General features: G+C 43.1%; 1 protein-coding gene across 2 annotated transcripts; it reads right to left on the minus strand.

The window, feature by feature from the left end:
* Positions 1-12,735: 12,735 nt before the first annotated feature.
* LOC125447196 (sterile alpha motif domain-containing protein 9-like) lies at positions 12,736-37,072 on the minus strand. Of its 2 annotated transcripts, none has more exons than XM_048521422.2 (4): positions 36,688-37,072; positions 36,418-36,515; positions 28,310-28,370; positions 12,736-21,717 (listed from the first exon to the last, which is right to left on the minus strand). In XM_048521422.2, the coding sequence occupies exon 4, from the start codon at positions 21,701-21,703 to the stop codon at positions 16,778-16,780; it is 4,926 nt and encodes a 1,641-aa protein (XP_048377379.1). In that variant the 5' UTR covers positions 21,704-21,717; positions 28,310-28,370; positions 36,418-36,515; positions 36,688-37,072; the 3' UTR covers positions 12,736-16,777. The 2 variants fall into 2 exon arrangements, with proteins under 2 accessions (XP_048377379.1, XP_048377369.1); XM_048521412.2 differs by having other exon boundaries at positions 36,673-37,072.
* Between the last annotated feature and the right edge of the window lie 35,017 nt (positions 37,073-72,089).

A 72,089-nucleotide genomic window follows, 5' to 3' on the forward strand; every position in this document is an offset into this window, starting at 1 on the left:
AGCAGTGATTGTATTGAATAGCAGAGTAGGCTCACTGGGCCAAATAGACTATTTCTGCTCCTATTTCTTATTGTTTATCTAGGAGGTGCGATGACATGTTCCATAGATTTCCAGATAGCAGGGAAAATGTACAGAAGGAAATTTGGAAGGGTATTACAGGCAGAATCAAGGATTATGAAGCAGTGATTAAAGGAGCCTTGCTATAATGGGTTGTCAGATAGACAACACTCTATCCCTCAGTGCTGCACTGAAGTCCAAGTCTTGGTTTCATGCTGAAAGAAGAAGATGTGAACAAACTTTGACTCTGAGGCGATATTGCTACTGCTGACAATGCTGAAACCTTTTGGGTAGTCGAAGCAAATTGCATAAAATATGCTTGGCTCTGAAGTACTGCTTCTCCAACCACATGGAGAGAAGCCAGACTTCCTGGTTTTTAAGCACCTGCTCTGCCCTTTGACTTTTTCATTTGTAGCTGGTCCTCATATTTCAGCTGCTTTTGCTGACCATGCAGATCCCTGAATATGCCCAACTGTTGGATTTCCTGTGCGCTAAACTCATGATTAATGTAGTTGAAAATTTCTAATTAATGGAGGGAATATCATGGGTGGCAGAATAAATTCTGTACCTGAATTCTCAATAGAGATGTAATGATGAACATATATCTGCAAAGAGCAAATACAAGATAGTACAAGTGTAATTAAAGGGAGTCTGAATAAACACACCAGGGAGATAAGAGTGGAAGGTTGTGCTGATATGGCTTGATAAAGAGAAATGATTGAAGAGTCACGTGGAACATAAGATGGGCGGAGACTAACTGGGACAAATGTGCTGTTTCTTTGTCACACATTCTATGCAACATGGAGCTACAATAATAACTAATTTGTAAAATTTACCCTTTAAAATATTGTGATTTCAGAACTTTAATAACTGCATAGGTTTTTAAAAAATCAACAATGACGCTTTCTGAAATAAATTGTTTTCCAAGATGAAAGGGACAAGGAGAAATTGTTGTAAAGGAACTAACAGCAACACACTCATTCACCATCTCTGGGAAGAAGGAATCAAAACAACATAAACAAGCTGTTTCCTGGGAGAGGGGAGGCAACACTGCTTGATAATCTGCTCCCTCGTGATGAATGGGCAATTAAAACTGCCTGCAGAAGAAATGTCCTGAAGGAAAGCTGTTTCAAACAGACAGCTAACACTGAATGTAACAAAGACCGGGGGCGCTGCTTCTGGTAAGAAGGGAAACTGCAGGCTTCATGTCTCCAGAAGTGTAATCAATGTTGGGGTGCAAGAAATTAAAGGCTCATCAATAATGTCACACAACAAACTTGAACGAGAAAAAATTGGAGAAGAATCCAACACCAGAATAACTCACAAGCAGAACTTCAGAGTATCACTGTAGAAGGATCGAAACCTGGACACTTCCAGAGACAGATACTTGGGTGGTATCCTGGGCAAATTCCACCATTAATCAGGTAATAGCCAAGTTGGGTTGTGAGACTTAACTTGCTTTCTTGAGGGGTCTTATTTTGGTTGCTGGATGCAGTAAAGATTAATTCGTTGTTTCAGTTTATGAGATATTGTAATTGCCAATGGATTGCAAACAGACTGCCAATTCTTGTCTGTATAGAGTATTAATACTTATCGCTCAAAGGACAACAATCAAATTAACGTAGCTGCTGTGTCTCCTTGACAATAGCATTCCCCCAAGAAAACTTGAAAAACTTGACGATCCCCCTCGTCCTCACACACCACCCCACCAACCTCCGGATACAACGCGTCATCCTCCGACACTTCCGCCATCTACAATCCGACCCCACCACCCAAGACATTTTTTCATCCCCACCCTTGTCTGCTTTCCGGAGAGACCACTCTCTCCGTGACTCCCTTGTTCGCTCCACACTGCCCTCCAACCCCACCACACCCGGCACCTTCCCCTGCAACCGCAGGAAATGCTACACTTGCTCCCACACCTCCTCCCTCACCCCTATCCCAGGCCCCAAGATGACTTTCCATATTAAGCATATGATCACCTGCACATCTGCCAATGTGATATACTATATCCACTGTAACCGGTGTGGCTTCCTCTACATTGGGGAAACCAAGCGGAGGCTTGGGGACCGCTTTGTAGAACACCTCCGCTCGGTTTGCAATAAACAACTGCACCTCCCAGTCGCGAACCATTTTAACTCCCCCTCCCATTCCTTAGGTGACATGTCCATCATGGGCCTCCTGCAGTGCCACAATGATGCCACCCGAAGGTTGCAGGAACAGCAACTCATATTCCGCTTGGGAACCCTGCAGCCCAATGGTATCAATGTGGACTTCACAAGCTTCAAAATCTCCCCTTCCCCCACTGCATCCCAAAACCAGCCCAGCTCGTCCCCTCCTCCCACTGCATCCCAAAACCAGCCCAGCTTGTCCCCGCCTCCATAACGTGTTCTTCCTCTCACCTATCCCCTCCTCCCACCTCAAGCTGCACCTCCATTTCCTACCTACTAACCTCATCCCGCCTCCTTGACCTGTCCGTCCTCCCTGGACTAACCTATCCCCTCCCTACCTCCCCACCTATACTCTCCTCTCCACCTATCTTGTTTTCTCTCCATCTTCAGCCTGCCTCCCCCTCTCTCCCTATTTATTTCAGAACCCTCTCCCCAACCCCCTCTCTGATGAAGGGTCTAGGCCCAAAACGTCAGCTTTTGTGCTCCTGAGATGCTGCTTGGCCTGCTGTGTTCATCCAGCTCCACACTTTGTTATCTTAAACTTGAGGGGAATTTATCTTCTATTACACATCAATCCACAACTTATATTTAGCAATGATCTGTACTTGATAGCAAATCATATTCCGTAGGTGGCCACAATATTCATATCCATTAACAATCATGAGAATAGATCTTAAGCCATTTCTCCAACAGCACAGAGCTTTTGCAGGATCACAAAGAAAAGAACTGGGCAGAGAGGTCAGCTCTGGCCATAGGAGGAGAACTCCACACAACAGGCCACATAGTGTGGGTCTTTCAAACTTACATGTTGCCGTTATACACAACGATGGGATGCAAGCAAACTCTGCGTTATTCCAAACAGTAATATCAATGGACAGAAACTGCTGCATGCTCTTTGACTTGTCTGCACAAATTCCAAATTTGTTTAGCTTGTACACAAATTTGCAAATTTTGCTCGCTTATATATTTTACATATACATTTGGCAGTGAGTTCAAATGTTTGATTTGATTGTAATGCAACGCCACCTTCACTTCAGTTTTTTTAAAATGTGTGAACATTTTAAGATGTGCTTTACAGATACTTAGATTTTTGACTTAGATTTTAGATTTTATTGTCACATATGCTCAAATACATAAGTACAGTGTACGGTGAAAAATGCATTACATCAGCACATGTAGTGCCTTCTTGGGTACCAAGGTACCCAGGTACAAAAGCAGCTGATGTTCAAAGTACTAAGAGAAACAAGGGTTAAAAAACTGAAGTATTACTTCATACAATAGTAGAAAAATAAAGAAATAGGCAATAGTTTACCTTAAAGTCTTTCATAGTTTAATCTCAGAAAATGAGGGAATAAGTTAAAAGTTTAACAGTCTTTGATGAGGCGTCCGCTAATCTCACTCTCTGGGAGACCTCAGCCATCTATTCTTGACTCTGCCGCCACAGATACTGCCACTGCTGCTGAGACTGCCTCCTGTGCAATCTCTCCCAGTGCCTTGCAAACATGCCTGGGCAGGATCCACTCACACGCCAAGCCAAGACATTGCCACAAGCCGCCGGGAGGCCAGGCTAACACCCACGGAGAGACCAAAGGGGGAGAAAAAGAAAGAAAGAGAAGCAAACAGTAGGAGCTGAGGAGCTCTGGTTGAGATGTTCTACTCCGCCGCCATCTTGACTGAAGATGCACAAGGGGCAACAATAAAAAAATACGAAGGTTAAACATTTTGAGCAAATGTCAGGGTTTCAAACTGTTGTCAATTTTCTTGTTTTGCTTTGTCCTGCTAACTGTCATTTCACTTCAACTTCACTTTGGGCTTGTTCAGGTTAATTCTGTCATTTCTGATTTAATATCATGGCCCCCACCCCCTCCTCCTTGCTTCCCCATACTATCGTCCCCACCCTATCTCACCTAGCTGCAACGCAACATTGCCTTCCTGGCCTTTGCTTATCATTAGAATCCCTGTCTGTGAATATCATAGAATATAGTGTGGATGCAGGCCAATCAATCCATCAAGTGCACACTGACCCTGTGAAGAGCATCTACTCATACCCACCACCTAACCCTCCTAAGCTGTACATTTTTGAACTGTGGGAGGAAACCGGAGCACCTGGAGGTAACCTGCACAGACACGGGGAGAATGTGCAAACTCCACACAGACAGTCACCCGAGGCTGGGATTGAACCTGTGTCGCTGGCACTGTGAGGCAGCTGTGCCAACCACTGAGCCATTATGTTGCCCTTTCAATTAGTAGAGTGAAGCTTCCATTCCCTGACCGGGAATCGAACCCAGGCCATGGCGGTGACAGCACTGAATCCTAACCCCTAGGCCTCTAATGAAAGCTTCCCTTTACTTTAGCCCCAAGCTTATCCCCACTCTCTATTCCTAGCTCAAGCCCTTTATCTCTGCTCAGTTCATCCCGTATGGCTTCCTCTCTAGCTTCACATTGAAGGACCCTGCCTAAAGTTGGAGGTTATTTAGTGCAGTTAGTACTGGGACTCGACAGCTCCTTGCACCAACCAACCTGTGCCACTAGATGGACCTTATTCAATTTAAAAATACACAAGTGTAAATGTTACCAAAGTTTTTTGTACACACTTAGTGATGTATTTATTTTCACAAGTTATTTCAGCTAGGAGCTCACAGTGTTGCATAGATTCTTTATTCAATTAATGCACTGCCTTTAGAGTCAAAAAAAGCCCAAAGGAACATAATTTTGGTCTGAACATTAATTCCCTCGGGAGCACCAGATTGGCACAATGGTAGTGTTCCTACCTCTGAGCCAGCAGACAAGGATTCAAGTCCCAGCTGCTCCAGTAATATGTCTCCGAGCTGGTTGATGAAAGAGTATTTGTGGTGCAGTGGTGCAGCCCCTTGCAGTACAGTGGTATTTAATAACATCTCTGAACAGGTTGCTTAGAAAATACCTGTGGTGCAGTGCAAGAGGGGAGAAACACTCTTGCGATGCAGTGGCAGTGGCCCTGTCTCTGAGCCAGGACACCTTGATCCAGAGGTGTTAAGACTTCCAGGGGTACATAGTCACCCCCACCTGCCGCCTCCCCCAATCACCTGGGAAGCTTTCAAACCTAGCAGTCCTAAAATTCTCATATGAGCTAAAGATTCTGTTTAGTGTGATCAGACCCAGAGTTATGCTGCCACCAAGTGGCTCCTCTGGGAACAGCTTTTCTAAAAGTTGTAGCATGGAGCATTGTTTCAAATCACTGGTTACTTTGCTGTTCCTCGCAGTAACTACCGAAGAATAGAGATCTGATCAGTAGTAAAATTATCTTCCATTGGCAGCCTAAATGATTGGGCCTGATCAACAAGATTTACAAGGACGTTACTGGGACTGGACAGTTTCAGTTATAAGGAGAGCCTAGGTAGAATAGGATTTTTTCCCTGGAGTGTCGAAGGCTGAGGGGTGAGTTTATAAAATCATAAGGGACAAAAATAACGCAAATAACCAAGGTCTTTTCCCCAGGATAGGGCAGTCCAAAATTATACAGCATTGGTTTAAGGTGTGAGGGGAAAGATTTAAGTGACAACCGAGGGACAACCTTTTCACTTTGAAGGTGGTGTGTATATGGAATGAGCTGCCAGAGGAAGTGGTATAGGTGAATATAATTATGATATCTAAAAGACATTTGGATAAATACATGAACAGGAAAGTTTTAGAGGGATATAGGCCAAATGCAGAAGAATTTGGACTAGTTCAGTTTTGGAAACTTTGTTGGCATGGATAAGTTAGGCTGATGGGACTGTTTCTGTGCTATATGTCTATTTGATTTGAACAAGAAGCAGATTAAACAGTTGCTTAGTTCTATCGCTGTTATTGTTTTTGTCATTGTTACACTGGATACTTTCTGCCTCAGTCATAGGTAATAATATCATTTGCAGTCGTACTATTTTGATACAATGAACAAAAAAAAAGTATGCCAAGCGTCTATGAGGTCAACCCCTCAGACTTAATATTAAGTATAATGGGGCATTCAGATTCAGGATAGTCAGCTCTCTACAAAGTGAGGGAACACGTGGGGGGGAGAATAAAGCAAGATTTGGACACCTCAGATCCCTGTCAGTAACTGTGATAGTTAAGGACATTAACAACCCGCTGTTGGTGAGAACAATGTAAGACTGGAGAAAAATTGTGCAGAAGCAACTGAGAGAATTGATGTGAAGAAACAGAAAGGGACAATATTTTCTAAAGTGTGTTCAGGAAAATTTTCTTGATCAGCACGTTTCTGGTCCAGTGAGGAAGGAAACATATGTGGATGAGGTTTGGACAATGACGGTGTCAAGTGCCTATAAGAAAAAAAAATTAGGGAACAGTGATCTCTGCAACATTAAGTTTAGAAAAAGACAAGGAGTGATCTAAATTAAAAATTCTTGCTCAGAGGGTGGCTAATTTCATTGAACTGAGAGTGCATTTGTCCAGGCTAAAATCAGTTCAGTGATTGGTAAGCAAAAATGTAATCAAACAGTAGGTGAGCGGTGGAGCTTCTAGTGAAAAGGAAGAAGGTAGCTTACATAAGGTGGAGGAAGCTAGGGTCAAGTTCAGCTAGAGAGGATTACATGCAGGCAAGGAAGGAGCTCAAAAATGGTCTGAGGAGAGCCAGGAGGGGGCACGAGAAAGGCTTGGCAGAAGGAATCCGGGAAAACACAAAGGCATTTTACACTTACGTGAGGAATAAGAGAATGGTCAAAGAAAGAGTAGGGCCGATCAGGGATAGCATAGGGAACTTGTGTGTGGAGCCTGAGGAGGTAGGGGAAGCCCTAAATGAGTTTTTTGCTTCTGTCTTTACGAAAGAAACCAACTTTGTAGTGAATGAAACCTTTGAAGAGCAGGTGTGCATGCTGGAATGGATAGAGATAGACGTTGCCGATGTGCTGAAAATTTTGTCAAACATTAAGATTGACAAGTCGCCAGGCCCGGATCAGATTTGTCCTCGGCTGCTTTGGGAAGCGGGAAATGCAATTGCTTCGCCACTTGCGAAGATCTTTGCATCCTCGCTCTCCACTGGAGTCGTACCTGAGGACTGGAGAGAGGCAAATGTAATTCCTCTCTTCAAGAAAGGAAATAGGGAAATCCCCGGCAATTATAGACCGGTAAGTCTCACGTCTGTCGTCTGCAAGGTGTTAGAAAGGATTCTGAGGGATAAGATTTATGACCATCTGGAAGAGCATGGCTTGATCAAATACAGTCAACACGGCTTTGTGAGGGGTAGGTCATGCCTTACAAACCTTATCGAGTTTTTTGAGGATGTGACTAGAAAGGTTGATGAGGGTCGAGCTGTGGATGTGGTGTATATGGACTTCAGTAAGGCATTTGATAAGGTTTCCCATGGTAGGCTCATTCAGAAGGTCAGGAGGAATGGGATACAGGGGAACTTAGCTGCTTGGATACAGAATTGGCTGGCCAACAGAAGACAGCGAGTGGTAGTAGAAGGAAAATATTCTGCCTGGAAGTCAGTGGTGAGTGGAGTTCCACAGGGCTCTGTCCTTGGGCCTCTACTGTTTGTAATTTTTATTAATGACTTGGACGAGGGAATTGAAGGATGGGTCAGCAAGTTTGCAGACGACACAAAGGTCGGAGGTGTCGTTGACAGTGTAGAGGGCTGTTGTAGGCTGCAGCGGGACATTGACAGGATGCAGAGATGGGCTGAGAGGTGGCAGATGGAGTTCAACCTGGATAAATGCGAGGTGATGCATTTTGGAAGGTCGAATTTGAAAGCTGAGTACAGGATTAAGGATAGGATTCTTGGCAGCGTGGAGGAACAGAGGGATCTTGGTGTGCAGATACATAGATCCCTTAAAATGGCCACCCAAGTGGACAGGGTTGTTAAGAAAGCATATGGTGTTTTGGCTTTCATTAACAGGGGGATTGAGTTTAAGAGTCGTGAGATCTTGTTGCAGCTGTATAAAACTTTGGTTAGACCGCACTTGGAATACTGCGTCCAGTTCTGGGCGCCCTATTATAGGAAAGATGTGGATGCTTTGGAGAGGGTTCAGAGGAGGTTTACCAGGATGCTGCCTGGACTGGAGGGCTTATCTTATGAAAAGAGGTTGACTGAGCTCGTTCTCTTTTCATTGGAGAAAAGGAGGAGGAGAGGGGACCTAATTGAGGTATACAAGATAATGAGAGGCATAGATAGAGTTGATAGCCAGAGACTATTTCCCAGGGCAGAAATGGCTAGCACGAGGGGTCATAGTTTTAAGCTGGTTGGTGGAAAGTATAGAGGGGATGTCAGAGGCAGGTTCTTTACACAGAGAGTTGTGAGAGCATGGAATGCGTTGCCAGCAGCAGTTGTGGAAGCAAGGTCATTGGGGTCATTTAAGAGACTGCTGGACATGTATATGGTCACAGAAATTTGAGGGTGCATACATGAGGATCAATGGTCGGCACAACATTGTGGGCTGAAGGGCCTGTTCTGTGCTGTACTGTTCTATGTTCTATGTTCTATGTTCTAGTAGGCAATCTTTATGGAAGTGATAGTTCCTGCAAATGAGGAGAAACAGTAGGGCAACAAAAGACAGGGTGCCTGGAATAATGAAAGATAAACAGATTACTTTGCATTTGTCTTTATGAAGGAAAGGTTTTGGCAAACCAGATTGGAAGTGAAGATACTTGAGAAATTGAATGGAACAAAAATTGATAAAAGGGTGAGTTTGAGAGGCTGGCTGTGGCCATATTTCTTGTCTTGTTTGTACAATGATGTGGTAGAGCTTTCACAACATTTAGACCTCACTTGGCATACATGTCCCTGTAGGATCTGCCTGTTTTACAATGGCACCTTGTCAGATATAATCTTTTAGGGTGGACTGAACAGACTGAATATTGCCCTTACTGTGTCTCCAGAGATGAGCTTGAAAGTGCCTGCTAACTACAAATTGGACATTTAGAAATGTAGTCAGTGATCATGAGAAAATTGTCAGCAAGTATGGTGAATAAATCTGGTGCAATTTTGGACCAATGGACTAATGGAACCTCATGAGGAAGCTTGTGAGGACAAGGTAATTAGGGGACAGATCTTCGACTGTGACTTCCACAGCATGCTAATGCTCAAACTCAGCATTGTACATGTGAGAACATTCAACACTGCCAGCACCCTCCAGTAAACCTGCAACTGGCTTTTTATCTCTTGTCCTTGCATATTCTTCAAACGGAGACAAATCAAAATATGTCAGCAGTTTGGGGCCTAATCTGTAGAGTGTGCATCACCCCTTATTATCTTTTTAGTCACAAGAGATAATTGTCCAGCTTGTTTTGACTTGCCTCTTCCCTCTTAGAGAGCTCTTTTTAAAGTTCCCTTGGCATCTGAAGGTGGGACATTTCACAGGTTTCCCTCTCTCTAGATAGCCACCTGATGTATATTTTCAGCTAATTTCTTTTAAAAACAGAATTTTAAAGTACAAGTTAAAACTATCCAAAGGACTTTGGAGTTCTGATCTATAGTCAAGACAAAGCATCCTAGGTCCAAATATACCATAATTGTGCTATCTTTCTTCAGCATGTACATAATACAATTGCACCAGCCTATGTGTTAATGTACTCATTATGTTGTTGTGTTCCATTTTGTCCAGCTCACTCTTAAGTTTCTCTTGTATGTGAAACCCTTCACTTTCTGGGAGGATTGATAGATGGAATTGCATCTTTTCTGAGGGGCTGTATAGCATCAGCTTTTAAATTTGCATATCATCAAATCTGTGAGGTGTTGTTGTTGAAAGTCTAGGATTGGGTGACTTGTGGTCTCCTCTGCTGCATTCAGCATCTTGAAGATCTTGTGAATGTTCACATTGTAGAGATGCATACACACATATTGCTGGTCCACTCATCTCTGCCACCCAGAATTGCCATAGCTGCATCTCATTGTAAATGTACTAATGCAAAGCATAGTGCCCCATTATGTGCAGCTGATTTTGCTGTTGTACGCTGTATCATTGATGTGTAATGATTCAGATAATCTCCTGCAGTGTTGGAACATATAGAGCATAGAATTTTGATCAATAGGATAGTTTTACTAGCTCCTGAGTTGACTTTGTCTTGCGTTTGCGTTTATCAATCTTCTTTGGGCATATGGTGTATATAGTAGCAGAAGGTGATTGTGTCCTATTGTAATCTTTGGTTATAGCTCTGGGAGCAGGATCTTTTGTATGCGCAAACTGGTGTCCTTTTGCATTGCGTGGCTTCGAAAGATCTTGGAATGTAGAACAGCTTTATAGTGGGTATGGGAGACCACACTTCGACATGACTTGCTTGCATTTTGCGTCCTGGCTACTACACCAATACTAGCAACTGCTCTTCACACTATAGCCATTGACCAGCTGCAATAGTAACATATTTCCAATGTTTGTCCTTTCTTTTTCCCTGAGGTCTCTTTCAAAGCTTCAGCAGGTGAAAAAGCTATAATTAGCTCCAATGTCCACTCAGGCAATTCAGCCTCTGAAGAATCCCTGCTATCATCTTTGTCATGGCAACTACTGACAAAGTAATTAATTAACTATTGAGACTATTATATGATATCAACTCGAGTTCATGAATTCTAAAGTTTACTTCTACATGAAGCTGATTTTCTAGCATTTTCCATGGCTTAGCAGAATCTGTCTAGTGCTCTTAAGTTGGGCCTAGATTGTTGATTCTGTGCATCCCTTTATTTCCAATAGCTGCCTTTCTTTCCACAGCTTCCTTATCTGGTTCCAGATCTAAATCTAAAAGAGCATAGCCCCATCATTCGTTCAAAGAGCTTGTATTCAGATAGGGACCTTTTTAAATGGAATTGCATCTTTTCTGACGGGCTGTGATTTTACCAAACCATATTCCCTGTTTATTAGTGAGCTGCACAAATTTGTTAGAGTGGATTAAATTTATTTGAAAATCTCATGCAGGTTTATTTAACAGCTCAGACCACAATTTACAGTTGCAGAATACAATGTATTTATCCTCTTTCTAGCATGTTGCTGCTGGACTGCACATGGCATTTGGTCATGTCATCAATTCCCTATGTTTCTATGGCTGGAGTCATACTAAGTACAAAAGATCATGCTTTTATGGTTGTTGGAGGCTAATCATTTCAGGCTTAAAACACCATTGCAGGAATTTCACAGGTTCGACTCACCTGCTTCATTGATGGCATTCTCTCCATCAAAGGATCAGAAATGGGATGTTTGATAATCATTGGACAATATTTCCACCATTTGCAACTCCTCAGATACCTACATAGTTGATTTCCATAGGGTTGCCATATGCTATTCCAATCTATGCTGGAAAAGACACTGACTGGTCATCGGAAAATCCAGGCCATAGCTTTAACTGAGCATCTGAAGGCACCGTGACTAACGGTTGAGTGATTAAAATTGAGGATCTTCAAAAGGTGAGGTGAGGCAATAAAACTCGGGTGAGCTCAAGCCACAGTTGGTCAGGGGCTGCTGAAGTAGTCAAGTCTGACAGTAACAAAGATATGAAAGAAGTGGTAAATGGGCTGTCAATCAAGCTAACAAGGTGCAGAGCTGGATGGACACAGCAGGCCAGGTAGCATCAGGTCTGCTGTGTTCATCCAGCTCTACACCTTGTTATCTCAGATTCTCCAGCATCGGTAGTTCCTACTATCTCTATCAATCAAGCTGATGGCTTTGTCCTGGAAAGCAATTTGCATGTTGTTAAGGATAAATTTCTATCCTAGTCTGGATTTGTGCTTTTTAGGTGGTAGAGAGGCTTCAAAGTTAGCTTTGGGTATTTACATGGAGCAGGAGGATAAAATTTGTACTTGTGGTTACCATTGCTCATAGCGCCAGGGACCCAAGTACGATTCCACCCTCCGACAACTCTTTTGTTCTGTTGATTCTCCCCATGTCTGCGTGGATTTCCTCCCACAGTACAAAGATGTGCAGGTTCGGTGGATTGACCATAATAAATTGCCCATAGTATCCAGGGGTGTGTAAGTTAGGTGGATTAGACATGGGAAATGCAGGGTTACAGGGAAAGGCTAGGTTGATGGGTCCGGGCGGGATGCTCTTTGGAGGGGTGGTGTGGACTTGTTTTTACCTGAATGACCTGCTTCCACACTGTACGGATTCTACAATCTATAAACTTGCCTTCCCTGTGCAATTGTGGGCATCTGTCTAGCCATTCTTGAGATTGTGTTTTACCAGTTTTATCACCTGCTTTTTTTAAGACTCTGGTATTAAGCACTGTCTAGTTCTCCAAAAGATTAGACAGCAAATCTACAGCCAGACCTACCAAATAGGTCCGGCTGTAGAGCAGTCAGGAAAAAGGACATGCAGTAACAGATGGAGCTGACCATGAAACAAAACTATTGTGCAATGCAGAAGGAACTGTCCTTTATACAGAGACAGAACGTTCATTAAAGCAGCTTCAATGTATATTGGAAATATGTTCAGTATCAATACTTTCTTTAAAAGACTGCCTAGCATGAAGGGAATAACATTTGCTATAGCAGTGTTCAAAGGCAATTTTTATTAAAATGAGAAGTTCTATTCATTCTTGAGTTGGACAGGATCATACTTTATTAAGCTTCCAGTGTATTCAAGAGTAATGTACAGAAAACTGACAAATGGTATTTATAAATTCATCATGGCATGAACAAATTAAACATATGGAAGTTTGAAGCTCAGCCTAAAAAATTTTGAACCTAAGATATCCGTAAAAATTCAGTTTTATTTCTCTTATTCTCTCAAAATAACAATGCATTATGCGACTTTCCACAAAAGTTAACAAACGATTTCATACCAAGATTGTTGTACCTCTCTACCGATGGAGAATACTCAGAAAGGTCAATAAGTTAACTTAATAATCCTTTATTCTGGCTACAACCGATTAACTAATAGAACTTCAATAGAATCAAGCAAATTAAAGCAAGGACTCAACACCTAGATTAGGTACGACCTGCAAATGATGCACTTGGCTGAAGTACTCCAATGTGGTCTCCAATCACCGGTTCCTGGGCACTAGGGCTGGTTACTTATGAGATGGTTGTTCTCTGGAATTGTTATACTGTGTGCGCTTGCCTTGTCCTCTTCTTTACAGGATAATTCATAGCTTATATACCTTCAAATACTCTGTAAATCTTGAAGTTTTATATTTTATCTCTCCTTGGTATCTTCACTGCTGACTGATCATGTGAGTTGCTACTAATTACACCACTTTGAAATGGCCATGCAGCACCCAAGTTGTGTACCACTTGAATCCACAGAAGGTTGTCAATTGCTGCATTCAGCAGACTTGGAGACTCCTGATGTCAGATTTGATGTAGTTTGTCAGAACCCTGGGTCCGCTAGATAATGTAACTGAATTTGTCCCTTAGCATTACAACAATTTAATGTACTCGTTTCCTAATGCCAATGCAAACATACTGCAGGTTCTGGAAATATGAAGTAAAAACTATGAATAAACACTTTCACTTAGACCTAAAGCATTTATGTGTTTACCTTTCCACTGTTAATGCCTGATCGGTGTTTTCTATTTTTTATTTTGGTCTCCTTCCTTAATGATCTCTTTTTCTCCATCAGACTCATGGTATCAGCATAATTTGCCTTGTTTGTTCATCGATAGTTTTGCTCTTGTGATAATAATAATTAGCCCACCAGTAAAACATGTAATAGTCTGTCTTAGATTCTCTATTATTGAATAACCGTCTCCTGATTTTACAGAAACTCCAAATATAAAAGATATTTATCAAAACATTTTTCTTTTGCAAGATTATTTCCTCTTGCCTATGAGGATAGCTGCCCAAAATGTAGAAGCTTAAGAGCGACTGATGTAAAGAGGCTTTAACAATGTTAGGTAAGAAATTATTTAATCTGGAAATTGACAGTTCCTGTGGAGGGGGAGTCATCTCAAAGTCTTGGTAATATCTATGTTGAAATTGAATCATGCTTCTCAGTTTACCAGGCAGAGATTAAAGGCTAATGTTACTAGTCAGAATATCATTTGTCAAATTCTGAACTGTCTGGTTGACCCTTTCCTTACAGTAGCTATTTTACTCAGAGCTGATAGGGGTTCACCAAAGTAGAACAAAACAGACTTTAAAAAAAATCCACTGGGGATAAAATCCTTTTTGTTAGGTCTTTACCGCCAATGGATTTTTCCCAGAAATCTAGATATTATTAGAAATTACAGCAATCTGAAAACCATGCTAAATTCCAAACAGTTCAATCAGGAGTAACAAATGAACTGTAAGGCATTCAGTGTTTGTATGAGATAGTCCCAAGGAATGTCTGTTTAAGGCATTTATGCTTTTATCAGGAGATTTACCTAGAAGTTAAGAAATCTTAATATAATTCAGCCATTGCTTATAACTCACTCCATTTCTCTTTAACCTTAAAGTATAATACATGTAACTTTAACAAATACATGTTGATTATTTTTGTAACAATAACACAAAAGTAGAAAAAAAACTCAAACCACATTTTGTAAAAGTATTACACATATTCTTGATTTCTCCCCAGGTCAGCAAAAATGTTTTTTTTTTAATATGCAAGTTATAGGATTCAGAGGCACCTTAAGCTGAAGGGGATCTTCTCAGATTAACGAAGGTGAGAATCAGAATAGTGAGTAGGAAAATTGGGAAAAAGTGCGATCAGACCATTAATCTGGACTGTTCCCATTTCCTTTGGTCTTTCCCATGGCAGAGCTGTAAAGAAGCAGATAAAGTGCTGACATTTGAAATAAAAATATGAAATCTAACGTAAAAGTGCTGAGAGCAGGCAGAATGTCAGTTGTGGTAAAAAAAATTCAAAAGCAAATCTCAATCTGTGTTTTCTCCTTTAAATGCTAACTAATCTGTTGTATAGGCTTTGGAGATTTTATACGTGTAACACCAAAGGATATAATGAACTGCAGGCAAATATAACAATGCATTCTGCATTTTCTGGCCTCTAGCCAATGCTATTACCAATTTTGCGTAAACATCTTTTTTTCCCCTAACATTACCTGTCATAAAGATCTCCGCATATAAAAAAAGGCTTATTTGGGCTGGGGATATTGCTGCTCATCTCTAATTGGCCCTTGAACTAATTGGCTTGTTAGACCACATCAGAGGGCAGTATAGAGTTAAAAACATTGCTGTGGGTTTGGGGTCGCATGTCAGCCTAGATAAGGATGTCAGATTCCTGTCCCTGAAGGATATTAGGGAACCAGATGGGCTTTTGTGACAATTAATAACTTCTGATTCCAAATTTATAACTCACCCGCTGCACTTCATGGGGCAGGGAGGCATTGGGTTTGAACCACTAGTTTACAAGTGCAATGACCTTACTACTACACCACAACCTTCCCAACTTGTACAGTGCATTTTTACAATCTCATGAGGTCACAAAACATTTCACAATGAATTAAATATATTTTGAAGTGCAGTCACTGTTGTGATGACACACAGCAGCCAAACTGTGTCCAGCGAGATCCCATAAATAGCAATTTCTTAATGACCAGATAATTTGTTTTATAACTGAATGTTGTTTGAGGGATAAATATTTGATAAATCTCTAGGAATAGCTCCTATGTTCTTTGAAACAGTTCCACTGGATCAGTAGCAACTAGCTAGGGCCTGGCTTTAACATCTCCTGTGAAAAGTGACAGACCCGATAATGCAGCATTCCCTCCTTGCAGTACTGGAGTATTTAGTTTTATTTTTTGGCTTCAAGTCTTTGGAGTGCATCTGGAACACACAGTTTTTCTTACTGAAGAAGCAAGAGCACTATCTCCTGAGCCAGAGCTCTATTATAGTTCCTGAACAGCCACAACATCATAACATAACTTTAGTGACAGGGCAAGTGTGGCTGATCACATGACTGGGATCAAATCACACCAGATTCCAGACCCTGGCCAAAAACTATAGATGAACTAGGAACAGGACTAGGTACTTCAGCCCCCTGAGCCAGTTCTGTCACTCAATATCATCATGGCTGCTCTCATCTCAGCCTGAACTCCATGTATTCTAAGGCTACCAGTTTAGGCCATCAGTTCTGAAGAAGGGTCAGTCGACCCAAAAGTGCTTTCTCTCTACAGATGCTGCCAGACCTGTTGAGTTTTTTCAATAGTTTCTGTTTTTGTTTCATTAATTTAAGAGATCAGCTACAGTTGGCATTTCCAATGAAAATACTTTTGTAAAGGCCCAAAATATGTTTGATTTAGAAAAACCTGATCACACGAGATAGACCAGCACAAGCCACTGATAACTCTGGGCACCCAGCTAGGATTGAAGTCTGGGCCACTGGCATAATGAATACTAAATTGTGTACATAGATTTAAAGCAACCTGGCAAACCACTGGCAGCTCAGCCTTTTTTTTTTCTGGGGAACTTGACAGCCCCTCTCTGCATGTTGCCTAAATCTACAAATTTTGGTGAGGCCCACAGGGAAAGTTAAGTGCAGGACCCCTGGAAACAGAATCTATTTGGAAAATTGTCTCCCAAAAGCTACAGTTAATCTGATAATATATAAGAGCTCAATAATGTAATTTCCAGACGAAAAGAAATGCATCATGTAGACATTGCAACAAGATTGACATTCAATGTTATACATCAATCCCAGTCGTCAATGTTAATTTGTATTTTCTATGTCATATGCTATTGGTCCATCCATGGAGAACCCCAAGTAAAAGGATATTTTTTCAATGCTTTGACCACTTCTCAGTTTGCCCAAGTATACAGGACGCACAGGAATTTTGATTTTCTCAGCACCGCCAAACTCAACATACACTTTGTTATCATCCCCTGTTCGACCATGCAAACGAAGAAGAAGCTTTTTGACTTCATCTGTTTTCCAGATTTCTCCAGATTGCCATAAGGTATTCAGTTGTGGCACCTTATTGAAGAAATGATCGATTTTTGCTTTGTGAACAAATCTGTTCAAACCCTCTTTCTTGCCGAGATAGAAATGTGCAACAGGATGTTTGGAACGACTCATTCGTCCATAACGACATCTAAATGACTGTTTGATTGCGTTAATGCATTTCAGAAGGAATTTGGAATCTTCATTAATTTCGTTATACTTTGTTGGCCAAAATAATAAGGAAGCCAAGAAATATGGCTCAACGTGACCAAAATCAAACCCTACATCTTGCAGAACTTGTTTCAGAAGTTCTCGAAGTTTATTAAAAGTTTCAATTTTTTTGGACTTTGGTTTGACACAGTTAAGTACGATAGTAGCCAATATAAAATTTTGTTTCTGTCTTGTTAACTGAGTTGTTGAATTCTGAAGGAGAAATTGGTATTTGCTGACAATTTCTTCCACACTTTGACCAATTTCATGATTATTTGTAAGGAACTCAAGCAAACCAGCAAAACGGTCAGCTTTTTGGGACTCTAAATACTTTCTGCATTCTTCCAACGCAAGTGGCAGACTGAGTTTTGGCCTACTTATCCTTGCATCCCTAATTTCAGTGTGTGATGAACAGAACACTTTTGTGTATTTTGAAAAACATTCTGAAACTTTCCTGCGAATCTTAAATTCTGCTATTTCTCTCTCAATATTTTTTGTTTTGAAATGAACAAAGTAGTCTTCAAAAAAGTCAAAAGATCTTTTCATTGTGATCTGGATATTAATCAAGTATCGGTTGTATTCTTCAACCACTGAACATAACTCTTCATCTGTACTGTTTGTCTTTTCAATATGCTCAAGATTCAAGTTGCCTGAGAGGATGTGCTTTAATGGCATTTCACCAATTTTATTCTTTTCATTGAAGAATGGGATCATTCTGAGGATATCTATAACGTACAAAGCAACTTCGATCTCTCCCAAATAACCAGAAGTGTTGTACACATCATACTTCCGTTTAGAACTCGGTTCTTCCCAATCAAGTCTGCTTTCTCCTTTCTGTTCTGTCAGTTGCTGCGATTCTCTGAAAGCATTAGAAGCAGATTCTGCAAGATCCAGGAACTCCCTCAATTGATGAGAAGTCACCACAGTGTCTTTGTCAATCTCAACACACTCCATTCTGTATTTTAACTTGCTTTTGAAAACTTGGCCTAATGTATCAGTGATGTAAGAATTATCTTTCGCACGCTCCTTAGCTTTAGTTGCCCAGTACAGTGCTGAATCATAATCCTTCACTATCAGATAGAAGTGCCTTGCTAGAACCTGGGAAATGAAGGGATTCTGGTCAAACCTGTTTGACGCTTCGGTCAAGACATTTACAACCTGCTTATTTCCTTCTTCACTCTGTAATGCTTCAATTAAAGGGGAGAACAACGTATCTGCTTCATCGCCATGCTCTTTTCGCCGTCTTGTAATCAACAAGCTCCATGTGTCCTGCAGCAGTTTTTCTCTTCCAATGCTACGTTGGAGAAATATGCTTTGGCTGAGCAACATCAAGGCAATCTCACTCTTGTGAAGTTTGTAAGAATGCTTCAATTCATCCAAGCAGCGGTTTGCAATCAAGGGGTGGATGATTCGAATTCCCTCATATCTTCCAAACTCTTCCACTTCTACACGAATAAGAAGGTTGCAGTAAGTGCCCATTGCATCTTCAAACTTTTCAGGTCCCCAGAACGATGTTTTGACTTGTCCTAATCCCAGAAATTCTTCACATTTCGAAACTGATATCGAAGAATCTTTAACATACCAATTCAGCAAAGCCAGGATTGAAATCAGCTGTCCTTGTTTGCTTTTAGTATTCAAGTCTTTTAAACTATTGTGTACCACATTTTCAATGTACTTCTCATCAAAGTTACTCTTCATAATCATGAAGGAGTAGAAGTTTTCAGGTTTTGAGTGTTGTTCCTCAATTTCCTCAAGCTTTCGTTCAAACAATTGTTGCTCTTTAATGGACAGTTCATGCTTTAAGGCCACACTTTCCAAAACACTCTTTTTTGAACTTTTGACTGGATCCTGGGATCTCATACAGTTTAGAATGATGACCAAAGGCCACTCAAATCGTAGACCTTTCTCTGCAACAATTGCCTGAATTAAGTTCTGTAACACATGCACATTTTCTAATTCTTCAAAGTCATCCACCAGCAATAATACTGGTAAGTATTCTGAGTTAGTTGTTACTTGATAAGTGACTAGATGAATGACTTGTTTCCCAATTTCTACAAAGTCTTCTTTGCTGTTTTTCAACACAGCACACCTGAATTTTTTCCTTGACTCCCATAGAAAATGCATGGCTAAAGTAGTCCCACCACAGCCTGGATGATGAAATAAATTGATGATCTTCACACACATGGCAGAAGGTGATTTTGCATTAATCAATTCTTCGAGCTTCATGTAACTGTCTCGTTTGATGAAAGGGACTTTTGTGTCAAAGTAGAAATTCCACCAGGATGCTTTGCCACCCCTGTAAAACTGCTCTTCTTTAGATTTTTGAAATTCCTTAAACCGATTTTGATCATTTTCTATTTCAGTGCCCTCACATTCATTTTCACACAGGATTTCGAGTGCAGTCAATAACTCTTCATCTTTTTTCTGAAGAATAACAGAGGCTGATGTTGCAGAGGGTAAGAATCGTCTTGTAGACCGAGTAACAGATTTTAATTTTAGAACAGTAGCATTGACTTCTTCAAGGCTTAATGCAGAAACACACCTCTCTGTAAGTTCATACGATTCACATGTGCACAGCATGAGGTCTTTCCATCTCAAGAATGTTTGGTGACTTTCACAGATGCACAATATGTCTTCTGTCCCTTTTAGTTCCTGAAAAAATGAACAGAAGGTTTCCAGAAATGGATCTCTTGGGTCGTCTACTTTAGATAGGATCAGAAAAACTACCAGAAACTTCCCTTTTGGCATGATGTCAACTCGGCACAGAAATGAAATCAATTTCCTGACATCGGCAGCTCGTTCTTTATACCACATTTTGGGCACTAATGGTTTATAGTTCTGATCATCAAGGTCTGACCTTCCATTACAAAATATCCAGCTCGTTTGCTTGTATAAGTGCAGTTGTTCAATCTTTTCAGTGACTGCTGTGTCAATATCTTGGAAGTGACTAGGGAAGTGGAGATTTGTTGCTCTGTCTTCACGATATGACTTACACACCCCACTGGTTACAGATTCAGGATCAAACTCGAGCACACAAAACCAATTCATTTCCTTCACAAAATCAAAATTGTGCGCTTGAGTCTGCTGGGATTTGTTTGTCACTAATATGTACCACTGGTAATAGGATGTGTCTATCATTTCTGAGCCACCTGTAATCATCCTAACTAGCTTGTATCCCTCTTGTTGCTTTGTCTGCTTTTGTGGCTTTTCTTCAGCACTTTTCCTTTTATCCACTAAGGTTTTTAACGTTTCTGTGGAGAATCTTCTGTATTCAGCCTCCCTTTCTGTCAGATTCTTATTTCTCAGAATATCCCTGGAGCTGCCTCCATCACGTATGAAAAGATGTTGCTCTTTACTTTTCATCCACTTTCCATTGACCTGATTCATCATGTAAATATGGTACAAGTTGGAATCACAAATCCTGAAGCTTGGTACAACATCAACTTCAATTATAAACTTTGCTGATAAAGTTTGGTTTGGGTTCAAAATTTCCACAAATCGAGGTGGTCTAATAGATAACTTGGCGTGTTCAATCTTTTCTTTTTCAAAATACTGAGCAAAATGATTAGAAATGTGGTCAATATATTTAGCTGGATTGTCCACAGACACACCTATAATCTCACCATGTTCATATCCTGAACCTGTGTCTCCTACCCCAAAGTGGATGGTTCCATTGGTTCTGCTATTCATGCATGCAGCGGCGAATCTGAAAACTTCATTGCTAAATTTCTTCTTCATGTCTTCCTCTGTTGCATCTACTGTCAAATTAAACAGTTTAAACTCGTGTACTGGGTCAATTAGATTGGAGGGTCCAGTTTCAGGAGAAAGAATATAATTTTGTATGTATCGAGTGCCTACATGACGTTCATCAAACGGATATGGTTCACAACTTAGTTTTGATTTTGCAGCACGTTGTATTTTTGCAGATGTCTGCTGTGAACATTCCTGTTCTTTTATCTCATCTTCCTCTGGTTTTGTAGAAGTGGCCAAGGTAACTTGTATTTCTGTGTCTACTTGACAATTAATAGTACAGCTATCGGGTTCAGTTTTGCCTCGTCTCTTCTTGACATTGTGTTTCTCTTGTAAAGAATTCTCTGCGACTTCAGTAGAATCTGGTTTAGTGCTCTGACACTCTGATTCATTACTGGCAACAACCTTACAATCTGAATCATTTACTTCTGAAGATGAGGATCTTTCTGAACATATTTGCTTATCATTGGCACAAGTTGCAAGCTTTGCTTCCGACTTTGAGCCCTTGATGAATTCATCCCGTTTCCGTATTATGACAGCAGCAGGTCCAGCCTTTATGCCCAATTCACGTATATCACCTTTAGTAAGTTCCTTCAACACCACTCCATTGACATCTTCATTATATAGTATGTCACCATATTTCTGATCAAGTTTCAGGTGACCAACCACCCAGTCTCTCACATGCATTTTTGTCCATTCTGCTAAGTTGTCTGGTAAATCACAGAGTCCACTCATATTCAGATCTTCACCTTGAATAGAAATACATTTTGTAGGGTTATTTACAGTGCCAAAGGTTGTGTTTTATTTTATTGCATTATTATCCTGGCCATAGTACGAATATTGTGAGGTCAGGACACTATGCAAGTTGAGAAGTGAAGCAAGGTAAACTAGGTAAGTAGAATTTGCATGGGATTTCTCTTCCTTTGGCAAACCAAAACATTTCTAATTGTAATATATGTTTTTTCTTGATTACTACCTAACTTCTGTAGGACATTAGGAAAAAACGCATAAAAATTATTGCCAAGGAAATTCCAGTTAGACCATGCAAAGTATGGATTGTAGAAGGAAAGGTAATCAGAGGAGGTCAGTAATTTTAGCTTCAGGTCTTGCAAACACATTAGATGAGCAAGTGATAGTGCAACAAGATTGAATTTCAGTACAGTGGAAATGATAGAAGAGAAGGATGTCATTTGGAAGTGGATGTAAGAACTGAAGAGAACAATGATTGTAATGCTGTCATTAAAATAAAAACTGAAAAAGCAGCGTGATGCTGCAGAGTGCCACAACTGGAATTGGACCACTGTAACTGATTTGCAACCGGGGTCTTTCACAATCCAAACAAAAAAACACAAAGAACAATACAGCACAGGAACAGGCCCCTCAGCCCTCTAAGCCTGCACTGCCACATTTTTCCCTTTTATACCAAAACTGTCTTCACTTACAGGATCCATATCCCTCTATTACCTTCCTATCCATGTATTCATTCAGGTGTTTCGTGAATGGCTAATTGTGTCTGCTTCCACCACCTCCTCCGGCAGTGACTTCCAGACACTCACTCCAGAAACATGCCTCACACATCTCTTTTTAACTTCCCAACCTGAACCTCGAACATGTTGCCCCTAGTAATTGACCCCTCCATCCTGGGGAAAAAAGCCTCATACTTTTCATTCTATCCATGCCATTCACAATGTCGATCAGGTTGTCCCTCAACGTTCTGCATTCCAGCCCTGACTCCAACCCAGTCTATTAATTGAACAAAAACAAAGTTGCTGGAAAAGCTCAGCATCTGTGAAGCAAACAGCCGAGTTAACGTTTAGGATCTGGTGCCCCTTCCTCTGGACTGTCTTTTCATTGTTCCCCAATCCTGCACAGTCTATTTCTATCTCCTTCCCAAAATCTACAAACTGCCTGTCCTGGCCGACCCATTGTTCCTGCCTGCTCCTGCCCCACTGAACTTAAGACAATAAGAACATAAGACATAGGAGCAGAAATTAGGCCATTCAGCCCATCAAGTCTGCTCTTCCATTCAATCATGGCTGATAAGTTTCTTAACTCCACTCTCCTGCTTTCCCCCATAACCATTGATCCGCTTGACAATCAAGAACCTATCTATCTCAGTCTGAAATGTACTCAATGAACTGACCTCCACAGCCTTCTGTGGCAGTGAATTCTATAGATTCAGCACTCTCTGGCTGACGAAGTTTCTCCTTATCTACATTCTAACAGGCCTTCCCTTTACTCTAAGGCTGTTCCCTTGGGTCTTAGTCTCTCCTACATATGAAAACAACTTCCCAAAATCCATTCTGTTCAGGCCATTCAGTATTCTGTAAGTTTCAATTAGATGCCCCATCATCCTTCTAAACTCCACTAAGTGTAGTCCCAGAGTCTTCAAACGTTCCTCATATGTTAGGCAAACTTATTTCCGGTTACCTTGACCCTGTTTTCTCCCCACTGGTCCAAGAACTCCCCACTTACATTCAGGACACCACTCATGCCCTCCACATCCTCCAAGACTTCCAATTCCCTGGCCCCCAAAACCTCATCTTCACTATGGACATCCAATTCCTATACACTTGCATTCTCTGGCCTAAAAGCGCTCTGCTTCTTTCCCTTTCACAGGCCTAACCAGTCCCCCTCCACTAACACACTCATCCACTTAAATGAACTCATTTTTACTCTTAACAACTTCTCCTCGAACACCTACCATTTCTTGCAGACTAAGGGGGTGGCCATGGGAACCTTCATAGGCCCAAGCTCTGCCTGCCTACTCCATAGGATATGAGGAACAGTCCCTCTTCCGCTGCTATACTGGCACTATCCACCACCTCTTCCTCCGCTACATCGATGACTGTATCGGTACTGCCTTGTGCTCCCAAGGGGAGCTTGAACGGTTCATCAACTTTACTAACACCTTTCACCCCAACCTCAAGTGCACCTGGACCATCTCTGATACCTCCCTCTCCTTCCTGGACCTTTCTGTCTCCGTCCCTGGTGACTGACTTGAAACCAATATCTATATCAAGCCCACTGACTCCCACAGCTAGCTTCTTACCCACCTTCCTGCAAGAATGCAATCTCTTATTCCCAATTCCTCTGTGTCATCTGTTCCCAAATGTCCTTTATTTCAAGGATCACAGCATCCCCTCTTTGGTGGCTGAAAATGCTCTCGACCGCATCTCTTTCATTTCCCGCACCTCTGACCTCACAGCCCCTATCTCCAACAAAAACAAAAACAGAATCCCCCTTGTCCTGAGATATCACCCCACTAACCTCCGTATCCACCACCTACAATCCAACCCCACAACTAAAAATATATATTCCCTCCCACCCTAGCTACCTTTCATAGGGATTGCTCTCTCCATGACTCTCTCATCTGCTCCACACTCCCCATCAGCCTCACCACCTCCGGCACCTTTCCCTGCAACCACAGGATGTACTGCATATGTCCCTACACCTCCCCCCTCACCTCCATTTAAGGCATCAAGCAAACCTTTCATATCAGGCTGAGGTTCACCTGCACATCCATCAATGTGGTCTATTGCATCCGCTGCTCCCGATGAGGCCTCTTCTACATCTGTGAGACCAAGTGGTGGCTTGGAGTCTGCTTTGTAGAGCACCTGCCTCCTGTTTGCAACCAATGACAACAACTTCCAGTCGCGAACCTTTGCAACTCCCACTCCCACTCCTGCTCCCGCTTCGCTACTGCTCCCGCTCTGTGGATGACATGTTTGTCCTGGGCCTCCTCCAGTGTCACAATGACGCCAACTGGAAACTGGAGGAACAGCACCTTATATTCCACCTCGGTAGTCTTACAGTCCAATGGCCTAAATGTGCACTTTACAAGTTTCAAAATCCCACCACCCCGGCCACATCCCGTGACCGACCCACCCTCTCAACCCCACCTCCTTAACCCGACACAGCCTGTCCATTTTATCTTCCATCTATCCTCACCTCTCCTCCCACCTCACTGACCAATCCCCACCACTGCCTACACACATTCACCTATCACCATCCCACCTACTTTCCCCAGCTCCACCTCTCCTCTCTATTTATTTCTGAACTCCCTTCCCCTTCCCCCTGTGTTCTGAAGAAGGGTCCTGATCCGAAGCGTTAACTTTCCTGCTCCTCTGATGCTGCCTGGCCTGCTGTGTTCCTCCCGCTCCACACTGTGTTATCCCAGTCTATTTAACCTTTCTTGATAGTGAAAATCCCCTATACCAGGCAACATCCTGGTAAGCCTTTATTCTGTGCCCTCTCCAAAGCATCCACATCCTTCTGGTAGTGTGGTGACCAGAACTGTACACAGTATTCCAAGTGTGGCCTAACTAGAGTTCTATAAATCTGCAGCATAATTTGTCAAATTTTATCCTTCCATATGATGAGGAAAGACCATTAGCTGAAGTATCCCACTGGACGCCAACACAGAATTTGGAAGTAGAGTTGTATCTCAGCTCAACCTGACTGCCTGGAATGGGATTCAGGAGCTGCACCTTCTGACTCAATGGTAACGCTCCAACCAAACCATACCAGCCTGTAGCTGTGGTTATAGGAAGGATTCCATCACATGAAAAAAATGATCAACTCTCTCTCCCAGCAGAGGTTCAGTGATGCCCCATTTAATGTGCAGTTGCATTTTGGAGAAATATATCTTTAAATGAAACAATGTTAAGGGAATCAGATTGTCCCAAAATATTCAAGGCAATCTTAGGTTCTGTAGGACCGAGCTTTTCCAAATATATTAAATATTTATTTCACTCTGCAACTTGTAATGCTGAAATATTATGAAACAGCTTTTAGAGTAAGTTTGGAAATATAAAATATGTAGGCTTTCACTACTTACCTCTCACTCACGCTCTCTTCCACACACTCCAACACTCACTTGATTCCACTCCCCCACACACCCTCTCTCCCTTACACTCGATCCCTCACATACTGTCTGTTCCTCACACCCTCTCCCCCTCACACCCTCACACATTCTCCCTTTTGGACCCTCTTGCCCTCGCACCTCTCCCACACTCATGCTCTTCCACATTTTTCCTCTCTTGCACACCCAGTCTATCACTTACCTGGGGCTGACTGTCCCGTTTGCTGACATTCCAAGTTCATCACCTTTCTTTGCTCACTATCTGGATCACCACAAATCCCACTTGCAAACTCTTCAACTCATCATTAATCCTGCTCACTGCCTATCCCGCTCACTCGCTACCCTGCTCACTGTGATCTTGTTCAGTGTCTACCCAGTTTCTGTCTAATCTCCTCATTGTGTATCCTGTTCACTCTATATTTTGCTCACTCCCTAACATGCCTACTCACCATCTCCCAAGCTCCCTATGTCCCTCACTGTCTGTCCTGCTCACAACTAATCTCGCTCACTGCCTATCCTGCTCTCTCCCTATCCACTCACTGCAATCACGCTCACTGTCTGTCCCGCTCTCTGTCTATACCCCTCACAGTCTCTCCATCTAACTCCCTATCATACTCTCTCCCTATCCTGCTCACTCCCTATTTGCCACACTCCCTGTCCCCTCTCATTGACAATCTCCCTCTCTGTCTATCCTGCTCTATGTTTATTCCCCTCACTGTCTATCCTGCTCACTCCGTATCTTGCTCAGTCCCTACCCCTTCACTGTCTTTACCCATCAATGTCTATCACCCTCACCCTTTTCCGTTCACTGACCCTCTAGGTAACTCTGTACCCCACTCACTCCATATCTCCCAAACAATCTATCCTGCTCACTGTCTATCCAATGCACTGTTTATCCCCCTCACTGTTTATCCCGCTTACTGTCTATCCAACGCACTGTCTATCCCCCTCACTGTCTATCCCCCTCATGGTCTATCCAACACACTGTCTATCCAATGCACTGTCTATCCAAGGCACTGTCTATCCCCCTCACGGTCTATCCAACACACTGTCTATCCAACGCACTGTCTATCCAACGCACTGTCTATCCCCGCTCACGGTCTATCCAACACACTGTCTATCCAATGCACTGTCTATCCAAGGCACTGTCTATCCCCCTCACGGTCTATCCAACACACTGTCTATCCAATGCACTGTTTATCCAACGCACTGTCTATCCCCGCTCTCTGTCTATCCTACTCTCTGTCTATCCAATGCACTGTCTATCCAACGCACTGTCTATCCCCGCTCTCTGCCTATCCCGCTCCATGCCTATCCCGCTCCCCGCCTATCCCACTCCCCGCCTATCCTGCCCTCTGTCTATCCCGCTCACTATGTATCCAACTCACTCTCTATCTCGCTTACTCTCTATCCTGCTCACTCTCTATCCTGCTCACTCTCTATCCTGCTCACTCTCTATCCTGCTCTCTGTCTATCCCGCTCACTGTATATCCCGCTCACTGTCTATCCTGCTCACTGTCTATCCCGGTCACTCTCTATCCCGCTCACTCTCCATCCGGCTCACTCTCTATCCCGCTCACTGTGTATCCCACTCACTGTGTATCCCGGTCACTCTCTATCCCGGTCACTCTCTATCCCGGTCACTCTCTATCCCTACTCTCTGTCTATCCCTGCTCTCTGTCTATCCCTGCTCTCTGTCTAACCCTGCTCTCTGCCTATCCCGCTCCCTGCCTATCCCGCTCCCTGCCTATCCCGCTCCCTGCCTATCCCGCCCTCTGTCTATCCCACTCTCTGTCTATCCCACTTTCTGCCTCTGCCTCTCATTGCTCACCCCACACTCTGTCCATTCCGTACTCTGTCGCACCACCTCACTGTAAATCCCTCTCACTGTCTATCCCCTCACTGTCAACCCCCACTCACTGTCAATCCCCCTCACTGTCCGTCTCCCTCACTGTCCATCCTGCTCTCCGTCCATCCCAATTGCCAAACCTCCCACCTGTTGACCCTTCTGGTCATTGCTTGTTCTATTCCCTAATCTGCTTATACTCTTTCAGCTGTGCTCTGGCCCACACTCCATCCCTTCCCTTCAGTGTGAGCAACGTTTATGGAGAGAGGCATTTCAGGGTTTGTGCTTGGGACCGACAAGAAGAGAGGCCTTGAACAAGAGGATAGAGCAGGGAGACAGCAGGAATGGGAGAGACTGTTGGCAAACCAGAAGATGAACGGCTGGGAATTTCAGAGAGCTGGCTGGTCAGCCAGCAGAGAGATCTGGAAAGTGGATTTCAGCTCGTGGGATGATCAGGGAGTGGATGGCTCAGTGAGCCAGAGGGGCTGCTCAGTTCACACACGCTCCATCTACCTGATGCAAGAAACACAATGACAGATAGTCTGTTGTTAAGTATACACTCTGGCCCTATCATATCTGTGCCATTAAAGAAAAACGTCTTAAAACAGGGCAACGTTATGCAGGGACTTACTGTGTCCAGAATAATGGGAGTTCAGCCGTGAATCTTGATCTCAGAGTCTTCGCCTTTTAATCTTGATGGGAAAGGACAAGATAATTATTAATCCACTGAAAATACAGGAATTGCAGCCAAAACGTGGAACCTCTTGCAGATGCTACCGTGCCTGCTGAGTACATCCAGCATGTTTTGTTTCTATTTCAGACTCCCACTATTTTACTTTTTGTTTAATGCCATCTCCAGCGGCAATAGGAAATGCCCATGGGAAATATCTCTGGTTCAACTGCCTGCATATCTTGATACTTTCTTTCATGAATCTTTTTACACTTGCTGACTGTGGCAATCCTTTTGAGGAAAAAAGAACCACAAATCTACTCATAAGGTGGCAACAATATGCTTCCAAAATAACTCTCCAACTGTTCTAAGTGAAACATTTGAGATTTGTGATCAACAGAAAATAATTCTAGTAGTGCACAGCATAATATTTGCTTTCTAATTGGTTCAACAGCAACATTTATCTTCCACTGTACAGATTTACAATCACGCAAACAAGAGATTACATAATTCAAGTGGATTTCATGGTCCTTTGTTGAATCTTTACTTACTTTTTCACCATTAGCATCTTCCCCATACACTCAACCTTATTCACTATAATTAATTGATTATGACTTAAAAATATAAAAGCATCTAATGATTTGATTTGAGATAACAAAGTGTGGAGCTGGATGAACACAGCAGGCCAAGCAGCATCTCAGGAGCACAAAAACTGACGTTTCGGGCCTAGACCCTTCATCAGAGAAAGGGTCTAGGCCCGAAACGTCAGCTTTTGTGCTCCTGAGATGCTGCTTGGCCTGCTGTGTTCATCCAGCTCCACACTTTGTTATCTTGGATTCTCCAGCATCTGCAGTTCCCATTATCACTATTGATTTGATTTGAATTGGTTTCATACTCCCATATATCAAGCCATTTTTTCTATTGATTTTGTGGGATGTGGGCATCGCTGGATGGCCCTCATTTCTTGTCCATCCCTAGTTGCCCTTGAGAAGGTAGTGGTGAGCTGCCTTCTTGAACCGCTGCATTCCTCCTGCTGTAGGTTGACCCACGATGCTATTAGGGAGGGAATTCCAGGATTTTGACAGAGCAACAGTGAAGGAATGATGATATATTGCTAAGTCATGATGGTGACTGACTTGAAAAGGACCTTGGAAGTCGTGGTGTTCCAAGATATCTGCTGCCCTTGTCCTTCTAGATGGAAGTGGTCATGGGTTTGGAAGGTGCTGCCTGAGGATCTTTGGTGAATTTCTGTAGTGCATCTTTTAGATAGTACACACTGCTGCTACTGAGCATCAGAGGTGGAGGGGCTGAATGCTTGTGGATGTAGTGCCAATCAAGCGGGCTGCTTTATCCTAGATAGTGTTAAGCTTCTTGAATGTTGTTGGGGCTGCACTCATCCAGGCAAATGGGGAGTATCCCATCATGTTGTTGACTTGTACCTTGTAGATGGTGGACAGGTATCGAGGAGTCAAGAGATGAGTTACTTGCTGCAGTATTCCCAGCTTCTGGCCTGATTTTGTTGCCACTCTGTTAATGTGGTGAGTCCAGTTGAGTTTCTGGTCAATGGTAACTCTCAGGATGTTGATAGTGGGGGATTCAGTGATGGTAACACCATTGAATGTCAATGGACGGTGGTTAGATTGTGTCTTATAGGTGTGGCTTGAATGATAATCTTGGATATCATCCAGATCTTGTTGCATGTGAACATGGACTGCTTCAGTGTCTGAGGAGTCATGAATGGCGCTGAACATTGTGCAATCATCGGCGAACATCCCCATCTGTGACTTTTGATGGAGGGAGTGTCATTGATGAAGCGGCTGAAGACAGCTGGGCCTAGGAACTAACCTGAGGAACTCCTGCAGAGATGTCCTGGAGCTGAGATGATTGACCTCCCACAACCATGGCCACCTTCCTATGTGTCAGGTATGACTCCAACCACCGGAGAGTTTGCCCCCTGATACCCATTGATTCCATTTTATCTCGGGTTCCTTGATGCTACACTCGGTCGAATGCAGCCTTGATATTAAGGTCTGTCACTCTCACCTCACCTCTGGAATTCAGCTCTTTTGTCCATGTTTGAACCAAGGCAGTATTGAGGTCAGGAGCTGAGTGGCTCTGGCAGAATGCAAACACGGCATCGCCGAGCTGGTTATTGCTGAGCTGGTGCTGCTTGATAGCGCTGTTGATAACACCTTTCATCATGTTACTGACGATTGAGAGGAGACTGATGGGGTGGAAATCGGCCGGGGTGGATTTGTCCTGCTTTTTATGTATGGGGCACACTTGGGCAATTTTCCACATTGTTGTGTTCATCCAACTCTACACTTTGTTATCAAGGACGGTCTGTTGAATGCTGAGACTGGCGGGGTTGAAAGCAAGCATGTGTTTTGTAATGGTGATTAGACCAAATCTATGTATCTCTATTTGTGCCATTAATTTGTCTGTTATCTTGGGAACACTTCATGCATTCAGATAAAGTTTAATTTTAACTTTTTAGTTATTTTTTCTTGATTTGTCCTTATTGCTGCTGTTAAAAAAGTTGCATCTTTTGGAAGCGGCCATTTCTTCTTCTTCTTAACTACGGTAAAATCCCTATTATCAGGATTGCAAGCATCCAGACTTCTCATTCAAGCGGCATCTGAGATAGAAAAAGTGAATTCTGGATGCTTGGGATCTGGGTAATGGGGATTCTACCATCTTTAAACCACATCTTGTGGCAGCAACAAGTTGAGTTATCCCTGCTGCCACTTGTATTTCCCGTGCAACTTGCAGATTCGACGAGCCATTAGACTTCATACCCTATATCTGCCAGATACCAGACAGTTTACTGAACATGCCTTCACTCAAGCTGTTGCACTGGTTCATGACCTTGACTTTGCTCATTATATTTTCATACGTTTTCCCTCACATGAGCTCTCGCACTTTTTTAGTTTTGAGCACTGAGCTCAGTATCTCATTGGGGAAATTCACACTGTTCCTAGTTCAATTTAAGCAGAGAAACAGTCAGGAATCTTCTGTTACATGTTCCATTATCATCCTTTAGTGCCTTGTACCGTCGTGCCAACAAACATCTAATTTCTCCTGCCTTCCATCCTGTTATGGACCTTCCGTTAGCTCTACCTTTCTGCTTTTCAGTTGCATTCTGACCTTATCCAGTACCCATAAGCTATATACAACCTTTGTCCTTGCTTTTCCTATTTGGTTACTATTAAGATAAGATATTTTTTAGGTACAGGCCAGGTACTCCCCCATAAGAGGAAAACACAGGAAAAAACATTTTGAGTTACGTTCCACTTTAATTGTCATTTTATTCTCATTTTTTTTCACTTTGTCCATATTATATTTCTCTTTGTCTCTCAACTGAACCATACTTGGCCCGAGATTGTAGGAACTGCAGATGCTGGAGAACCTGAGATAACAAGGTGTACAGCTGGATGAACACAGCAGGCCAAGCAGCATCAGAGGAGCAATGAGCCTTCCTGCTCCTCTGATGCTGCTTGGCCTGCTGTGTTCATCCAGCCCTATACCTTGATATTTCATACTTGACCTGAGTTGTTTAAAGAATTCATTGGTATGCCTTAATCAGACTTTTATTTTCATTCAGTCATATTATTTATTTATGTCTTTATCCAATGAATGCTGTCTTTGGTTTCTCCACCTTTTCTACTTCTTAGAATGTACCTAACCTGTACCTGAAGCATTTCTTCATTTAAGATCCTCCATGATTCAGTTACACTTCTTCCTGTCAAACATAAGTTACATATATCCTGCTGTAAGTCTGCTCTTAACCCATGAAGCTTATTTCTCCATCAAATTAGAATTTCCACTATAGAATGTTTATTGCTTTTCTCTGGTACTAAACTAAGCCTCAAGATACAATGATTGCTTTTACCCAAACGTTCTCCTATGGATTATTAATCCAGTTGGTCCACTTCATTCCCCAAACCTGTAATGCCTCAATTTCTAGTTGGACCAAGAATGTACTGATCAAGGAAGTTCCCTTGAATACATTTCAGAAATACCTCCTTCTCCCTTTCCTTTACTCTAACATTATCTCAATTGATATTTGAGAAATTAAAGTCCCCAACATTACCATTCGACAATTTTCCATGTTATTCCGAGGTTTATCTATCACCAGTGCGGCTATCCTTCCCCAATTCCGATTTACAACTCTAACTAAATAGGTTCTGTAACGTAAACAGAAATTTCTGAAGAAAATTAGTAGATCTGACCATTACGTCTGTTTCTGTCACCACAAATGCTGCCAAACCTGTTGAGTTTCTCCAGCAAGTTTTCTTTTTATCGTTTCGGATCTCCAACATTTACTGTTTTTTAAATTCAAATAGATTATGTCTTTGCCCCTGATGGACATCTGCTGTTTCGAACAATACAATTATTACTGGACTGGTAATGATGTTGTAAGATATGACAAGTGAAAGGCATGAATGTTTAATTAAAGAGAGACTGCTGGAACACAAGTGGGTAGGAGATAGTTGCATTTAAATTTGCATTCTGAAAATAAACAAACAATCTAGAAAAGGATTTGCATCTAGTTTCATGCAGATTGGGGTCCAATTATCAAAAATATCTTCACTAAATCATGACTGCCACTTCCCTTTATCCTTCCGTATCTTTTCCCAACACTTTATATTCTCAAATATTAAGAACCCAGTCCTCAGCATCTTTGGAGGTGACCAGATCATAAACATTGTGCCTCACCCCAATGTCCTTTCATCCCTTTGTTCCCCAAAAATCTTTGCCTAAAACATTTTCAAATGCTCCGCTTTCATCACTTTTCAAGAAAGTGAGTTCCAAAGATTCCCATCCTCTTACAACCCCATGAAAAGCAAAATTCCACTATCTCTCCATTTTAAATCGAAGACTCGCTTTTCTTCAAAGCAATGACCCCTAATTGTATATTTTCCTACAACAGGAAACATCCTTGTCTAATGAGAGGAATAACAGGTTAGGGAGGCGGGGAGCTTGTGAATTCCACGTTGATACCATTGGGCTGCAGGGTTTCCCCTTCCCCCAGTACATCCCAAAACCAGCCCGGCTCGTCCCCTCCCCTCACTGCATCCCAAAACCAGCCCAGCTTGTCGCCGCCTCCCTAACCTGTTCTTCCTCTCACCTATCCGTTCCTCCCACCTCAAGCCGCACCTCCATGTCCTACCTATGAACCTCATCCCGCCCCCTTGACCTGTCCGTCCTCCCCGGACTGACCTATCCCCTCCCCACCTTCCCACCTATACTCTCCTCTCCCCATCTTCGGTCCGCATCCCCCTCTCTCCCTGTTTATTTCAGAACCCTCTCCCCCTCCCCCTCTCTGATGAAGGGTCTAGGCCCAAAACGTCAGCTTTTGTGCTCCTGAGATGCTGCTTGGCCTGCTGTGTTCATCCAGCTCCACACTTTGTTATCTTGGATTCTCCAGCATCTGCAGTTCCCATTATCTCTGACCCCAAACAACAGGGTGAGTCAGCTCCTTGCACATTGTCAGCTACTCTAGGAAGCCATTACCAGTTAACACTGGGTGCATTTAACCAGCAGTTAGTGGGTTTCTAAAGCAATTGGAGACAAACAGATCAGCGTGTTTGTTTTAAAAGGGCATGTAGTTATTTGACATCAGTGATAATGGGAACTGCAGATGCTGGAGAATCCAAGATAACAAAGTGTGGAGCTGGATGAACACAGCAGGCCAAGCAGCATCTCAGGAGCACAAAAGCTGATGTTTCCGTCCTAGACCCTTCATCAGAGAGGGGGATGGGGAAAGGGAACTGGAATAAATAGGGAGGGAGGGGGAGGTGGACTGAAGATGGAGAAAAAACAAGATAGGTAGAGAGGAGAGTACAGGGGAGGAGGTAGGGAGGGGATAGGTCAGTCCAGGGAAGATAGACAGGTCAAGGAGGCGGGATGAGGTGGTAGGTAGGAGATGGAGGTGAGGCTTGAGCTGGGAGGAAGGGATGGGTGAGAGGAAGAACAGGTTAGGGAAGCAGAGACAAGCTGGGCTGGTTTTGGGATGCAGTGGGGGGAGGGGATGAGCTGGACTGGTTTTGGGATGCAGTGGTGGAAGGGGAGATTTTGAAGCTGGTGAAGTCCACATTGATACCATTGGGCTGCAGGGTTCCCAAGGGGAATATTCGTTGCTGTTCCTGCGACCTTCGGGTGGCATCACTGTGGCACTGCAGGAGGCCAATGATGGACATGTCGTCTGAGGAATGGGAGGGGCAGTTGAAATGGTTCGCGACTGGGAGGTGCTGTTGTTGGTTGCGAACCGAGCGGAGATGTTCTGCGAAGCGGTCCCCAAGCCTCTGCTTGGTTTCCCCAATGTAGAGGAAGCCACACCGGGTGCAACAGATACAATATACCACATTGGCAGATGTGCAGGTGAACATCTGCTTGGTATGGAAGGTCATCTTGGGGCCTGGGGTAGGGGTGAGGGAGGAGGTGTGGGGGCAAGTTGATTACATTGATGACTGTATCGGCGCCGCCTCTTGCTCCCCAGAGGAGCTTGAACAGTTCATCCACTTTACCAACACCTTCCACCCCAACCTCAAGTTCACCTGGGCCATCTCCAACACATCCCTCACCTTCCTGGACCTCTCAGTCTCCATCTCAGGTAACCAGCTAGAAACTGATGTCCATTTCAAGCCCACTTACTCCCACAGCTACCTAGAATACACCTCCACCCACCCACCATCCTGCAAAAGTTCCATCCCCTATTCCCAATTCCTCTGCCTCCGCTGCATTTGCTCCCAGGATGAGGCATTCCACTCCCGAACATCCCAAATGTCCACGTTCTTCAAGGACCACAACTTCCCCCCCGCAGTGGTCGAGAACGCCCTTGACTGCGTCTCCCGCATTTCCTGCAACACATCCCTCACACCCCGCCCCCGCCACATCCACCCCCAGGGGATCCCCCTCGTTCTCACACACCACCCCACCAACCTCCGGATACAACGTATCATCCTCTGACACTTCCGCCATCTACAATCCAACCCCACCACCCAAGACATTTTACCATTGCCACCCTTGTCTGCCTTCGAGAGAGACCACTCTCTCCGCGATTCCCTTGTCCACTCCACACTCCCCTCCAACCCCACCACACCCGGCAACTTCCCCTGCAACCGCAGGAAGTGCTACACTTGCCCCCACACCTCGTCCCTCACCGCTATCCCAGGCCCCAAGATGACCTTCCATATCAAGCAGATGTTCATCTGCACATCTGCCAAAGTGGTATATTGTATCCATTGCACCCGGTGCGGCTTCCTCTACATTGGGGAAACCAAGCGGAGGCTTGGGGACCGCTTTGCAGAACACCTCCGCTCAGTTCGCAACAAACAACTGCACCTCCCAGTTGCAAACCATTTCCACTCCCCCTCCCATTCCTCAGACGACATATCCATCATGGGCCTCCTGCAGTGCCACAATGATGCCACCCGAAGGTCGCAGGAACAGCAATGAATATTCCCCTTGGGAACCCTGCAGCCCAATGGTATCAATGTGGACTTCACCAGCTTCAAAATCTCCCCTTCCCCCACCGCATCCCAAAACCAGCCCAGTTCATCCCCTCCCCCCAATGCACCCACAACCAGCCCAGCTCTTCCCCCCCACCCACTGCATCCCAAAACCAGCCCAACCTGTCTCCGCCTCCCTAACCTGTTCTTCCTCTCACCCATCCCTTCCTCCCACCCCAAGCCGCACCTCCATTTCCTACCTACTAACCTCATCCCACCTCCTTGTCCTGTCTGTCTTCCTCGGACTGACCTGTCCCCTTCCTACCTCCTCACCTATACTCTCCTCTCCACCTATCTTCTTTTCTCTCCATCTTCGGTCCGCCTCCCCCTCTCTCCCTATTTATTCCAGTTCCCTCTCCCCATCCCCCTCTCTGATGAAGGGTCTAGGCCCGAAACGTCAGCTTTTGTGCTCCTGAGATGCTGCTTGGCCTGCTGTGTTCGTCCAGCTCCACACTTTGTTATCCTAGTTATTTGACATCGTCATTTTAAACAAAACAGAACAATTCAACGCCTGCGTGTATTTGAAACAGGCATGAGTGTTTGAGATGCGTTTACCTTTCTTGGATGGCTATTCTGTCAGAAAACTAAATGGAGACCAATATCGAAACCCATTATTCGATCGTTTCCTCATCCCGTGCATTAGTCTCTCTGTCCTGTCAAAAATAAATCACCCAGTAGGATAAAAAAAATTACTATTTGAGACACCAAGCTGACAAGCATTCGTATTGGTGGATTATTATTAAGTAGATAAATAAATGCACACAATGAGAGATGCGAGTGATGTGAGTTGCAGCTTCCTGTGTTAATTACCGATGGCGCATTTACCGCTGCAGACAGCTCTCCCTGGGGTGCTGCGAGTCTCTCCCACTGTCGAGGAAGCCCACTCCAGACGACGGAGATAGGAAAAGAGAAATATAGACTTGTTTTTTTTCAGGGAAATGAAGAAGAATTGCTGCTGCGCACTCTCTTGCGGAAGTCCCCGAAACTGAAAGCGGTCAGCAGTTTCCGTACGTTCTCAGCAAAACAGCTTTCACTTCTGTTCAATGGAATACAGTTGCGAGCGTGTAGCTCACGGTAATGCTACTGGACAAACAATTAGGAATGTGTGTGTATGGATGACGAGAGTATATTTCCTTCAAACTGGCGAAGGAAATGGAGTAAGGCTGGATCTGAGCTGAATGCTGTACAATTGCAGTACTAACTCATTCAGCCATTGCTCGTCCTGATGCTTCGCATAAAACCTCCGCCCCCTTTTTCTCATTTCATTGAGACGCCCTTCTGTTCGTCTCTCAGGGACTTAGGCTTCCCCTTAAATGTACTTATGCCGATTACCTCCAGCTCTCCATGTTGGGGCCGGTTCGTCACTCTCAGGCACAAACTTTCTCCTGTGTCCCTTATGGTATTTATTAGCAATTTTCTTAAATTAATGGGTCTTAGATTCAGAATCCAATAGCATTGGAATTACCTTCTTTAACTCCTGAACCTCCTTTAAATTGTAAAAAGATTTAATAGGATAATCTCTCAGTTTCCTATTGTTGAAAATCCCTGTCAGATGGCTCTACCCTCTGCTCGTTTCATTGTGTAAAAGAGCAATACGAGTTCACACTGTTCAAACAAATGCCTTGGCTTGTACAGCCTTGTGACTGTTGCAGCAGCAACAATCCACTTTCAAAGACACACACCCAAAAACCACACACTGTAGAGGAAAGAAAATGACAAATCATAGATAAGCTGAAGTAGGCAAAATGCACCGACAAGGGAACCTCCTGCTGATTTCTACTCACGCACATGCCTCCACTGATGACCCAAACATCACTTGGAAGAAGCACTCAGGGTGGCATGGGCACAGAATGTATCCAGCACTGGTGAATTTAGTGTCAGTTACACACAGTGACATGATAGCATCACCATTCAACATGTTGGACGATTCCAGAAGGATAGATTTGACAAATGTGGAAAAATTATATGCATTCCCCTAAGTTTGTTCTTGATCAACACAGAAGCAGAAGTAGACTATTCAGCTACATTGGGGAAACCAAGCGGAGGCTCGGGGACCAGTTTGCAGAACACCTCCGCTCGGTTTGCTATAAACAACTGCACCTCCCAGTCACGAATCATTTTAACTCCCCCTCCCATTCCTCAGATAACATGTCCATCCTGGGCCTCCTGCAGTGCCACAATGATGCCACCCGAAGGTTGCAGGAACAGCAACTCGTCTTCCGCTTGAGAACCCTGCAGCCCAATGGTATCAATGTGGACTTCACAAGCTTCAAAATCTCCCCTTCCCCCACTGCATCCCAAAACCAGCCCAGATCATCCCTGCCTCCCTAACCTGTTCTTCCTCTCCTCTATCCCCTCCTCCCACCTCAAGCCCCACCTCCATTTCCCACCTACTAACCTCATCCCGCCTCCTTGACCTGTCCATCTTCCCTGGACTGACCTATCCCCTCCCAACCTATACTCTCCTCTCCACCTATCTTCTCCTCTATCCATCTTCGGTCCGCCTCCCCGTCTCTCCCTATTTATTTCAGAACCCTCTCCCCATCCCCCTCTCTGATGAAGGGTCTAGGCCTGAAACGTCAGCTTTTGTGCTCCTAAGATGCTGCTTGGCCTGCTGTGTTCATCCAGCTTCACATTTTGTTATCTTGGATTCTCTAGCATCTGCAGTTCCCATTATCTCCATTCAGCCATCCACCTGCTTGACCATTTTAGAGCATGGTCGGTTATCTACTGCAACACCATATTCCTGCAAAATCATTGTAACCCTTGATGTCATTAGTAAGTAGAAATCTATCAAACTCTGACTTGAACATAATGACTGAGTTTTTACAGCCCAGTAGGTTAAACAAATCCATATATTCAGCACTCTGTGAGGGAAGAGGCTTCTCATTATACTAGTCCTAAATGGCTAGCCTTTTATTCTGAGACTGTGTCCTCCTGGTTCTGAACTCCACAGACAGGTGAAATATCTCTTCTGCTTCTAATTTGTCTATCTCTTCAGGAATTTTGTAAGTTTCTATGAGATAGCCTCTCACTTTTGCAAAATCCAGAGAGTACAGGCCTAAATGTTTTTAATCTCTGTTCCAGGACAGTCTCACCGTCCAAAGAATCAGTCCGGTGAACTGCTGCATTTTCTTTATATCAAAAGTATTCTTCTTTGGGAAGATGACCAGACCGCACACGATATTCCTGGACAAAGACTGAAAGTTCTGGAAAAACTCAGCAGGTCTGGCAGTATCTATGAAGAGAGAAACAGAGTTAACACTTTGAAACTTTATCAGAACTGGTTCTCCAGGTACACTCTCTCCAATGCTTTTTACAATTGAAACAACAGTTACTTGTGCCTACGCTCAAATCATCTTGCAATGAAGGCTAGAATACTGTTTGTCTTCTGAATTATTGACACTAGCTTACAGTGACTTATGAACAATGACACCGACTTCCCTTTAGACATTGATAACTTGTAGTCTCTTACACATCCACATTACATTTCATCTGACATGCTCGTCCACTCACAGCCTGTCTAAATCCCCTTAAAGTCTCTTTGCACCCTCCTCGCAACACATATTCGAACCGAGTTTTCTATTATCTGTGAAGTTACAATTGGTCTCCACATCTAGATCATTGATAAAGTTGTTAACAGTTGAGGTCCTAGCACTGATCCTTGCGGTACCCCCAGCTACAGCCTAACAACCAGAGCATGACTCATTTATGTGTCATTTCTACCTATTAACCAATCCCTAGTCTGTACTAATATATTAACCCTGATCTCATGCATTCAATTCTGTCTACCAAACTCCCATGTAGGACTTTATCAAAAGCCTTCTTAATATTCAAATACACCACATTCGGTACTTTCTCCCTCTTTGAGACTGCTGATGCTTCCTCAAAAACCTCTATGTGGCTTTTCAAACATGATTTTCTCTTGATAAATTCCATTGCCTCTGTCCAGTTAGATGACTATTTTATAAATATTCAATAGTCACATCATTAATAATAGATTGTACTGTTTTCGTTACAGATTAACAGATCGATAGTTCCCACGTTTACTTCTCCTTTCTTATTTGCTGGAGTTTCATTTGCAATCTTTCAATCTCTATGTGCCGTTGTATAACTAATTGAATATTGAGAGTTGGTCACTGATGCATTCATTATCTCTGTAGCCATTTATTTCAACATTCTACGGTGAAAATCATTGGGTCTTGGGAATTTTGCAATTTTCAGTTCCTATAATTTATCCAAAATGACCTTTTCACTAATAATAATTTCTTTCACTTCCACATTTTCAATAGATCCTTGCACCTTCACTATTCCAGGGCTGCTTCTTTTGTATTGTCTGGCTAGACAGACGCAACATACTTATTTAGTATCTTTGCTCTTTCTGTACTCCCCATCATAAATTCTCATATCTCTGCCTGTAAAAGACCCATGCTTGTCTTTGTTCATCTTTTCCTTTTGATATACCTAAATAAACTTGTACAATCCTTTTTTTATGTTTCTTGCTATTTTACATTCATACTCTATTCTATCGTTATTTATTAATGTTTTGCTCCTCCTTTGCTGAATTCTTACATTCTCCCAGTTCTCAAGCTTACAACATCTGTTGACAAATTTAGAAGCTTCCTCTTTCGATTGAGAACAATCTTAACCTGGCTTATTAGCCCATGTCTTTCATGCTTCTCCTGTTGGGTATTTCTGCTTGAAATAAATGTGTGATTTTTGAAAAATCAAACATTAATTCTTCAAATTTCGGTCATTACCTGTCTACTGCCAAACCTTTTAATGTATCTTTTCAATCCAGCACAGATATCTTCCTTGTCATATTTTCATAATCACCCTAGTTTCACATCGAACTACAACTTTTACAAGCTTAATTGTAGGACTATAGAATCACAGGATCCTTACGATGTGGAAACAGGCCATCGAGGAGTTCCTCAGGGTAGTATTAGGTTCGTTTTCGGAGACCCTCACAGACTTGATGCAATAACACGACTCTGGCCTGTTTAGAAAAGCACAAATCCTCTATTACAAAGCAAGTACAAGCTGTGGAGGATCACTGTACTCAACCCGGCGCAGAGTGCAGAGTCTCGTAAGCGATTCTTCCTGAAGAGCGGCAGTTCCCGCTTTTTATATCTTATCGAGTGCATAATACATAAAGCAATTTTACATCTCACAATGGCATGTTACATGAAACAATCACTACATCGGACAATGACATGATACACAAACAATTACTACATCGAAAACATAAAGAGAACAGGATACAGTATTGATCGTTTGCGAAGTGACTGCTAATGACAGGAGGCGATTTCAAGTTGCCAAAGTGGCAGAATGTAATTTCAAGCGGCCGAACTGTCTAGCTTGAACAAAAGTCAGTGCCCTGGCCCCTTTAGCAGAAACAGAAGTTACATACTTTAGAGGATTGCACCTTTACAAATGCTTCCAACCTAATCTTATTTGAGACAGTTTCCACATACCCCTGTGCAAGAAGATAACGATTTACAAAGCTTATACCTAATTCTAGTCAGGCAGGAAGTTTTAAGGCAGTATCTGCATACCTCTGCGTAAGCAGATAAAGAGCATTCAATTATAGAGAATATAGAAATCAATGGGATGTTATCCCAGTAACATCTCAGTAGTGCCTGTGACACAACCATCTTCAGCTGCTTCATCAATGACCTTTCCTTTGTCATAAGGTCAGAAGTGGAAATATTCGCCAATGATTATGCAATGGTCCATGACTCCTCAGATACCGAAGCAGCCCATGCCAAAAAGTAGCAAGACTTGGACAGTATTTAGTCATGGATGATAAATGGCAAGTAACATTTGCACCACATAAGTGAACACAGAATAAAGAGCAATATGCCACAGGAACAGGCCCTCTAGGCCATCAAGCCTGCACCAAATAAACTAAAAACCTTTTGCCTCGACATGGTCTGTATCTCTCTATTCCCTGCCTATTCATGTATCTGCCAAGATGGATCTAAAACATGGCTATTGCATCTACTTCTACCACCTCCTCTGCCAGCACATTCCAGGCACTTACCACCCTCTGTGTGAAGAAACCTGCCTCCTACATCTCCATTGAATTTTTCCCCTTTTACCTTAATGCTATATCCACGAGTAATTGCTGGTTTTATCCTGGAAGAAAAAGGCTACCATGAGAGAATTAAATCACCATGCGTTGATAAGCAATGGTATCATTTTTGCTGAATCCCCCGCTATCAAAATTTTGGAGATGTGGTGAGGGTGGGATTAACATTGATTGCACACTGAGCACACTATCTATACAAATACAATGGTAGCAACAGCAGATCAGAGGCTTGGAAACCTATTTGAGTAATTCAGCTCCAGATTCCCCAAAACCAGCCCACCACCTTTAAGGCACAAGTCAGGCACATCCAGAAGGAAAAATGGGACCACTCTTCTACAAGCAACTTAACATCTGTACAGAGGAAATATTGCCATTCCTCAGTGTCCTTGGGTCAAATCCCTGGAACTTCCTACCTCCTTTCATTATGGGTATACCTATCACAGCTGGTCACCCCAGGGCAGCACGGTGTTTCAGTAGTTAGCCTTGCTGCCTCACAGTGCCACAAGCCCGACTTTGATTCCACCCTGGGGCAACTGTGTGGAGTTCACACCCATGTTTGTGTGGATTTCGTTTGGGCGCTCTAGCTTTCACCCACAGTCCAAAGATGCACAGGTTAGGTGGATTGGCCATATCAAATTGCCCATTGTATTCAGAAGTGCATTGGCTGGCTGGATTATTCATTGGAAATGCAAGGTTGTAGGGATAGGGTTAAGAGATGGGATGCTGTTTGGTGGATTGCTGTGGCTGAGTGGCCTGTTTCCATATGTAGGGATTCTTTGAATATATGGTCTGTAGCAGTCCAAGGAGTCAGCTCACCACCACCTTCTGAAGAGCAGTTAGGAATAGGCAGTAAACACTGGCCCGGCCAGTGAAGCTGACAGCCCTGAATGAATAAACAGTGTATTAGATTTTTATCATTGCACCATATCAGATCTGAAAAAGCCTGTACTCTACCTGAAGCCTGAACTGTTGTTTAAACCTGTACTCTAGTTGATTGTTCACACATTGCTCCAGAAAACCATGTCAATCTAATTCAGGATTTCTTCCTGTCCAACATTAGTGCTTGTTTGTTTCACCCAGTTGATACTTGGATTGAGATAACAAAGTGTGGAGTTGGATGAACACAGCAGGCCAAGCAGCATCTTAGGAGCACAGAAGCTGATGTTTCGGTCGAGGCCTGAAACGTCAACTTTTGTGCTCCTAAGATGCTGCTTGGCCTTCTGTGTTCATCCAGCTCCACACTTTGTTAACTCGGATTCTCCAGCATCTGCAGTTCCCATTATCTCTGATACTTGGATTGAAGTCACCCATAATTGCTACATTCCTTAAACTATGTGTGCTTCTAATTTCCCGAGTTGTATCATGTCATATATCATCCCTACTGCTTGGTGGTCTATGAACCATTCTTACTGATGCTAGCTGGCACAAACAGAGCACTCTGTTTTGCTGATTGAAGATTCTCTGACACAAATACTTTGATTTGTCCATTATTATTAAAACTCTCACACCTTTTTTTCCCGATGATTCCTAAATGTTAAATATCATTTAATATTATGCTCCCAGTGATGTCTCCAAAATGGCAATAAGGTCATATCTTTTTACTTCTCAGAGTGACGTCAGTATCATTTTGTGGATGCTACTGGCTTTCTGATAGAGTGCCTTAATTCCGCCTGTTTAAAACTACTCTGAAGTTTGACCCTGGTTGATGTCAATTCTCATTTCTGTTGCTTTCCACTTCCACTTACAGCTTTGAAACTTTCTCTAACTAACTTTGTTTTTATTCTAAGTAATTCTGTCTGTTTTCTTACCATGGCAGTGATTGACTCAATTTTCAAGAAACTCAGTCTCTATTTTGATACATTTGGATTCAATCAGGGCCAATCTAGACATCAGTAGAGTCCTAATTTATATCTGATCAACATTCCAGAGATGAGGTGAAAATAATTACCCTTGACATCAAGGCAGCATTAAACTGAGTGCAGCAGCTAGGCTCCATGTCAAAACTGAAGTCATGGGAATCAGGGGAATACAATTTATCTTTTGGAGGCCTTTCTTGCACAAAGATGATTATGGTTATTGGAGACAATGCATCTCAGTCCCAGGACATTGCTTCTGGAGCTTCCCATGGTAATATCCTAAGCCCAACAATTTTTAAATGCTTCATCAATGACCTTCATTCCAGCAATAGGTCAGAAGGAGGATATTATCTTCTATTTGCACTGTGTTCATTAGCATTTGTGATTCCACAAATACCGAAGCCATCCATATGCAGATAGAGCAAGGCCCAGATAACATTTAACATTGGTAACATTTGTGCCGTAGAAGTTCTGGGCATTAAATTTCTCAAAGGCAAGAAAATCTAAACATCTCTTCTTCGCATTCGGAAATAAAGTCTTCATTGAATCCCTTAGCATCAACATCATGGGAGTTACCATTGACCAGAACCTTAATTAACCAGGCACATAAATGCTGTGATTGCAACAGTGGATGCAAGGCTGGGAATTTGGAGGCCAGTAACTCATCTCCTGTCTTCTCAATACTGGCTCAGCGTCTGTAAGACACAAGTCAGAAGCATGATAGAATACTCTCCATTTGCCTGGATGAATGCAGCTCCAAAGAGTTTCAAGATGTTCAATACTATTCAGGGCAAGGCAACTTGCTAGATTAGTACCTTGTCCAGCATGTTCAATGTTCATTGTCTCCACCACCATCGCACAATGCAGTAACACTCATCGTCTACAAAATGCATTGCTGTAACTTGCCAAGGCTTCTTTGATGGAATATTTTGAATGTTTAACTTCTATCACGTAGGAGCACAAGGGTAGCAAACTCACAGCAGCATCACTTACAAATTCCCTTCTAAGTCACACATAATCCTGACTTGAAACTATCTTGACACTCCTTCACAATTGCTGAATTAAAATTCGGGAACTTTTTTCTTAATGGCAATACTGGTGTATCTATACAACATGGACTGCAGTGACTCAATAAGGCCGTTCATTCCCAGATCCTGAAGGGTGTTTAGGAATGTAAAATAAATGCTGGTGTTAGATGAAATGCTCACATCCCAGACATAAATTAAAAAGCCAGCATGAAGATATCATAAACAATTAGGAAAATAAAAAGTAGACTAACTGTTGTTACAAAAGGATTGGAATAGAAGAGTAAAAATGTATCTCTATAATTCAACAGGATATTGGTGAGTGTATTGCATCTGAGGTATTATATACAATTTTTTTCCACTAAGTTCCACAGGCTGGGGAATCTAGAACACAGTGTTAGTATCAAATTTAGAAGTTAGACAATTAAGATTAGGAGAGATATTTCTACATCAATGAATTGGCAATGCCCAACTACCCCCGCCCAGTTCTAGACTGACCCACAAGTTAAAACATTTTTTCCATTTCCACTTTGTCCAGAGCATTCAGGATCTTATACATTTCAATCAAATCATCTCCTGTTCTTCTAAGCTTCAGTGGAAACAAGCCAAGACTGTCCAATTTATCCTCATAAGACAATCCACTCAATCTGGGTACCAATCCAGTAAATCTCTCCGAACTATTTATGATGCATTTGCATCCCTCCTTACATAAGGAAGCTAAAACTACACACACCATCTGAGACATGGTCTCACCAATACCTTGTATAATTGAAGCATAACACCTTTAACTTTATGTCCAATTCTCCTCATTAGAATGGATAGCACCCTATTCAGCTTCTTGATTATTTGCTGTACCTGCGTACTAACTTGCTGACTCACATGTCTGAACATCTAATTCCCTCTGTACTCGGATTCCACAATCATTCTCCTTTTGAATAATATTCTGAATTTTCATTCCACTGCCAACATGAATAACTTTGCTTTTTCCCTTACTATACTCTGGCAGACCTTTGCCAACTCACTCAACCCATCAACATTTGTGTGCAACTTTCATTTGGTTGCTTTACAACATAACTTCCTACCCTCTTTCAGTGTTGTCAATGAATTTAGTTCCCGTAGTCCCCTCATGGAAGTCAGTGATGTAGATTGTAAAATGCTGAGGTCCTAACACAGGACCTTGCAGGAAACCACTCATCACATCCTATCAATCAAACAAAGATCCATTTCTGCATCATTTCTGATTTCTGTCAGCCAACCAATTTCGACTGATGCTAATATGTTAATTCCTTTACCATGAGTTTTTATTTTCTGTAATAATCTTTGATGTGGCTCTTTGCCTGAAAATCCAATATTGTAAATCAGAAGATAGCAAAGTGTGGAGCTGGATGAACACAGCAGACCAAGCAGCATCTTAGGAGCTCAAAAGCTACTAACCTCATCCCGCCCCCTTGACCTGTCCACCCTCCCCAGACTGACCTATCCCCTCCCTACCTCCCCACCTACACTCACCTCTATGGGCTTCATCCCCACCCCTTTAACTTGTCTGCCTCCTCTCCACCTATCTTCTCCTCTATCCATCTTCAATCTGCCTCCGCCCCTCCCTATTTATTTCAGAACTGTCTCCCCCTCCCCCTTTTCTGATGAAGGGTCTAGGCCCGAAATGTCTGAAAATAAGTTAGCTATTTTGCTCCTAAGATGCTGCTTGGCCTGCTGTGTTCATCCAGCTCCACACGTTGTTATCTCGGATTCTCCGGCGTCTGCAGTTCCCATTATCTCTTGTACATCAGAAGGTTTTCTTTTTCCAAGGCACATCTTTCTCCTTCAAAGAATTCCAATAAATTTGTCATACGTGATTTACCTTTGACGAAACAATATTGACTTTTCCCAATTTACGTGAGCTTTCCAAGTGCACAGTTATAATCTCTTTAATGATCCAGTCTAACACAGACAACAAGCTACCTGGCTTCTAGTTTCCTGTGAGGTCCATCTTAACTGAGAAACTCGTCAGCCCACAGCTTCATCCATTTTCTCCGTACTACTCCCCTTATGATTGTAATTTCACAATTTTCCTTTTACTCATCCAGTTCCTGATTTACGGCTATTGGAGTAATATTTTTAGCATCCTCTGTAGTGAAGATAGATGTAAGATATTTGTTCATGTCATCTGCCATTTCCTCATTAAACAGCATTCCTTCATCATCCTCCTTCTGCATAGGACTGACACGCGGGTTACTTATCCTTCTCCTTTTTAAATACCTCCAGAAACTCTATGTATCAATTTTTATATCCCTGGCTAGTTCTTCTCAAACTCTAATTTCTTCCTCACCATTTAATCATTCTCTGCCCTTCTTTACTATTCTGACTAATATCCTGACTTGCCATTCATCATTGTTACATGTTTATGGCCCTTGGGATAGGAAGCTTCAGTTATAAGGATAGATTGGAGAAGTCGGGACTGTTTTCCTTTGGCAAGGAAGGCTGAGGGGCTGATTTTGTAGAAGCTTTCACAATCATGAAGAGTCTTGAAAGAGAAAGTAAGGAGAAACTGTTCCTGCTTATAAAGGATGGCAAACAAATGACAATGTTTTAAAATACTTTGCAAAAGGAACAATTGTGAGGTAAGAACACATTTGCACACAGTGAGTGCTTCAGGCCTGGAAAGCAGTGCCCAGAAGACTGGTGGAAGCAGTTTCAGTTGAGGTATTCAGGAGACTATTAGGTGATTATTTAAATGGAAACATTATTTAGAGTTAGTGGGATAAGGCAGAAGATTGGCATTGGACCTCAATTTTCAGAGGGCTGGTGCAAACATGATGGGTTGAATGGCTTCTTTCCATACTGTTACGGTTTTGTGATTCTGTCCATTACTGAAAATACTCTGTAGAAATGTGAGAGGCTTGAGCTCAGTCTACATATGTTCCTACATAGGTGTAACACCTAATATGTGTAAATAAACAAAATCGATAAAATGATTGCACAAGCACTGGATTCAGGACTATGTGTTAAAGTGAAGCAGTCAGAGCTTAAATTAACAGGTTAACAGTCTCATAACACTGGCATCCCAACCAGATTCTGCATTGCCTTGAGCTTTGAACTGAAGGACCACTCCACTCAAGATCATTGGTAACAGTTGATGTGAGTTTGATTCATGTAAAACTGTGCAGGAGCCTTCAATTGTCTACGTATCTGAATCGTATGGATGTGAGGAGGAAGCCATTACACATACAATTGAGAAGAAACCTCAGAGCTGTTGGCTTTACACAAGTAGTAGGAAATCTACTATCAAAGTTGTGATAGAAAGACAGTAGAATAAAAATCACAGATTGGGCATAATCTGCATGGATTTGTGAATGGAAAATCATGTTTGGTGAACTTAAAATTCCTTTGAAGGTATTCCAAAAAAAACAAATGAGAGTTGATGGACATGCTATAATTAATATTTTCAGAATGCTTTTGATAAGGTCCACACAGGAGTTTGATTGGAAAAATTAAAGCACATGGAAATGGAGGTAATGGATTAATTTGGTATAAAGAACACATGTGCAGGGTATTCCTTAAATGGTAAGAGGTAGGCAAGTGTACATTTAGAAAGAGAACCCCAAATATCCTTGTTAGTAAATCACTGGTAGCTAAAATGCAGGTGTAATAAACTATTAAGAAGGGAATGATAGCCTTTATCAGAAGAGGCTTTGAGAGCAGAAATCGTGAAGTTTTGCTTCAATTGTATGGGAACCTGGTTAGACTGCACCTGGAGTACTGTGTGCCGTTTTGGTTTCTTTCCTCAGGAAAGATCTCATTGCCATTGAGGGAATGGAATGATAGTTCACAACATTTACTCTCACGATGGCGAGATTCTCTTGTGAAGAGAGAAGGGGCAAACTGGACCTCTATTCTCTGCAGTTTCAAAGAATGAGCGGTGAACTCAGTTATACATGCAAAATACTTAAAGGGGCAGACAGGGTAGACTCAGGCAAGATATTTCCCCTAATTGGGGAGGTTAGAACCAGAGGACACAATTTAAAAATAGAGGGGATGCCACTTAGGTTGGAGATAAGAAGATTTTTTTTATTCAGTCAGTTTGGAATTCTTTACTATGGAGGACTGTGGAAGCCCAGCCTTTGAGTATCTTCAATGTAGAGATTGATTGATTTCTGATTACCAGTGATGCACAGGGTTCGGATGATAAGACATCAAATTTTGCAAAACCTTCAATATTTGAGTTTTCTCGATCTTTTACTTCATATGTTGCTTTCCACCCCAACACTTTTTGCCTCCCATCATTGCTGTGTTATTGTTTACTGTTACCACATGGAAACTTAATTTGCTGTACATAGTCAGACAGTATTTTTCAGAAGGGAGTTGTCATTTACCAAAGAATTTTCAAACAATATACAGCCATGCCAGCTATGAATGGGGGCACGCTACATAAAACATTTACCTGTAAGTTGCTTGGGTTATTAAAAAAATAAGAACAACACTGAGTGGGAGAAGAGATCTTAGATTGTACAGACCAAGACTTCTTGGAAATTATTTTTAAAATTAAAAATTTGTGATTATATTTTCTTTTGGCATCACCAACTTCCCCACACAGTTAAGACACTAGTTTGTACTGAACAAACTCTGAAAGACATACCTGTTTTTAACCTGTAAGTTTGATACATAAACATGCAGTGTAGAAATTGGACCTGGTTTGATGAATGTCCTACACCGCAGGATGTCTGGAAAATGGTTGACGCAGAATTCAGTCAGTCCAAATTTTCAGAATTCCTAGAATCCAAGGAATGGATGAAGGTGGAGGCAATGGCTTGGTGGAATTATCATTGGATTGTTAATTCAGAGACCCAGGTAATGTTTTGGGGATAACAAGGTGGAGAACTGGATGAACACAGCAGGCCAAGCATCATCAGAGGAGCAGGAAGGCTGACGTTTCGGGCCAAGACCCTTCTTTCCTTTTTCTGAAATTGCTGTGTTCATCCAGCTCTATACCTCGTTATCTCAGATTTTCCAGCATCTGCAGTTCCTGCTATCTCTGAAATAATGTTTTGGGGACCCAGGTTTGAATCCTATCGCAGCAGACGATTGCATTTGAACACAATAAATATCTGGAATTAAGAGTCTAATGATGACCATGAATCAGTTATCGATTGTTGGGTTTATTAATGTATTTTAGGGAAGGAAACTGCCATCCTTAGCTTGTCTGAACTGCATGTGACTCCAGATGCACAGCAATGTAGTTGACCTTTAACTGCCCTATGGGTAGCTAGGGATGAGCAATAAATGCTGCCCTAGCCAGTAATTCCCTCATCCCACCACTTTCTACAGACTAAGGGGGTGGCCATGGGTACCCACATGGGCCCAAGCTATGCCTGCTTCCTTGTAGGTTACGTGGAACAGTCCCTCCTCCGTACCTACACAGGCCCCAAACCCCACCTCTTCCTCCGTTACATTGATGACTGTATCGACACCGTCTCGTGCTCCCACGAGGAACTCGAACAGTTTGTCCACTTCACCAATGCCTTCCACCCCAACCTCAAGTTCACCTGGACCATCTCCAACACATCCCTCACCTTCCTGGACGTCCCTGTATCCATCTCAGGCAACCACCTAGGAACCGATATCCATTTCAAGCCCACCGACTCCCACAGCTATCAAGAATACACCTCCTCCCACCCACTCTCCTGCAAAAATTCCATCCCCTACTCCCATTTCCTTTACCTCCTTCGCATCTGCTCCCAGGAAGAAGCATTCCACTCCCGTACAACTCAGATGTCCTCGTTCTTCAAGGACCGCAACATTCCCCCCTGCAGTGGTCGAGAACGCCCTCGACTGTGTCTCCTGCATTTCCCGAAACTCATTCCTCGAACCCCCTCCCCATAATAACCACCAAAAGAGAATCTCCCTCAACCTCACATACCACCCCACCAACCTCTGGATCCAACACATCATCCTCTGACGCTTCCGCCATCTACAATCCGACCCCACCACCCAAGACATTTTCCCATCTCCACCTAGTCTGCTTTCCAGAGGGACCACTGTCTCCCTGACTCCCTTGTCCGCTCCACACTCGCCTCCCACCCCACCACACCCGGTACTTTCCCTGCAATCGCAGGAAGTGCTACACCTGCCCCCCACACCTCCTCCCTCACCCCCATCCCAGGCCCCAAGAAGATTTTCCACATCAAGCAGATGTTCGCCTGCACATCTGCCAATGTGATATACTGCATCTGCTGTACCCGGTGTGGCTTCCTTTACATTGGGGAAACCAAGCGGAGGCTTGGGGACCGCTTTGTAGAACACCTACGCTCGGTTTGCAGTAAATAACTGCTCCTCCCAGTCGTGAACCATTTCAACTCCCTGTCCCATTTCGCAGGCAACATGTCCATCCTGGGCCTCCTGCAGTGCCACAACGATGCCACCCGAAGGTTGCAGGAACAGCAACTCATATTCCGCTTGGGAACCCTGCAGCCCAATGGTTTCAATGTGGATTTCACCAGCTTCAAAATCTCCCCTTCCCCCACCGCATCCCAAAACCAGCCCAGCTCATCCCCGCCTTCCGAACATGTTCTTCCTCTCACCTATCCCCTCCTCCCACCTCACGCCGCATCCCATTTCCTACCTACTAACCTCATCCCGTCCCCTTGACCTGTCCGTCCTCCCTGGACTGACCTATCCCCTCCCTACCTCACCACCTACACTCACCTCTACAGGCTCCATCCCTGCCTCCTTAACTTGTCTGTCTCCTCTCCACCTATCTTCTCCTCTATCCACCTTTGATCTGCCTTCCCCTCTCTCCCTATTTATTTCAGAACCCTCTCCCCCTCCCCCTTTTCTGATAAAGGGTCCATGCCCAAAACGTCAGATTTTGTGTTCCTGAGATGTTGCTTGACTTTCTGTCTTCATCCAGCTCCACAGTTTGTTATCTAAAAAAAAAACTGTGTTTGTTTAGGTGGGTACACAAAGGCACAAGTACCTGGTTTGCATCCCCTCTCAGAAACTGGACACCGAGATGCAACTGGCATTCGATGTGTCCGATTCTTCAACAATTCTTTATGACCTTCGCAGCATCTGCCGGTTTGAAAAAAAAACAACTTTTCCTGGGGACCTAGGAAGAATGGGAATGTTCCTGTGACTTCTCATTGGCCATCATCACCTTCGGTTGCCAGGTTGCCATTCTTTGAAGGAAATGAACAAACTTCTGGAGCTGTAACAGACCTCAGCAACCTAAACAGAAAAGAAGTTTTAATGTTCAATTTTGGGTGTGGTGTAAAAAGAATGATGTTTAAAGCATGAATGCTTCAGTATGATCTCATTGTGGTTAATGTGGGTATGTGTTTGACGAGAAACCTACTCGGTGAATTTGGGGATTTTCTAAGTGAATGTGGGTGTGTATTATATGATTGATTGGTTATGAGAAAGAAATGTTCTTAGGAGGCATTAGTGAAGTACGTTTATGTAGCATTTATCTTGACTCCAAATTCTATTTGGGCAGGATGGATTACCTGGCAAGAAAAACATAGAATACAGACTTAAAACAAAAGTAGAATCCTTGATCCTTCGAGCTTGCTCTGCCATTCAATAAGATCCACGATGGGGAGGTGCTGGTGTTGGATTAGGGTGGATTTCACCTGATGAAGGGGCTATGCTCCGAAAGCTTGTGTTTTCAAATAAACCTATTGGATAATAATTTTCTGAAGAAGGGTCTTGACCTGAAACGTCAGCTTTCCTGCTCCTCTGATGCTGCTTGACCTGCTGTGTTCATCCAGCTTCACACCGTTTTATCTATTGGATTATAACCTGGTTTCATGTCATTTCTGACCTTATTCAATAAGATCACGGCTGACCTGAGCGGCACGGTGGCTCAGTGGCTAGCACAGCTGCCTCACAGCACCAGGGACCCAAGTTTGATTCCAGCCTCAGGTGACTGTCTGTGTGGAGTTTGCACATTCTCCCCATGTCTGTGTGGGTTTCCTCCGGGTGCTCCGGTTTCCTCTCGCAGTCCAAAGATTTGCAGGCTAGGTGGATTGGCCATGCTAAATTGCCCATAGTATTCAGGGATGTGTAGCTTAAATGGGTTATAGGCGGATGGGTTTGCGTGGGTTGTTCTGAGAATCAGTGTGGACTTGTTGGACAGAAGGGCCTGTTTCCATTCTGTAGAGATTCAATGACCTATGATCTATGTTCCTGCATATCCCTTAAAATCATTTGCCCCTTTGATAATCTATCTACTTCTGCCTTAGAACTATTTAAGGGTTCCACATTCACTTCCTTTTGAGGAAGGGAATTCCAAAGACTCATTCACTTCTGACAGGAAAACATTTCCTCATCTTTGTCTTAAATGGTCGACCCCTTATTGTTAACTATGAACCCTAGTTCTAGGTGCTCCCACAAGAGGAGACATTCTTTTCACAGGCACTCAGTCAATTCAGGGTCAGGTAGGATTTTAAGCTTGACATTGTCCCATCTGAAAGAAATTTTACTTAGGGATGCTGTCTCAATTTCTCCTGGAAATATCTGTCTGATTATTCATGTGTGGAAACATTCTTTGCCAGGGAGGATCTCAAACTGATGAATTCAGAGTTGTTTCTTCTTGAATGTTTTTCAGAGACCTGCCCCGGCAATGATGAACTGTGATTGGATCAGGGTGTATATAGGACGGGTATTCCTAAGAGAGAATTTAATAGGTGGACGAGTGTAGATTGCCACATTGCTCATCTTCGCATTAGAAAAAAACATGAAGGAGCAGGAGATAACATAATGTGGAGCTGGTGGAAGTGAAGCTGGAGCAGGCCAGGCAGCATCTGAGAAGTAGGAGAGTAGGACTATAGGAGTAGGAGGGGGAAAACCACCCCCGGCACATTTCTCTGCAACTGCAGGAAGTGCTACACATGCCCCTACACATCCCCCCTCACCTCCATTCAAGGCACCAACAATAGACAATAGACAACAGACAAACAAGCCTTTCACATCACATCTACACATCTGTCAATGTGATCTATTTCATGTGCTGCTCCCACTGTGGTCTTCTCTACACCAGTGAGACCAAGTGGAGGCTCAGAGCCTGCTTTGTAGAGCACCTGCGATCTGTTCATGTTAAACAAAAACTCCTTCCAGTCACGAACCATTTCAACTCCCTCTCCCACTCCCACAGTGACATGTCCATCCTGGGCCTCCTCCAGTGTCACAATGATGCTACCCAGAAGCTGGAAGAGCAGCACCTCATATTCTGTTTTGGTAGCTTACAGCCTAATGGCCTAAATGTGGATTTTACCAGTTTCAAAATCTTCGAATCCCAGCACCATCCTATGAACAACCCTCCTCCTCATCCCTGGGATGGGAACAGAGGAGCACACACAGAGGGTGAGAAGCTGAGGGTCTGCATGAGAGTTTGAGAAACAGAGGGGCAGAAACAGAGAGTACGAAACAGAAGGGCAGAAACAGAGAATGACAAACAGTGTGGCAGAAATAGAGGGTGAGAAAAAGAGGGGCAGAAACAATGAGTGTTAATCAGAAGGCCAGAAACAGGGTGAGAAACACAAGTGCTGAAACAGAAGAGCAGAAACACAGGAGCAGAATCAGAGGGTACGAAACAGAGGGAGAGAAACAGAGGGTGATTAAAAGGAATTGCGAAACAGAGGGCAGGAACAAAGAGACAGAAGGATAGGCTAAGAAACAAAAAGTGAGAAAGTGAGGGTGCAAAACAGAGGGTGTGATTCAGAGAGGTAGAAACAGACATTGAGAAACTGATGTTGCGAAACAGACTGTCAGTAACAGAGAGCGTGAAGCACATTGTACGAAACAATGGATGAGAAACAGAGGGTGAGAAACAGAGTGTGCAATACAGAGAGGGCAAAAAAGAGGGTGAGGAAAAGAGGGGGTGAATCAGAATGTCAGAAACAGAGAGTGAGAAACAGAAGATGAGGAAGTGAGGGTTCGAAACAGAGGGTGATAAACAGAGGTGGGCAGAAACAGAGGGTGAGAAAGAGAGAGGCAGAAACAGAAGGTGAGCAACAGAAGGGCAGAAACACAAGGTAGAAACAGATAGACAGAAATAGAACGTGTGAAATAGTGGGGGTAAAACAGAAGGCAGTAACAGAGAATGAGAAAAATTGTGGATGAAACAGAGGGTGAGAAAAAGAGGGGCAGTAACAACAAGTGTTAATCAGAGGGCCAGAAACAGGGTGGGAAACATAAGCGCTGAAACAACAGGGCAGAAACAGGAGTAGAATCAGAGGATGTGAAACTTAGGGAGACAAACAGAGGGTGATTAAAAGGAATTTCGAAAAAGAGAGGCAGGAACAAAGGGGTGGAAAGATAGGCTAAGAAATAGAAGACAAGAAAAAGAGGGGCAGAAACAGTGTATGAGAAACTGAAGGTGCAAAACAGAGGGTGCAAAACTGAGCAGCAGAAATAGGGGCAGAAACAGAGGGTTAGGAAGACAAAGTGAGAAACAGATGGTGTGAAACAGGGTGCAAAACAGAGTGTGCAAAACATAGAGTGAGGAACTGAAGATGCAAAAGACAGGGTAAGAAAAAGAGGGGGAGATACAGAGGATGAGAAACAAAAGGTGTGAAACAGATGATAGAAAACAGAGGGGCTGAAACAGAGGGGGAGAAACAGAGAGGCTGAAACAGAGTGTTAAACAGAGAGACAGAAACAGATAATGAGAAAAAGACTGTCAAAAACAGAGTATAAGAAACAGAGGATCAGAAACAGAGGGTGTTTATCAGCAGGGCAAAACAGAGGGGCAGAAATAGAGGGTATGAAAGAGATGGGCAGAAACAGAGAATTTGAAATAGAGGGGTAGAAACAGAGGGTGAGAAAAAGTGTGGCAGAAATAGAGTGGCTGGAGCAGAGGGGCAGAAACACAAGGTGTTAATCGGAGGGGTAGAAACAGAAGGTGAGAAACAGATGGTGCAAAACAGATGGTGTGAAACTGAATGGCAGGAACAGAGCGGCAGAAACAGCATGAGAAGCAGAGGGCGAGAAACACAGGGTGAGAAACAGTTGGTGTGAAACAGAAGATAGGAAACAGAGGGTGAGAAACAGGGGCTGCAAAAACGAGGGTGGCCAGACAGAGCTAAACAGATGGGCAGAATCACAGGTGTTCATTAGAGCATCAGAAACAGTGTGAGAAACAGAGGGACAGAATCAGAGGTTGAGAAACAGAGTTTGCAGAACAGAGGGGCAGAAACAAATAGGCAAAAACAGAGGATGAGAATCAGAGGGCTGAAACAGAGGGTGAGAAACATATGGTGTGAAACAGAGGCTGAGAAACAGAGGTTGAAATAGAGACAGTGAGAAACAGAGGGGCAGAAGGTGAGAAGCAGCAGGTGTGAAACAGAGTGTGAGAAACAGAAGGACAGAAACAGAGAAGAAGAAACAGATAATGAAAAAAAGCGTGGTAGAAACAGGGCGTGAGAAAGATACACGAATGTTCATCCAAGTGCCAGAAACTGTGAGAAACAGAAGGGCTGCAGCAGAGGAGCAGAAACATAGGAGCAGAAACACAGGGTGTGAAATAGAGGGTTCAAAACAGAAGTGGAAAAACATAGGGAGAGGAAAAGAGGGGCAGAATCAGATTGGCAGAAACAGATGATGCAAAACAAAGGGGCAGAAACAGAGGGGCAGAAACAGAACATGAAAATAGGGGGTGAGAAACCAATGGTGATAAACTGATTGTGAAACACAGGGTGCAAAACAGAGGGTGAGAAATAAAGTATGAAAAACAGAGGATGAAAAGCAGAGAAGCAGAAACAGAGGGTGAGAAAGGAAGGGTGAGAAACAGATGGTGCAAAACTGAGGCTGAGAAACAGAGGTTGTAATAGCGTGAACGAGAAACAGAGGGGAAGTACAGAGGGTGAGAAACAGAGGGACAGAAACAGAGCATGAGAAACAGAGAGGCAGATACAGAGTGTTAATCAGAGGGCCCGAAACTGCAAGAAACAGAATGGCTGAAGCAGAGGGTGCGAAACAGAGGGAGATGAACAGAGAGTGAGTAAAAGAGAGAGCAAAACAGACAGGCAGAAACAAAGGGGCAGAAACAGAGGCTAGGAAACAGAGGGTGAGAAAGTCAGGCTGAACAAAAAGGGTGAAAATCAAAGGGTGATAAACAGAGGGTGTGAAACAATGTGTGAGAAACACAGGTGCACAAACTGAATGTGCAAAACAGAGGGTGCAAAATAGTTGTTGGGAAACAGAGGGATGGAATTAGAGGGTGAGAAACAGATGTGCAGTTCAGAGTATGAGAGACAGATGATGCAAAACAGAGTGTGAGTAACAGAGAGTGCAAAGCACACAGTGCAGAACAGAGAGTGAGATACAGAGGGTACAAAACAGAGGGTACAAAACAGAGGGGTGAAACAGAGGGTGTGAAACAGAAGGGCAGAAACAAAGTGTAAGAAAATGAGGTTGAAAAACAGAGATTATGAAACAGAGAGTGAGAAACAATGGGACGGAATTAGAGGGCGGGAAACAGACATGCAGTTCAGAGTGTGAGAGACAGATGTTGCGAATCTGAGTGTGAGAAACAGTGAGTGCAAAGCACAGGGTACAGAACAGAGGGTGAGACAGAGTGTGCAAAACAGAGGGGCTGAAACAGAGGGTGAGAAAAATAGTTTCAGAAACAGAATGGCAGAAACAAAAGGTAAAAAAAACAGTTGGGCAGAAACAGAGTGTTCATCAGAGGGCAGGAAACAGAGATGCTTAAACAGAGGGGCTGAAGCAGAGGGGCAGAAACAGAGGAGCAGAAACAGATAGTGTGAAACAAAGGCAGAGAAACAGAAGGTGAGAAAGTGAGCATGTGAAACAGAATGTGTGAAACAGAGGTGCAGATACACAGGGTATGGAAGAGAGGGTGTGAAACAGAGGGGCAGAATCATAGGATTAGAAACAGACAGTGAGAAACAGAGCGTAATAAACTGAGGGTAATAAACAGAGATTATGAGACAGATGGTGAGAAACAGATGTTGCAAAACAGAGGGTGAGAAACAGAGGGCACAAAACTGAGTAACAGAAACAGAGTGGGAGAAGCAGAGAGTGAGAAACAGAGGGGCAGAAACATAGGGTATAAAACAGGTGGCCAGAAACAGAGGGTGAAAAACAGAAGGCCAGAAACATAGCGTGCAAAACAGAAGTGGAGAAACAGATGCTGAAAAAAGCAGGTGAGAAACAGTGGGGTTGAAACAGAGTGTGCAAAACTGAGGGGTCGAAACAGAAGGGGTTAAACAGAGGTGGCAGAAAAGAAGGGAAGAAACAGAGTGTGCAAAACAGAGAGTGCAAAAAACATTGTGAAACAGAGGGGCAGAAATAGATGGGCAGAAACAGTGTATGAGAAACAGTGTGTTTGAAACAGAGCCTGTAAAAGAAATAGCGAGAAATGGAGGTGCGGGTGCAGAGGGTGAGAAAGAGAGGGCAGAAACAGAGACAACAAAAGAGAGGGGTAGAAACAAATAATGAGAAAAAGAGTGTCAGGAAGATAGCATGAGGAGCAGAATTGCAGAAACACACGGTATGAAAAAGAGGGTGAAAAACAGGGGCAGAAGGAGAGGGGAAAAACACAGTGTGAGAATCAGACGGGCTGAAACAACATGTGAAAAGCAGAATGCGGAAACAGAGAGCGAGAAACTGAAGGTCTGAAACAGAGAGTGAGAAACAGAGGGGCTAAAACAGAGTGCAAGAAACAGAAGGGCTGAAAAAGAGTGTGAGAAACAGAGTAAGAGAAACAGAGGGGGTGAAATAGAGTGTGAGAAACAAGGGGGCTGAAACAGAGGGGCTGAAAACATGTGCGTCAAACAGATGGTCTAAAAAAGTGAGAGAAACTGATTGTGAGAAAAAGAAACTAAGAAAGAGAGTGTAAGAAACAGAGTAAGAAACAGAGTGTAAAAAAGAGAAGTGCTGAAACAGACTGCGAGAAACAGAGAGTGAGAAACAAAGGGGATGAAACTGATTGCCAGAAACAGCGTGCGAGAAAGAGAGTGTGAGAATCAAGAGGGCTGAAACAGAGTACGAGAAACAGAGGGGCTGAAACAGAGTGCGAGAAACAGAGAATGAGAAACAGAAGGGCTGAAATAGATTGTGAGAAACAGAGTGTGTGAAACAGATTGCAAGAAACAGAGGGGCTGAAACAGAGTGCGAGAAAGAGAGGGGCTGAAACAGAATGTGTGAAACTGAGTGCGAGACACAGAGAACAACAAATAGCGGGGAGGAAACAGTGCAAAAAACAGGGGGACTGAAATTGTTTGCGAGAAACAGAGGGACTGCAACAGAGTGCGAGAAATAGAGGGGCTGAAACAGAGTGCGAGAAAGAGTGGGGCTGAAACAGAGAGTGAGAAACAGAGTAGCTGAAATGGATTGCGAGAAACAGAGGGGCTGAAACAGAGTCTGAGAACCAGAGGTGCTGAAACAGAGTGCATGAAACAGCGGGGCTGAAACAGAGCGTGAAAAACAGAGGAGCTGAAGCAGATTGCGAAAAACAGAGGGACTGAAATGGAGAGTGAGAAACAGAGGGGTGAAACAGAGTGCGAGATGCAGAGTGCGAGAAACAGAGCGCAAGAAACAGAGGGGGTGAAACAGAGTGCGAGAAACAGGTGGGCTGAAAATGAGTGTGAGAATCAGGTGCGAGAATTGGTGGTGATGAATCAGAGTGTGAGAAACAGAGGGGCTGAATCAGAGTGCGAGAAGCTGAATGCTGAAACTGAGTGAGGAAAACGCGGGGGTGCAAAAGAATGTGAGAAACAGAAGATCTGAAACAGAGTGCAAGAAACAGAGTTGGAAAATCAGAGTGCTAGAAACAGCGGGGCTGAAACAATGTGCGAGAAAGAGAAGGTCCGAAACAGAGTGAGAATCAGAGGTGCTGAGTCAGAGTGCGAGAACTGAGAGGCTGAAACAGAGTGCGAGCAACAGAGTGGATAAAACAGAGTGTGAGAAACTGCGGGGCTGATACAGAGTGTGAGAAGTTGAGGTGATGAAACTGAGTGAGAAAAACAGAGGGCCTGAAAAAGGCTGTGAGAAACAGAAGATCTTACACAGAGTGCGAGAAACAGAGCGTGACAATCAGCGGTGCTGAATCAGAGCGTGAGAGACTGAGAGGCTGTAACAGAGTGAGAAAAACAGGGGATGAAACAAAGTGCAAGAAGCAATGGTGATGAAACTGAGTGAGAGAAACAAGGGGCTGCAACCGAATGTGAGAAACAGAAGATCTGAAACAGAATGTGAGAATCAGAGGGGATAAAATGGAATGCGAGAAATAAAGCAGTTGAAGCATAGTGGGAGAAACATAGTGCTTGAATCAGGGGGCCTGAAGCAGAGTGTGAGAATCATTGGGGCAGGATCAGAGTGTTAGAAAATGTGAGCCTTAAACAGAGAGTGACAATCAGGGGGGCTAAAACAGAGAGTGAGAAACAGAGGTGCTGAAGTTGTGTGTGAGAGAGAGAGTCTGAAACAGAGTGCGAGAAACAGAGGGACAGAAACAGAGTCTGAGAAGCAGAAGGTGAGAAATTGAAGGTGAGAAATAGATTTTGAGAAACAGATGGTGAGAAACAGAGGGACAGAAATAGAGGATGTGAAACAGAAGCCAGAAAGAAAGTGTACGAAAAAGCCAGCAGTCACAGACGGAGAGAAACAGAAAGTGAGAAACAGAGGTGCAGATTTAATGTTTCCAAAACAGAACATGTGAAACAGAAGCTATGAAATTGAGCAGCAGAAACAGAGTTAGATCTTGAGCGTGTGAAAAAGAGAGTGATAAACACAGGATGAATAACAGAGGCTTCAAAAGAGAGGGTGAAAAAAAGAGTGGCAGATAAAGAGGGTGGGAAACTGTGGGGCAGAATGAGGGGTATTAAACAGATTGTGCGAAACAAATAATATGATAAAAGGGCCGCAATCACAAAGCCTAAGAAATAGAGGGGCAGAAACACAGGATGTTATGCAAAGGGGCAGAAAAATAAGGTGAGAAATAGAGTGCACAAAACAGAAAGTTTGAAACTGATGGTGAACATGCAAAACAGAAGACATAAACAAAGGGGGCAGAAACAGAGGGTGAGAAATAGAAGGTGATAAATAGAACCTGAAAAATAGAGAGTGTGAAACAGAGCGTGAGAAACAGAAGGTGTGAAAACAAATGGGCAGGAACAGAGCATGAGAAAAAGAAGGGCAGATACAGAGGGGGAGAAACAGAAGGTGACATACTGAGGGGCAGAAGCAATGTATGCAAAACAGAACGTGTGAAACAGTGGGAATGAAAATGAGCAGCAGAATCAGAAAGGCAGAAATGTAACTGTGTGAAACAGAGGGTGAGAAACTGAGGGTGAGAAACAGAAGATGGGAAATGGGTAGTGAGAAACAGACAATGAGAAACAGAGGGGCAGAAATAGAGCATGGGATATTTTGGGGTTCAGAAACAGGGACGTGAAAGAGAGGATCAGAACAGAGGGGCAGAAATAGAGGATGAGAAATTAAGGGGCGAAAACAGAGTTTGAGAAACAGAGTATGACAGATAGATGATGAGAAGCAGAGATGCAATACACAGCAGCAGAAACAGAGGGTGAGAAACAGAGGGGCATAAACAGATGATGAGAAACAGAGGTGCAGAAACAGAGAACCAGAAACAGAGGAGCAGAAACACATAACAAAAAACAGAGGCGGATACAGAGAATGGGAAACAGACGAGCTGAAACAAAGGATGAGAAATACGATGACTAACAGAATGAGAAACTGAAGATGAGAAACAGACAAGCTGAAACGTGAGAATGAGGAAGAACAGGTGAGAAAGAGAGTTGCAGAAAAAGAGGGGCAGAAACAGAGAGGCAGAAGCAGAGAGGCAAAAACAGAGGAAGGGAAACAGAATGTGAGAAAGCGATGGGCACAGAGGAGCAGAAACATACTATGAGAAACAAAAGGACAGAAACAGAGAATGAGGAACAGAGGATGAGAAACACAGGTTCCAAAACAGAGAGACAGAATCTGAGGGTGAGGAAGAGTGAAAAAATAACAGAAGGACAGAAATAGCAAATGAGAAACAGAGGGGGTGAAACAGAGGAGCAGAAACAGTGGATGAGAAACAGGGTATCATAAATAGAGAAGGAGAAACAGATGGACAGAAACAGAGGTGCAGAAATGTAGGGGCAGAAGCAGATTGGCAGAAACAGGGTTAGAGAAACAGAGGGTGAGAAGTAGTGGGGCAAAAACAGGAGGGAAGAAACAGGCTATGAGATATAGTGGGACAGAAACAGAGGATGAGAAACATAAGATGAAACACAGAGGGGCAGAAACAAAGATTCAGAAAGTGAGCATGTGAAATGCAGGAGCAGAAACAGAGGATGCGGAATCAAAGATGAGAAACAGATGAGAAACAAAGGATGTGAAACAGGGGATAGGAAACAGAGGATGAGAAACCAATTGTGTGAAACAGAGGGGCAGAAACTGAGGATGCGAAGCAGAGAATGTGAAACAGAGGGGGAGGAACAGATGATGGGAAACAGAGGGGAAGAAACATAGGGTCAGAATCAGAGTTTGAGAAACAGAGAATTAAAAACAGAGGGGCAAAGAGGGAGGTGTTAAAACAGAATACAAGACAGAGATGATGAGAATCAGAAGAGGAGATACTGAGGATGAAAAGACTGAGGAGCTGAAACAAAGAATGAGGAGCAAACGATGAGAAACAGAGGGTGAGGAACAGAGGATGATAAATGAAGGACAAGAAATAGCGGTTCAGAAACAGTTGGAAAACAAACAGACGATGTGAAACAGAAAGGAAACAGGAGCAGTATCAGGTTATGGGAAACATGAGGGCAAATCAGAGGATGAGAAACAGAGAGTGAGAGTCAGAGTGGCAGAAGCAAATTCATAGAAACAGAAGATGAGAAACACTTTAGGGAAAATAGAGAATGAGAAACAGACAAAAAGAAGCAGTGGATGAGAAATAGAGTGGCAGAACCAGGGGTTGATAAACAGTGTACGAGATGCAGATGATGAGAAAAACAGAATGAGAAACAGATGAGAAGAAATAGAGTATGAGAAACAGAATGGGAAACTGTAAATATGAAACAGCATAGCAGAAACATAGAATGAGAAACGCAGTGGCAGAATCAGAGGTTGAGAAACAGAAGGTAAGATACAGAGTGGCAGAAACAGAGGATGAGAAACTGAGGATGAGAAGCAGATGAGAAGAAACAGGGTATGAGAAATAGAGGATGAGGAAAAGCATGACAGAAACTTAGGATGAGAAACAGAATGTCTGAAACAGGATGAGAAACAGTGGACGTAAGAGAGGATGAGAAATAGATGATGAGAAACAGATTAGGAGTAACAGAGAATGAGACTGATGAGGAGAAACAGAGGATGAGAAGTAGAGTAGCTGAAATAAAGGGTGAGAAACAGGGTGAGAAACAGAGTGGCAGAAATGCAGGATGATAAACAGGAAATGAGAAACAGAGTAGCAGAAGCAGAGGATGGGTAACAGAGGATGAAATACAGAGTGGGAGACACAATGGACAACTCGCAGAGTGGCAGATACAAAGGATGACAAACAGAGTTGCAGAACCAGAGGATGAGAAATCAATTATCAAAACAGAGAATGAGAGATTGACGAGAAGAAACAGAATGAGAAGTAGAGTGGTAGAAACAGAGAATGAGAAACAGAGAATGAAAAACTGGAGTTAAGAAATAGCGTGAGAGAAACATAGGATGAGAAACAGTGTGAGAAGCAGACGGTGAGTATCAGAGGATGAGAAGCAGAGTGGCAGAAGCAGCAGATGACAGCGAGGAGAATCAAACAATGAGAAACAGTGTGACAGAAACGCCGGATGAGAAACAGAGGCTGAGAAACACATGAGGAAAGTCAGGGCATGAGAAACAGAATGATGGAAACAGTTGTATAGTGACAAAGTCATTGAGCTAGTTATTTGGAAACCAAGGCTTGAGTTCTGAGTATATTAGCTGGAATCTCACCATGGCAGAGAGTGAAATTAGACTTCAAACAAACTAAATCCAGAATTAAAAATAACTAGTCTAATGATAACCATATTGTTATTAAAACCCAGCTGATTTACTAATATCCTACAACAATGAAATCTGTTGTCTTTAACCTGGTCTGTGACTCCAGGCACACCGATGCTTCTTAACTTCTCTATGCAATTAAAGATGGACAATAAATTCTGGTCCAGCATGTGACACCAACACCCCATGAATGACGAGTAAAAGACTTCAGTTGCAAACCTATTTCTTAGCTGTTGGGCTTCTGAAGCATTGCATTTTTCAAATTGGGTATAGCTAATCTTGAAGAACAATTTGACTCCAGCAAGTTGTGATATTAATATAAATATATGCTTCTTGCTGCTCTATTCTTCTCCCCACAGATGCTGCCAGACCTGCTGAGTTTCTCCAGCAATTTCAATTTTGTTTGTTCCAGTTGAGGCAGGAGAACTCAATCACTGAAGTGCAATGTGAATGTGCTGATGTTTATCTCCTAGCCCAGTTCAATTCCCTCCCAGTACTTATCTCATTGCAGCTAGAATTGTAAAATCTCATCAGAAATACTCATGCTAATTCCCAGGCCAGAAATCTTGTGTCACATTCTAATATTTTCAAAGCTGATGGATGCATACAACAGAGGCTGCAATTTTATCTTTGACACACACACGCGATCAAACATCCTAGAAGTAGTAGGTTTTTATAATTAATCTTGTGTCATTTTGATTACTGGTGTCTAATTGAGGCTGCAGTCCAATAGACTGATTAATGTGCTTTGATTAATGTGTTACAGTCTGTGAGTAGATGACTTTAATGGCATAAAAGAACATTGAGCACTGATATCAGAAACAATATTTTCCTTTTATGGCTTAAATACCGGCGAATTAAATCAGTATTTCACATAATTAGAGACCGGTTCTTCAATAAATTGCTAGTACTTGGAAATTATAGTTTTCAACAGATATCTAAATGATACCAAGGAAAACGCCTATGTGATTAAACCGATTGCCTCAGTTGATCATTAATAACTGAGTCCCCTTCAGGGACAGTTCCTTTGCAAAATCAGAGGTATTTGTGAGAATATCATAAGTTTTTAACAGAACTACAACATTGTTTACTAGGTTCTTAAATGGTTCAGAGTTTCTAAGGTGATCTGAAACAGACTTTCAAAGGTTTTGAAAATATAAAGGAAAAATATTTATGAAAAATTAAGGAGGTTATTTTGAGGAAAGGGCAGAAACCGGCTAACAAGACACAACTGTTTAAAATTCTGGCTTTCGTCTGGAATTTTGGAATTGAATGCTAGTTATGAAGATTTAAACATTTGTAATGGTGCTAAATTGATGGGAGATGTAATTTCCACACAGACACTTGCATTGCAGGTGTGGAGTATGCTGGTAGACACATAAAGTGAGATTTCAGGCTCAGATACAAAGAGAATTCTTTGCAGGCTCTCTAAGGCAGCAGTGAACGTATTGGGAGGCATATCTGCGAACCACAGAGGCAAAGAAACCAAAAACGCAACTACCCAGATAATGTTCTGTGGAGATAATGGGAACTGCAGATGCTGGAGAATTCCAAGATAATAAAATGTGAGGGTGGATGAACACAGCAGGCCAAGCAGCATCTCAGGAGCACAAAAGCTGACGTTTCGGGCCTAGACCCTTCAGCAGAGATTGGATTCAGGTTCAAAACCTATCATCGTAGCTGGGGTTATTTGAATTCAGTAAAATTCTGGAATTAAGAACTTAATGATAAGCATGAAACCATTGCCAATTGTCATAAAATCCCATCTGGTTCACCAATGTCCTTTTGGGAAGGAATCTGATATCATTACCCGATCATTATATATGAATCCAGACCTACAGCAAAATGTTAAGCTCTGAAGAAGGGTCACTGGATGTAAAATGTTAACTTTAATTTATCTCCGTTGATGCTGCCAGATTTGCTGAGTTTTTCCAGCAATATCTGTTTTTGTTTCTGATTACCAGCATCTGCAGTTCTTTTGGCTTTTTGAACTGCATTAGCTCTTAAGCAACCAAAACTTGATTTTAAAATTTAGCCCCTTCAGAGCCTCACCCAACTTTGTCCAGTCCTATAATCTTTTGAGGCATTTGCACTCCTCAATGCTGGCCTTTTGTTTATCTCAATTTTTAATGTTTCTACCATTGGTAGCTTTTGGTCATGCTTGTGGTCATCCGACCAAATATCTCCTTATGTAATTCAATGTTTTGTTTAGTTGTGATGTTTCTATGAAGTACTTTAGAAATGCTTTATTATGTTAAAAGTGATCAATACAAATCATCTGTTGTTGCCTTGCCTCAAAGAACTTTTGACACAAAATCTCCTTAAGGTCTCATTACATATGGGATCCGTTCATGGTCTCAAAGCGCTACTGCTGAACCCTTCTAGCTCTATTTATGCAGGATCCTAGGAGAAAGATCTCCTGCCTCAGCCCAAGTTCAAAGTGACCATCAACTACTTCAATCTACACACCCAGAGTGGAAAAGGAGAAACTGAGGAAGAAGCGTCCATGTCCATTATACCACTGTATCAGGCACTAGCTCAGAGAAAGGAACCAAACATAAGTAGACGAGGAGAAGGATCCTTATGGTGAAATAAACTGGGCATCGATGAGCAGCAGCCATCATGGTGGATTGAGTGGGTAGAGGATAGTGAATGGTAGCAAATCACTTACCAGTTCTCCTTCAGAAGAATTAGAAAAGAACCTCACCAGAGAGATCAGATGGCTTGGCAATCAAATTCTTATTGCAACGGAGAGCCTGAAAGTTGAAGATACTTTTTTTTCTAATTTTATACATATTTAATTTGTTTATTCAGTAAGGGGATGCAGGAGTCTGCCTTTAACTTGATTTATAGTTTAATCCTGGAGGCCCATCTCCTCTAATCCGAAAATTCTGGCCAAATTCATCCAGCAAACATGCGTCTAATCACTGAGGGTGCAACTGCAATAGCCAGCCCAGCAGTATCCATGGAATGCGAAGCATTCCTGTATGTAATGGCAATATGTTGCAATGGAAACCCAGGACGCTGTCTTGGTAGCTCTTCAATCGAAAGGTTCTTGCACAGAGCCTCAGTTTTCCAGGGAGCTATCCTCTAGTGGACAATGCTGTCTGCACAAAATCATGAGGTAATGGTGTGGAACACCAGTGACAAATCAGGTAAGCTCTTTTTTTAAATTTTCTGATAAGGGGTCTAGCAGGGATGGCAGTGCAGGGCGAGGAATGTTCCTCCTGCACGATGTTTGAGGTGAGGGACGCCATTAGTGTCCCATCCAAGTACATCTGCAGGAAGTCGACCCAACTCTTGCTCCTCTAAGATTGCGGGAGGTGGATGAACTTTGGATCATTTGGGAGGCAGAGTCTGTGATAGATAAGAGTTACAGGGAAGTAGTTACTCCTAGGCACGAAGAAAGCTGGGTAACTGTGAGAAGGGGGAAAAACAGTCAGTGCAGGGATCCCCTGTGGTCGTTCCCCTGAATTCAAGTATACCGTTTTTGATACTATTGGTGGGGGAACTTACCAGGGGCATGCACTGGGCTGCAGATCTCTGGCACAGAGTCTGTCCTTCTTGCACAGAAGGGAAGTGGGGAAAGGAGAAGTGTGTTAGTCATTGAGGACTTCAATAGTTAGAGGGTCAGATAGAAGGTTTGTTGGGAACGAAAGAGACTCACGGTTGGTGTGTTGCCTCCCAGGTGCCATGGTTCGTGATGTCTCGGATCGTGTCTTTGGGGTCCTGAGGGGAGAGGGTGACCAGCCCCAAGTCATGGTCCACATAGGTACCAACAACATAGGTAGAAGGAGGGATAGGGATGTAAGGCAGGATTTCATGGAGCTAGGGTGGAAGCTGAGAGCTAGAACAAACAGAGTTGTTATCTCTGGTTTGTAACCAGTGACACATGATAGCGAGGCAAAGAACAGGGAGAGATTTCAGCTGAACATGTGGCTGCAGGGATGGTGCAGGACGGAGGGCTTCACATATATGAATAATTGGGGCTTATTCTGGGGAAGGTGGGACCTCTACAAACAGGACGGTCTTCACTTGAACCAGAGGGGCACTAATATCCTGGGTGGGAAATTTGCTAGTGATATTCAGGTGGATTTAAACTAGCCCAGCAGGGGGATGGGAACTGGTGGTGTAGTTCCAGTACACAGGAGGATGAGAGTAGGGATGACATGGTCAGGACCTCACTGTCACAGGAGTGTGCTGGCAGACAGCAAGCTGGATTGAAGTGTGTCTACTTCAACGCCTGGAGTATCCGGAATGAGGTAGGTGAGCTTGCAGCTTGGATAGGTACCTGGGACTTCGATGTTGTGGCCATTTTGGAGACATGGATAGAGCAGGGTCAGGAACGGATGTTGCAGGTTCCAGGGTTTAGATCTTTCATTAAGATCAGGGAAGGTGGTAAAAGAGGGGGAGGTGTGGCTTTGTTAGTCAAGGACAGTATAATGGTGGCTGAAAGAACTTTTGATGAGGACTTGTCTACTGAGGTGGTATGGGCTGAGGTCAGAAACAGGAGAGGAGAGGTCACACTGCTGGGAGTTTTTTTATAGGCCTCCACAAAGTTCCAGCGATGTGGAGGAGAGGGTTGGCAAAACAATTCAGGGCAGGAGTGAAAGTAACAGGGTGGTCATTATGAGAGACTTTAACTTCCCCAACATTGACTGATAATGCTATAACTCTAATACGTTGGATGGATCAGTTTTTGTCCAATGTGTGCAGAAGGGTTTCCTGACTCAGTATGTCGAAGGGCCGACAAGAGGGGAGGCCACACTGGATCTGGTACTTGGTAATGAAACAGGCCAGGTGTTTGATATAGTGGTAGGTGAGCACTTTGGAGAGAGTGACCATAATTCAGTTACGTTTAATTTAGCGATAGAAATGGATAGGAACATGCCACAGGGCAAGAGTTATAAATGGGGGAAGGGCAACTATAATGTGATTAGGCAGGTCTTAGGAGGCATAGAATGGGGTAGCAAAATGCAGAGGATGGGGACAATCGAAATGTGGAGCTGGTTTAAGGAACAGATATTGCGTGTCCTTGATAGGTATGTCCCTGTCAGGCAGGGAGGAAGCAGTAAGGTAATGGAACCGTGATTTACTAAAGAAATAGTATCTCTTATTAAGCGGAAGAGGGAGGCTTATGTGACGTTGAGACGAGATGGTTCAGATGAGGTGATGGAGAGTTACAGATTAGCTAGGATTTAAAGAGAGAGTTAAGAAGAGCAAGGAGGGGACATGAGCAGACGTTGGCAGTTAGAATAAAGGAGAACCCTAAAGCTTTCTATAGGTATGTGAGGAATAAAAGGATGACTACAGTAAGAATAGGGCCAGTCAAAGACAGAAGTGGGAAGTTGTGTGTGGACCCTGTGGAGATTGGAGAGGTGCTAAATGATTATTTCTCATCTGTTTTCACTCAGGAAAAGGAGAATATTGTAGAGGAGAAGACTGAGATACGTGCTATTAGACTTGAAAGGATTGAGGTTAGTAAGGAGGAGGTGTTATCAATTCTAGAAGGTGTGAAGGTAGATAAATCCCATGGGCCAGATGGGAATTTTCCAAGGATTCTCTGGGAAGCTAGGGAGGAGGTGGCAGAGCCTTTGGCCTTGATCTTTAAGTCCTCATTGTCTACAGGTTTAGTACCAGTGGACTGGAGGATTGCAAATGTTGTGCCCTTGTTCAAGAAGGGCAGTAGGGATGACCCAGGTAATTAATGACCAGTGAGCCTTACACCTGTTGTAGGAAATGTTTTGGAAAAGATTATAAGAAATAGGATTTATAATCATCTAGCAAGCAACAATTTGATTGGAGACAGTCAACATGGATTCATCAAGGGCAGGCTGTATCTCACAAACCTCATTGAGTTTTTTGAGAAGGTGACCAAGCATGTGGATGAGGGTAGAGCAGTTGACGTGGTGTACATGGACTTCAGTAAAGCCTTAGATAAGGTTCCATATGGTAGGCTTTTGGAGAAAATGCGGAGGCATGGGATTGAGGGAGATTTAGCAATTTGGATTAGAAACTGGCCTTCTGTAAGAAGGCAATGAGTGGTGGTTGATGGAAAATATTCAGCCTGGAGTCCGGTTACTAGTGGTGTGCCATAAGGATCTGTTTTTGGACCACTGATGTTTGTCCTTTTTATAAATGACTTGGACACAGGCATAGGTGGATGGGTTAGTAAGTTTGCAGATGACACTAAAGTTGGTGGAGAGGAGGACAGTGTGGAAGAATGTTGCAGGTTGCAGGGAGACTTGGATAAACTGCAGAATTGGGCTGAAAGGTGGCAAATGGAGTTCAATGCAGGTAAACGTGAGCTGATTCACTTTGGGAAGAATAATAGGAAGGCAGAATACCGGGTCAATGGGAAGATTCTTGGTAGTGTGGATGTGCAGAGGGATCTTGGTGTCCATGTACATAGATCCCTGAAAGTTGCCACCCAGGTTGATAGTGCTGTTAAGAGGCGTACGGTGTGTTAGGTTTTATTGGTAGAAGGATTGAGTTCCGGAGCCGTGATGTCATGCTGCAACTGTGCAAAACGCTAGTGTGGCCTCACTTGGAATATTGCGTACAGTTCTGGTCGCCCCATTACAGGAAGGATGTGGAAGCATTGGAAAAGGTGCAGAGGAGATTTACCAGGATGTTGCCTGGTCTGGAGCGAAGGTCTTATGAAGAAAGGCTGAGAGACTTGGGTCTGTTCTCATTGGAGAGAGGAAGGCTAAGAGGGGATTTAATAGGGACATACAAGATGATCAGAGGATTAGATAGGGTGGACAATGAGAGTCTTTTTCCTAGGAAGGTGACGTCAGCTTGTACGAGGAGGTATAGCTGCAAATTGAGGGGTGATAAATTTAAGACAGATGTCAGAGGCAAGTCCTTTACTCAGAGAGTGGTAAGGCTGTGGAATGCCCTGCCTGCCAAGGTAGTTAACTCAGCCACATTAGGGGCATTTAAACAGTCCTTGGATAAGCTTATGGATGATGATGGGATAGTGTAGGGGGATGGGCTTAGATTAGTTCACAGGTCGGCGCAACATCAAGGGCCGAAGTTCTATGCTGTATTGTTCTATGTTCTAATTCATGCAAAAGGAACCTGGGGCCTTTATCTGCATGACAGTATTCCTTCAACCTTCCCTGATCCTGTCCATGGATTTTGGCATTGCTAATCGGCATTTTGAAGCTCATGTTGAGATGGTGCCCCTCAGGTGGGACCATAATGACCCAGAGTTTCCCGAGGGTAATTCACAAGGATACCTATGAACTGCCCTCTTCAGATTTCCAGCAGCCATCCAACTTGACTACTGCTCACACTGTGGTTATATTCTACACATCTAATTGGACAAGCACACTTCTGATCGCCATTAATGTAGTGGCCTGAATGTATAATGGATATTTAAAATTTGTAAGTAGGTCGTTCTATCATGTTTATATTTTTTGCTCCAGATAAGGAGTGATTTCACCGATCACATAGTGATGGAATGAATGACTTTTCTTAATTGCATTCTTTATGAGGAGAGGTTTGAAAGGATTGTGTGCAAAGAACAAACTTCTTAATGGACAATTAGTTATGGAAGGCAAGGCATATAACAGCAATCTTTCAAAGTCAGATGGTGATGGACGTCTTTCAAAAACCCTCTAATTTAGATGGCAGTGAGTACCCTCTCAAGTGTGAATCTTCTATCCTTATGCCCCGCACTCAACAATCCCTACCTAATACACATCCCCTTTCCCTTTTTGAGATTGATCTCTGCCACAATTGCTAGAGGTGCTGGCTGTCCCTCCATAATTGTAGATCAATCTTCATTAATGATAAGAAAGCAAGAACTGCAGGTGCTGGAGACAGAGTCAATACAGTTTGTAGCTGGAGGAACACAGCAGGTCAGGCAGCTCCAGAAGAGCAGGAAAGTCAATGTTTCAGATTTACACCCTTCATCAGTTCTGGTCTATCTGACTGAATATCTTGTAACATTCCTCCTCTAACCCAAGGGGGACCCCCAGCGACACGCGATGACCAAACAATGCATTTCTTCTGGTAATGCCTATGAGGCCTCTGATAAGATAGGAAATTACAGGGTTCACACTGTGTACTCGAAGCCTGCAGAAAATATTTGGAATAAATGCTAGTGATATCTTGCCAAAGTGTTCAAAAAGTCACGCAATGTTCTGAAAAGTTCTTGTCAAACACAGTGTGCTCAATCAATCTCAGTCAGCAAATGGACACTGAACGTTGCCCATGGCATTAAGTAGGTGTGGAAATCCTCGATAATGT

This window comes from Stegostoma tigrinum, chromosome 2 (assembly GCF_030684315.1).
Source record: "Stegostoma tigrinum isolate sSteTig4 chromosome 2, sSteTig4.hap1, whole genome shotgun sequence".
NCBI lineage: Eukaryota > Metazoa > Chordata > Chondrichthyes > Orectolobiformes > Stegostomatidae > Stegostoma > Stegostoma tigrinum.

Excerpts from the sequence above, each read along its gene's own strand:
- LOC125447196 (XM_048521422.2), bottom strand. The coding sequence starts at position 21,703 with ATGAGTGGACTCTGTGATTTACCAGACAACTTAGCAGAATGGACAAAA.